The sequence below is a fragment of the Azolla caroliniana genome, unplaced genomic scaffold, assembly GCF_043228905.1.
Source record: "Azolla caroliniana isolate FFs.n. ecotype wild unplaced genomic scaffold, voAzoCaro1.0.p SCAF_20, whole genome shotgun sequence".
Taxonomy (NCBI): Eukaryota; Viridiplantae; Streptophyta; class Polypodiopsida; order Salviniales; family Salviniaceae; genus Azolla; species Azolla caroliniana.
The window spans coordinates 15039130-15111218 of NW_028230455.1; the positions used below are offsets into that span (position 1 = coordinate 15039130).

The following is a 72089-nucleotide window of genomic DNA, read 5'->3' on the forward strand; positions in this document are numbered from 1 at the left end:
GTTTTTGTGTTCTTAAATCTTATCATTTATCAATAGAGTATTTTTAAATATCATTCATAACTATATTTAGATGAATTTTCCTTATATCATTATGGGTTTTTAAAGCCTTATTCAAGATGCTAACAATGTTCCTGGGTAAATTTTATAATTTATACTAATTATTTCCATAGGTATGCATACACCTCAAAACTGACAGAGAAGGCTGTAGCTTTGGTGCGGTTCTTCTAGAAACTATATGTGGACTACCTCCTATCATCAAAGATAAAACACAAAATATTGACATCCATATAGTTGAATCGGTATGATAGCTAAAAAATCAAGAAATTATGTTATAATAACATATTATATAAATTGAAAGAATTATATGTTAAAATGTTCTTATTACATAGGTAAAAACCTCGTATGAAAATGGAAAGATTGAAGAAGTTGTTGATAAACAACTTGATAATGAATATAATGTGTCATCAATATGGAAAGTAGTAGAGATTGCAATGTCGTGTGTCCGGTTTGAAGCAATAAAAAGACCTACAATGGCTAATATTTGTAATGACTTAGCTGAAGCTGTAAGAATGGGAGAGAATTATGGATTCTCACCAAAGGTAATTGGAGAAACTCAATCATATTCAAATGTGAAACCTCGATGGCGAATTATGTGCAGTAGCAAGTTTGCTATTTACATGCATATAATCAACCAAAACATAAAAATTAGTCTATTACTTTAAGTTCGCAATATTCATGCCATTTTGTACTTCAACATTAAAAACTATCCATGTTTGAGAGAAACACAAATCGGTTTGATGTGATATTAAAACATATTATTAACCTTTTATAATACATGCTTTCATTTATTGTATTAAACTAGTAAGATCACAAATATTGAAGAATTAAGCTTTGGTCCATTTAATATAGGTTGTTCCATTTACATTTCTTTGTTCAAATCACCATGGAGGAATACCATTTTACGGAAACAAAGGGTTTCCATTTTCATAATTACTAGAAAAATCTCATGAAAATCGAAGCCATATTCTTGTCAAGAACCCTTTGAAACATTTTTGCTTGATGTTGATGAACTAAATCAGATGTCTACTTGAGTTAGAAGACCCACTCACACTAGTGTTTGTTGATTCTTCCGTACTAAGACTAAGTTCGAAGTTTTGTTTTCTCGAATTTATATCATCTCTAACTCCATAGGTAGTTGCCGATTAGCACTTGTTGTCATCGCTTCTTTGTACTGTCATGTGTGGAAAATGTCAAATGATTACTATTCTTGAAAGTGGATGAGATGGTCTCTAGGATCTGCATGGTAAGATTGGGCTCATTGGATCATCACTAATTATCTCTTTTGTAGTATTATGGGTGACAAACGTTGGTGGTATGATTGGAAGTTCATGCTCATATACTTGCTAAGTCGATAATCAAGTATGTCAAGTTGGGCCGTTAAGAGTAGTAGTTAGATAGGCATAGGGTACCCATTAAAGTTCGATAAGGCATTTAATTGCTTTTTGCATTGTCCAACCATTAAAGACAACGCTTGAACATCAACCACTTTGTCTTGTCTTGAGATCTTATAGTCGATAACCAATGTTGTGATTCGAATAATAACCAAGAAAGATATGCTTTTGGCAAAAAGATTCCAACTTTTTTCTCTCGTCCTTAGGCACAAGGGCATTGAATATCCACAACTTTTTCTTGTCGGGATATTTTTCGATACAAATCTCTTGTAGGATCTTGAAGTTAAGAGTTCTACTCGGCAAAATGTTAATTATATGCACTACATTGATTACAACCTCTGGCCAAAAACCATATGATAGACTAGAATACTTCAGATTCTGTTGAATAACTTCATTGATCTGTTTAGCAATTCCATTTTGCTATTGAATTACATATCTCCTCTATTATTAGGTTGTAGGCATTTCATCTTTTGATCTGTCTCATTTCTCAAGCATTGCAAGGTAGTCTTGAAAGAGGGCTTAAGGCATTGGTTTTTATTCTCATAAGATAGGCAAACACCTTCCTAAGAGCATCATGAATGAACGTGATGAACTAAGAGGCACGACAAAACTTATACGACATGAGTCTATATGTCACATCAATTTTGATTCTCTTAGTGTGTTTCTCGGATGAGACGAGGATGCATGTTTACCGTATTGACAATGCTCACAAAACTAATGGTCATAATAGGAGAGTTGAGGAATGCATCCAGCCTCATATAGATGCGTGATGTTCATCTTGCTCAAGTGTTTTGTCTCGTCCGAGAAGCATTTGAGAAACATTAGAAGCTGGCCATTCCTTTCTTCAAACTCATTAAACATAGATGTTACACTCTATTCTAGAAACTCTACGCATTCAATAAGGTCCCAATGGGTCATACATCTTGCATTGTTAAGGCTGAAGTTCACAAGCAAAGCCCATGTGAACTCCACCCAAGTCATGTGGGTTGCCTTTATTTTTGCAATCGAAGCTTGCAACATGGTCAACAACACAACATCCAAAGAATGTAACAAATTTTGCTTCCAAAACGCCTTTGCAATGCATTTCACATTTGCAAACCTCAAGGAACTTAAGGGTGTTCCTTTGGTTTATTGACTTATAACTTTTATGATGTTATCAATCTCTTTTCGTAGGCCCGTCCTATCATCTCTTGTGCACGATCAACACTTGGCATGCATAAGTTAGGCAAAATGGCCACATGGTTTTGAACCATAGGAGGATTTGTTTGCATAAAAATAAATTACATTAGTATTAATAAATCACCCATTAGTCAAATCACTCCATCTTATAAATAAATAAAAGCAAATAAATTATACCTTGATCCCATGTGTTGCATGACACTTGCATTGTTGCAATCTATTGAGTGTCAGCTTTTATATTATCCAAACAACCTCTTAGATTATATATAGTTACTTTGATTTTCTGAGGAAGCCTTTTTGGTCATATTTTGAAGTTCTTTCAAGCACCCTTCCTTGCAAATATACCAAATCATAATGCTACTTACCAGTTTCCATGTTTTAAATTTACCAATCACTATTTTTGGATTCACGGGTATATTTGTTTTTTGCATCTGAATATGTCATAGAGAATTATAATTCATCATAGCGTTGCCCCTCGTGTACACATCGCTTGAGGTTGCTATTAAGATTCTTAAAATCCTTTTCCATATTTCCATTGCAACAATACAACTCCACAAACAATGCTTAGTGGTCTTCCTTGGATGTCTACATTCACACCTTCACTCACAAATTGGTATAGCTCTATGAATCAACAACTATCTAAAGGAGACATTTTTGCTATTCTTTTTTATACCCCACAACCATTTCCAAAATCGATTGAGTTGTTGTGAAGAAATTACATTTCTTCTCCAGAAAACATTTTGTTTCTTCCTTAACCAAGCACTTAATATGTTCCTTTAATCTTCATGGAATATTGAGAAAATGGAACCTATGTTAGTTGATCTTTAACCACCATTGTCCACTAAAGTTTGATAGGATCCCCAAGTTAACTAGTACAATAGTCTGCTTTTGATAATCTAGAACCTCCATAAAAGGTTCACACTATGGATTCAGATCTAACAACCAATTTGATCCATCATTTCCAATTGCCTTCAGCTCGTTTTGTAAACAATACGTAAACAACTAATTTTCTATGCAAATGTGGGTAACATAACCAATGAACATCATGTACATCAAAAATCATAAAACCATCTTCCCTCCAATCCAATGGAATAAAGAAATATATCAACTTACGAACTATAAGAAATATGTCACCATAAGTTAATTATAATATTAGTTTATCTGAAGGAATTGCTCTCCTTCAATTGGTGTGCATACAATTGGGAGTCATTACCATTGTACATATTTCTTGCCCACCTGCACACACTCAAGATCTTTCACTTCAATTTCTAACACCAAGTCATTTGAAACAAGTAATATGTCGCAATTTAAGAACAGTCCATCCAAAACAGGCACAAATTCGGTCATTTCACAAAAAGGACCATCGCATGCGTAAAGGGTTTTGGAAATTGAATCAAAATATATTGATTTATACCATGTCCAAAAATGCCCCTACTAATCGACACGTGAAATTTACAAGAGAACGTACAAAAATTACAAAATGACTAGGCATGTATATTTATACATATTTGTGAATCGCCATATTGATGGAACATACAATATCTACATTTCATATATGAGATCCATCACTTCCCAGAGATACGCCTTCCCCTTCAGACCCACCTGATGAACTAGAAGAGCTTTGTGAGGTCTCATCCTCATCATCACTAGCAACCAATGCATTGTCTTCATCCAATTCTTATCTTGTCGACATTATCAAGTGCAGGAGTAGACGTGCTTGGTAGATTCTTTCTTCTCCGCTTTATACTTGTGCCTTCAACATTCTTAACCATCTCTAAAGAGTACTTCCCAATAAACGCATCTTTGGAAGAGGTATGATACCAATGAACCACAATAGATTTTACTTGATTACCTTCATGATCCTTAATAATTTCAATGATTTTGGCAATCCAGAAGAGATGGCCCAACTTATCACCCCCAGCTAATGTTGCAACTAACATACTAACTTGTAGCTCATGTAGATTGCCTTACCACCTTGCCTCTGCAACATGCGATAATCTTGGTCCCACGTAAATATCTCTTTGTCATGGATGAACTAGATTATTTAATTCAAGATTATCTAGTGGTTGTAATGGAGTCGTGCTCACTGCTCGCCATTGATGGGCCACCAAGCGCCCATTCGAATTGACTTTGTACTGGCTCGTAACTTGTAAAGTGGTTATCTTTTTTTTTCCAAAACTGTAAAGTGGTTATCTAATATTGTATGTTGATGATTTAAGAAGACATCCCACCAAGCCACATCCTGATCACCAGTGTACTTTTTGGTTCGCTCAATATTTTTCTGTGTTTCCTCAAGGCACCGCATCCAATATATCTTTTGCTCTTCAATTGAACTACCAACAACCAATCTTTTATGGTTGTCATATGGAATTTGCTCGGCACCATAGATTATTGCATTTGGGAAATGCAATAACAGCCTACATCCATCTTGTGGCTCCCATTGCGAACTAGATGAGTATTGTTTGGCATACATCATGGTCTTGTTGTGACCAATCACACTTTTTTGGATGAGGACATGGTTAAAACTTATATTATTAAGCGGAGCAAGAACCCTACATCCATTCCCATCACCATCCACACAAAAGCGTTTGAAATCATATACTTCATCTAGATGTTGCACATCTTAATCTTTTTCAAAATACCCTTGTCTACTAACATGCTCAAATAACCAAACATAGTTGAGTTCTTGTTTTCTCTCGCCATGTTGTCAAGTTGCACGTATAGTATTGTTGGGAGTAAACTTTACCAACTCTGCATAACTCTTTGCATGAATGTCACTATAAGATTAGGGTCGTTGTGGATATTTGGATAAGTCAGGAACACTTGAGGCCTTATTGTCTGACAATACAGAAGACATCCTAATAAGTGCATTTGCATTAGACATTCATCTCCAACATCCTTGGGCAACCTTCAAAAACGTGGCAAACAAGTTTTGTTCTGATCCATACCATCTATAATCAAGCACATATATATTTTTAGCGATTGAAGTGCTTTTTGACGATGGTGCATAGCTTTAGATCTTTCCAACGCCTGGCTTTCTCGATGTTCTCTCAATAAATTCTTATATTTTGTTATTTCTTCATCTGTTTTCCCACTCTTTGCCATGCTCTTTTAAACTCACGCATATAGAGCAATCACCCATCTAAACCTTGCGGGTTATGACCACATTGTTAAACTTAGATCTCCATAAACGATTATTAAAATACCGATATTGTATTTAAGGTACACTTTCCAATAACATGTGATCCTTATACACTTGGTATACCTCACGACGAGTGAAGTTATCTGACAAATGTAACCTTCCGGTGGTGGGCATAACATCACATTGCTTCGAGAAACATATCTCCATTCATCTAACAACATGTCGCCCAATTAGACCCTTACATGTAGATTTTGTATTTTTGAAAGGTATTGACCACCCCTTAAGTAATTGATGTTGAATTCTTTGTAGCCTCATGTTCCCGATGCTATTGGAAATTTTAAAAGAAACTCGACAACTCTTCATAGTAAGTGAAAGGTACTATTACACGTGCTGAAAACATGACATTGCCAGATGGTCCTTAACAAGTTGCATAGTGGCAATCAAGAATGTATCTTATTCATCGCCATTAAAAGAAAAATACTTTTGTCACAACCCCCGCAAGTTTGCCTTTCCAAATTTTGATAGACAAAGGCTCCCACAACATACCTTGCATACATCAATTGCAATATGGTTATCGATTAACACTCACTTGTCGAGGAAGTCTTCGAAAATTTAGAGGATTGTTGACACAGTCATCATCAACATTTGATAAACTAAACTTGTCATGATTTGTATCTACTTTAATATTTCTTATTTTACCTAAGTTAAAAGGCTCTATTGAAAAAAGAGATGTCGAACTTTGCTCTCGATCGTCGTTTGATTTTATATGGCACCGTTTATTATTAACATGGTTATATTCCTCGATTGAGAATAACGAGTTATCAGATAATTTAAAAGGCTCATTAGAAAACAGAGAATGTTTACTCAAGTTTGATGACATTTTGAGTAAGGCTAATTAAGATCAACTAAGTCCAAAATAGGGTCAAGTTAAGTTCTATAATAAGCATCATGTCCAAAAACATTTTTGTTTATTTTAAATAATTTTAAAAAAATAAAATAGAAAACAAAATTATATAAGGGAAAGTCATCTTCTCATTGTCATTATCGCGTTCAAGCAATAGAAGAGCACAAGAGCATAGAGCAACCAAGACTTCCAGTTTTCGCCTCCCGAGTCAAGTCGACAACAATGTCAGCAACATGGACAAGGTAAAGAAGATTGCCAAGTATGTTTTCTAAACTATATTTTTTGATTCTTCAAAGATTCCTTTTTGGGTTTCTGATAATTTCTTTCAATGGGAACTCGATGCACTGGATCGAGTTCCCGTTGAAATGGGGGACTTTCAACCAGAACTCGATGTGCACTGCATCAAGTTCTCATTGAAAGGGTCATGTCATGATATGGCAAGACTCAAACCCATGACCTTAGGTTATATGGGTCGAGCTCTTGACCATTAGAGCATCTATTGTAATACATAAGATATTATTTTCATTTACATTTTATTATAGGAAATTAGTGTATATTCCAGATTTCTTTGGAACATTCTAGAAGCTTCAGGATTACTCCTGAAAACACTATAAAAGAGGGCACTAGGCATTATATTGAACCAAATTGGTTCAACGCTAGTCTTAGGCCTTTTAGCCACCATTGTATATTCTCATCATATAATACATATCTTTCTTATCATCACTCACTCTCTCTCTCTCTCTCTCTCTTTCTCTCCGTCTCGCTCACTTCTTCCTTCTCTCGAAGAAGTTCCACACCTCTCATAGTACTAATCCTTCGTTTAGTACTAATTCCTTTTCTGTCTCAGTACTGTTCCTGACAGTTTGAACTAATTTCTCCTACCTTCTGTCTCTCTCATTTCCTACTAATCTTTTATTCCTCTTTGCTTTCATCCCATGGCCACTGTTAGCACTGAAGAATATCAATCTCTTTTCTCGGAATTTCAATGCTTGAAGGAGAAGTTCCATGCTTTGGAACAAGAAAACCAACGGTTGCTGGGGGATATTCAGCAAATCTCCTTTGAAAAGCAGCAAACGCAACAACAGCATGGGGAACTTGCGTTACGCGTGCAACAACTCGAAGCAACCATTGTAGCGATGCAACAACAAGGGCCCGGAACACAAGGGATTCATAAAGAACCCAAGATTGGCCTTCCCACGAAGTTCGATGGAACGCGATCGTAGTTTAGAGGGTTCCTTAACCAGGTACGATTAGTTATTCAAATGCATCCTTCCCGATATCCCACCGATGCATCACGAGTGGGTTTAGTAGGCACTTTGTTAAGTGGCTCAACGTTGTCATGGTTCGCTCCACTATTAGAAAAGGAATCTCCGTTACTCAACAATTTTGAAGAGTTTCTAGGTGAGTTTAAAGCATGTTTCGGAGATACTGACAGCATTAGGACCGCAATCAACAAAATCCGGCGATTACGCCAAGGTGACCGTCTAGCCTCCGCATACGCTGCAGATTTTCGCCTACTCGCCGCCGATATCCCTTGGGATGATCACGCGTTGATGGAGCAATTCCGTTATGGTTTACGCAACGACGTCAAGGATTTACTCTTGACCTTCCTCGAAAAGCCAAAGTCCTTAACAGAAGCAATCAGTCGTGTGGTGAGATGTGACAACCGCCTCTTTGAGCGACGTTCGGAACGACAGCTACAGATGCCGAGGGCCAGATCAGAGCCCACCTACGCCTCAGTGGTAGCAAGACCTTTTTCGAGGGAGTCATATAATGCGCCTCCAGCGAATACTCCGACTCCGATGGATATTGACACTACACGTCGTCGAGGGCGATTATCTGAAGAAGGAAAGCAGCGACGCTATACAAATCGACTATGTCTTTACTGCGGTGGACCAGGACATATCGCAATAAATTGCCCCCATAGGCCAAGAAGACAGGTAAACCAAATAGTCGCTAGTTCTAATTGTACTAAACCCGAGCCTATTTCAGTAGGGATATCTGATAGTCCTAATAGTACTAATATCCCAGATCTAGCAAACAAATTTGATGTCCTTAGTCAGTTAGAAGAAGAGTTAAACGACTAAGTCCAGCCAAAATAGGAGCCGTTTGGTTGGACAACCCTTGATCTGTGCAACCCATTAGTGGTTCCATTCCCTCTAAGCAAGTTAGTGATGTGTTCGTAGCCCAAGTAATAGTTAGTACTAAAAGTACCCCTCCAGTACATGTCCTAGCACTCCTAGATTCCGGAGCTAACTCTTGCTTTATGGATAAGAAATTTGCTCAAGCTCATAAGATATCCCTAGGAAAACTCCAGTGTCCAGCCTCTGTAGTAGTCATTGATGGACGTCCCATTGCTTCCGGAAATATCATAGAAGAGTCAGAGCCCATTAATATTGTCCTAGATAACTTAGCATGTGTAGTATCATTTAATATTATTAGTATCCCAGAACCGTGGTTCGAGTTACATAACCTAGACATAGATTGGAGAACAAGAGAAATCCAGTGTCGACAAACCCAAGGGTCAACTCAGAAGATGGCAACCATTTCGCTACGTTAGTTGCGTAAAGAAGGGCGCAAGGAGGAAATGTTCCTCTTTGCAATATCAGTAAACCCCTCCAGCACCACTAAAGAAGAATCCACCGTTCAACTTCCCGAGAAGTATCGTCGTTACGCCAATGTGTTCGATAAAGTACAAGCCAACACACTTCCTCATCATCGACCGTACGATTGCCCCATCGATTTACAACCGGGAAAAGAGCCGCCATGGGGACCGATCTACAATTTGTCACCAACCGAGCTGGAAGTCCTTCGGGCCTATATAGAGGAGAATTTGGAAAATGGTTTCATTCGGCATTCGAAATCTCCAGCCGGCGCCACCATTTTCTTCGTCAAGAAAAAAGATGGATCGCTTCGTCTCGTTGTAGATTACCGTGGCTTGAATAAGGTTACAATCAGGAATAGGTATGCTCTTCCCCTTATCTCAAGTCTTTTAGAACGGATCAATGGTGCCAGGTTCTTCACAAAGATCGATTTATGGGGAGCATATAACCTCATACGGATCCGACCAGGAGACGAATGGAAGACCGCGTTTCGCACCAGATATGGGCACTTCGAGTATACGGTCATGCCGTTCGGCCTCACTAATGCGCTGGCAGTCTTCCAGCACATGGCTAATGATATATTCCGAGATCTATTGGATGATTGTTTGGATAATCTACTGGTTTATTCAAAGACCCAAGAAGAACATGATTCTCATCTACTATTAGTACTAAAACGACTTCGAGAACATGGTTTGTATGCAAAGCTGGAAAAATGTAGTTTTGGGTGCAACCAAGTGGAATTTCTCGGCTACATCATTTCGTCAAAAGGCATCTCCATGGACCCAACTAATGTCAAAACGGTGGTGGAATGGCAGACTCCGCGTTCGGTGCGGGATGTGCAATGCTTCTTAGGCTTTGCCAATTTTTACCAGAAGTTCATACAAGATTACTCAAAGATCGTTCTACCTCTCACACAACTTACCAAGAAGGGACAACCGTTCATCTGGTCTGAAGAAACGGACATGGCTTTCGAGAGTCTTAAAAAGGCATTTACATCGGCTCCAATTCTAGCTCATGTCAATCCGGAAAAACCATTCATTATCGAAGCTGACGCATCGGATTTTGCATTGGGGAGCATTCTGTCACAACAGGGGAATGATGAGAAGCTACATCCTGTGGCTTTTCACTCACGCAAGTTTGACGCCGCCGAAATCAACTACGAAATTCATGATAAGGAGCTATTGGCAATAGTGGATTCTTTTATGCAATGGAGGCATTTTCTGGAGGGATCCTCTCATCTAGTCACCGTATTTAGTGACCACAAGAATCTTGCCTACTTTCAGGATGCTCGTGTGTTGAATCGACGTCAAGCTCGGTGGGCCCACTTCCTCACGCGTTTCGACTTCAAAATTACATATCGTCCGGGGAGGCACCAAGGGAAGGCAGATGCATTATCACGGCATTCGTATCTAGCACCCCGTCCCGGCGAGCCAGCTTTCGATAACCAAAAACAAGTCATCTTGGGACCGGCTCAACTACAAGCAACACAGATCTTTGACATGCTTATGGATTCCCGCGTTATCGATACCATACATGAAGACTTGAAGACAGATGCATTCGCCCAAGCTATACTAGCACAAATTGATCCCTCTCGAGCGTCGTGTTCACAGTCGCAACCACCAGGTACGGACTATCGGGAATTCAAATACCATGATGGATTACTCTTCTTTAAAGATCTTTTGTATGTTCCTAATGGTTATTGCGGCCTTCGAGTAGTACAAAACTGTCATGACACATATACAGTTGGGCATTTTGGTAGTACTAAAACATTACATTTAGTACAACGAACATTCTGGTGGCCCTGTATGCGACAATTTGTCGAGGATTTTGTTCGGACTTGTGATACATGTTGCAGAGCGAAAATGCCAAGGCATCATCCATATGGTTTATTAGAACCATTACCAATTCCAAGCAAGCCGTGGCAATCCATTGCTCTAGACTTCATCACAGATCTTCCAGTCCCTAAGGGGTTCAATGTGATTCTAACGATGGTCGATCGATATATGAAGATGCCTCATTTCTTTCCATGTACTAAGGAGATCTCCAGTGAAGACACTGACGAAATTGTCATGCGTGAAGTATGTCGGCATCATGGACTTCTCGATAGTATCATCAGCGACCGTGGACCCCAGTTCGTGTCAAAATTCTGGAAGCACCTTTTTAACATGCTCAAGGTCACTTGTAACCTCTCCTCCGGCTACCACCCACAAACCGACGGCCAAGCTGAACGAACAAATCAAACGCTGGAGCAGTATCTGTGGTGCTTTCTCAGCTATCATCAAGATGACTGGGCAGATATTCTCCACTTCGCCAAATTTTCCTATAACAACTCTATCCACACATCCACTAAAGTTACGCCATTTTATGCTTATACAGGATGTCACCCCCGGTGGAGTATACTTGAAACCCCATAGGTGTCCACAAATCCGTGCGCGGAGGATCGTTTGGAGCAGTTATGCAAGATACAAGCGGATTTATCTTCTCATCTCCAGCAAGCTCAACAAACACACAAGGTGTACGCGGATCGTCATCGACTTCCATCCAGTTTTAATATTGGAGATCGGGTGTGGCTGCTACGACGACACATCAAGACTACTCGTCCATGTGAGAAGTTAGATTATCGGCGATTAGGTCCTTTCCGTATTATTGGACAGATTAATGATGTCGTTTTAAGTCTCGATCTACCTCCTCAACTTCGGATACATCCGGTGTTTCATAGTTCTCTCCTCGAACCCTACGCCGAGAGCACCATCCCAGGACGTCTTATCCAACCTCCACCCCCGATCGAGCTTGAAGATGGGCTGGAGTAAGAGGTTGCCGCCATCCTTGATTCCGAGATTGTTCGCAACAAGCTCTATTATCTAGTCGATTGGCTAGGCTATAGCCCCAACGAACGTACTTGGGAACCGATCGAGAATGTGACCAATGCTCGTGCTCTTCTTGAAGACTTCCATCGTCAATATCCACACAAACCAAGTTCTCAATCCAAGACGACTCGTGACACTCGTCGTTTTAAAGGGGGGATAGTGTCATGATATGGCAAGACTCGAACCCATGACCTTAGGTTATATGGGTCGAGCTCTTGACCATTAGAGCATCTACTGTAATACATAGAATATTATTTTCATTTACATTTTATTATAGGAAATTAGTGTATATTCCAGATTTCTCTGGAACATTCTAGAAGCTTCAGGATTACTCCTGAAAACACTATAAAAGAGGGCACTAGGCATTATATTGAACCAAATTGGTTCAACGCCAGTCTTAAGCCTTTTAGCCACCATTGTATATTCTCTTCATATAATACATATCTTTCTTATCATCACTCTCTCTCTCTCTCGATCTCTCTCTTTCTCTCCGTCTCGCTCACTTCTTCCTTCTCTCGAAGAAGTTCCACACCTCTCATAGTACTAATCCTTCGTTTAGTACTAATTCCTTTTCTGTCTCAGTACTGTTCCTGATAGGTCATATTTCAGGATCAATATACTAGAATTGGAGACTTTCTTACTTTTTTTTGTTTTTTTCTCAATGTTTTTTATGTAACATTACATTTAAAAATGGGTAATTTTCGCCTACTTTTGCAGAACTGTACCTTAGTTTTTAGGTTTACATTGTTTATTTTCAAGATTTTTGATATATCATTGTGTTATTACTTGTTGTTTTCAGTGAATCACGACAAAAACTCCCATCCTTCAAATTGAAGATTCCCTCCCCAATAAAAAACCTTCCAACACCATGCCCAAGCCTGACTCACGAAAAATGTTTATTGAGTTGGGAGGTGATGGGACTTCGAACACTTTAGGCGAAAAGAGTAGTGGGGAGCCTCGCCTGAAAAGCTACCCTCATATCGAGTGGACATTAATCTATACTGAGGAAGAAGGAGATTCTTTCCTTATTTTTGCGAAATTTGAAGGTGAGGGCAAGTTGCAGGTGGCGAAGACCTTCACCTACAGTCATGTAAAAAACATTGAATATGAGGACGACGACTCATCGAACCTCTTGTTCAATGTTGATAGCTCGGTGGGGATGCGTAGAGTTAGGATAGATGAACAAAATTTCGTAACTGACTCCTGCCAATCAAAGGCTTTGATAAAAGGTGTTGAAACCAAAAATAATTGGATTGTTGCTTTGCGCCCTCATATTAAGGGAGAGTTGATGGTCGCGCAAGCAACCACAGCACCAACATCTGACAATAAATCAAAACTGGAACATAAGAAGTACAAGAAAAGGTAGCAACTTGAGGAGGACGAGCCCGAGGTACTCAAGTTTGTGGAAGATGAGAAGGAAGATATCGAGCTCGAAGTCATTCCTCCAAGGGGGCACATTGCATCAGGAATACTCATCTTAGAGCAAAATTGGATTAGAGAAAACATTGTAAAGACAAAGCTTGTCAGTAAAGGACAACTATTTCACTTGTCGATCTCCTTTATTCAGAGGCCACCCATTGATCTTGTAACAGGAAGACGAGCTCTAGAAATAAGAGAGTCACATTCAATGCATGTGCAAAAGTTAAAAAGCAAAATGAAAATAAATCCACATGCCACTGTAGTGCCATTCTTAGTAATGGTAGACCATGATTACTGCCCAGTTGTTGTTGACTTTAAGTACAGTTCGGCTGATGACTACACATACTACGTGATTTGAGGATCCCACTCTGTTGAAGCAAACGAAAAAGGGAGACATGGGTGAGGTTAGAAAACTAAAAATATTAAAATGAAACAGATCAAGTGTACAATAATAATATTTTAATTAAGGCCGCTTCTACATTTTATAACATTTGTTTTGTTGCTTACTCATTAATGAAAGGGAAAAAATCGTCGATAACTCTGGAATTGTTCTAGAGATTACAAATGTTTTCGAATGCAGCACAAGGTAATGAAATTATTAACATTTCATTTGAATACCGTTCTTTTTCGTCGTGTGTGTTGAAAACAATGTCTTTTATAATGTAGGCCTTGCATATCTACATGGTGGATGTAACATCATCCATCAAGATGTGAAGAGCAGCAATATCTTATTATCCAACAACCTAGAAGGGAAAATGTCTGATTTTGGAATATCCAAAATCACATCCAATGATCCTAGTAATGCAGCAACAAGGATTGTTGGTACTATGGGATATCTAGATCCAAAGTAAGTACTTCTTAAACTATAGATAATTGCTAAAGTTAATTAGAAATGGTTATCTTAAAATGCTACCTATAACCAAAACATTACACTAGTTTAAGAAAAATATATTTTATCATATTGGCAATGTAAGGCTATGTATGACAAAGTTTTAATAATATTTGATTTTTCATTTTCTGTAACATAGGGATGCATCCACAATGGTGTTGACAGAGAAGGTGGACATATATAGCTTTGGGGTGGTTATGTTTGAAACCATATGTGGGCAGGTACTTGTGATGAAAGATCCAAAACAAAGACATAGAGACATACCCCTTGTTGAATGGGTAATCCACTCAGAAAATAATGTTAGAATCAAATAGAAATTTGAGAGAGTTGTTAAACTTAATTCCTTTTTGAATTTCTCAAGCAAGACCCTCATAAGAGCAAGGTATGATCCAAGAAGTTGTCGATGACCGGCTTAAAGATGAATATAATTTGTCATCTGTTTGGAAAGTTGCAGAGGTTGCCATGGCCTGCGTCCAAAGGGATGGGATTAACAGACCTACAATGTACACCGTTTGCAATGAGCTACGTGAAGCCATAAAAATAGAAGACCAATGGAGAAGTTTCTTCCTTACATATAAATGTCCAAGCTTGATGAGGAACAATATGGATGGGTACCGAAATTTAGATTTATATGCAGAATAAAGCTGGCAATGCATAACAATCTATGAGATAAATACGCAAGTCTTTGTCTTCAGCGTACAAGTACATATTATGGTCTAAAATGTATTATATTTAATATAGAGCCAGATCACGAATTTCTAAGCCAATAATTTGCAAAAGTAGATGATCCACCACAGTTGAATGTATGTTATATATTAGACTATAGTCTTCTATAGATTTCTTACCTTGATTTTGGTACAAATTTGTTAGGTCAGTATATCTATGCATAAATATTTGTTTCATTAAAAGGTAGTTGATGATAGAGATCGAAAAGTCAATGCTTCCCCATTGTGCTTTACCATGTAATGCCCACTCTTTCACAATGTAATTATATTCCATTTGTTCCTCAATATAATTTGCTTTAATAGAACTATTCTTTTTATGTTCAATTGGGTTTTCTTTTCCCAAAGTGAATTATACCTTAATTTTTAGTAGATCATAGCATAAAATATGTTCAGATTGTTAGAATTTAAGCAACATTTATTTACACATTGATATTAAGAGGATTCCACATACATCCAAACAACTTAACAATGTTTGATGCGAGAGTAGTTCAATACTGCCCATTAAACAAAATGTTTTTGACCTGTTTATGTCCTACACTAATTCTTTCCCAAAGTGAATTCTACCTTAATTTTTAGTAGATCATAGCATAAAATATGTTCAGATTGTTAGAATTCAAGCAACATTTATTTACACATTGATATTAAGAGGAGTCCACATACATCCAAACAACTTAACAATGTTTGATGCGAGAGTAGTTCAATACTGCCCATTAAACAAAATGTTTTTGACCTGTTTATGTCCTACACTAATTCTTTTGCAAAAAAACTTAAATACAGTTGTGTCATGACCCAAGGCTCAATTAGCAAGCCCATTGTTGCTAAACCTCACCATAAAGTGGTAGCTTAATTGTTTGTATTGTTTTAGCCACATTTCCACGCTTGATGTTATAAGATCATATGTTGCTCTCGTAGGATGAAAGTGGATGTATGAGTGAATGGTGGAACAATCAATGCCATGAGTGCAATGAAAGAACGATCAAACCCTAAAATTTTGGAAATGCTAGAAATCAATATATTGTGGGTCTTTTTTAAAAAACCTTGATGCATGCGGCACCTGTTTTTTGTTTTACGACCTATTGCCTGTTTATAATGACCTGACGTTTTTATATGAAAAGCATTCATAGTACATGTAAGTTGCATTATAGACATGAGCTTGCTTTTATGGTTTGTTTTGCGTTATTTGTCAAACTTCGTATAGAAATTCTACAAGAAGTGTGACAATGCTTACAAAATAGTTGATTATTTGTCAAACTTCTTATAGTTGAAGAACAAAGATTTAGATTTTTTTGAAAAAAGAATTTTTATTGTAGACTTTTGGGTTCATAGATTGGTATAATGTGGTAGGTTTATTCTTCAACGTGTAAATATATTTTCAAGAGATAATATATATATATATATATATATAGAGAGAGAGAGAGAGAGAGGAGGCGGGAGAGATAGAAATTGCAAATGTTGCACCTTGGGTGGATTGGCGGTTATAGGATGGTGCATGCATGTTACAGGTCACTACAAATATATTGTATCATCATTGGCTATCATCTAAAGCAGAAAATGTATGGAATGTATGTAGGTCAAATGCAAGGTGGTGGAAAATATTACAATGTGGTTGGCATCCCCATCAACCATTTCGTGCAAAGGTATTCATATGGACACTCATGATTGTTTGGCTGCCAATAGCTTTACCCTCAAAGAGATGAGGACTACGGTAAGGCACTTGTTTCTTTTGCACCATTCCATCGTTGGAGGGCAGTACACATAGGTTCATTACATGACCTATAGTGTGTACCATGTGGTCCATTAGAGATCTAAGTGCAGTTTGACTAATAAGCTGGAACGATGCTTTATATATCTTATGTGAGTTGGGCTCCTTCCTTCCATATTTTATAGCAACCAGCATGTGGCTCGGTTGACCACATCCAATCCATATAGTTGTCACTCTAGCACGTTCTATAATGATTAATTAGCTGTAATGATTAATGAGTTCTTTTGAAATTTTTTTAATGTTTGACTTACAATTTTGATGTGGCAATTCTTCCTTTTTCTTTTTCCCTGCATCGTTCATTCATCTACTATGATTTATTATGCCCCCTATAAATGAATGAAAAGTCCAAGCTAGATTTATGGACTCTACTATATAATCATTCTTCGAATGCAACTTACCTCCTTCCCCATAGATCGCTCTAATCCTCCAATACCACAATGGCGGCGGCGCTTTCTTGTCGTGTGTGGATCATGAATATCCTCCCCTTTCCGTACTTCATTCTGGGCATCACACTTCTCCAGATACTCCCCTCCACCCTGGCTCAAGAATCCGGTGGGTGCATTTGTTTTGTTTGGTATGTAGGAGCTGATGTGATTCATATCGTAATATGCTGAAAGTTGCTTGATTTCGCTAGGGTTCTTGAGCATCGATTGTGGGTCCTCGGCCACAGCTAAGTACGTCAACCCTTCCACTACGATCCAATGGCAGCCAGATGCCGTGATTTGGCCGGAAATTGGAGATTGGTCCGCCACCGCTAGCGTCAGCCCGCCTGCATCCATGGCAGAACAGACCCAATATGCCACACTGCGCTATTTCCCCACTACTAGTAAGGCCCTGAATCAGAGCAAGTTCTGCTACACCCTAGATGCCGTTGCCGGCAGCTATTACTTGATTCGTGCCTCCTTCTGGTTGGGCCTGAAGCAGTTGTACCCAACGCGCGTGAGCGGGCAGATCAGGTTCCGTGTGATAGTGGACAGTTATGAAGGCGTTGAGATTGTGATTAATGTACCTCAGAGCAATCCGTGGTTCGAAGAGTTGTACATCGGTGCGCAGAGTGGAAGGTCGAGCGTGTCTGTATGTCTTTCCGCAGCCTCCGACAGCAGTGACGTCCCGTTCATAAACTCTCTGGAGTTGCGTCCTCTGCCGTCCACAATGAAACCCGTAGAAATGATGAAGAGTACAAATTATGCGCTACGCACTGTCTGGCGAGAGGACTCGGGTGCCTTGTCTGCAGTTCCGCCGATCTTAAGGTGAGTAGTAGTTATCTGAAATCATACACTGGGATAAGCAGCTGGGAAGATTAATTCACCCCTCCCATCCTATTTCATGTGCTCTCCAGGTATCCCAATGATACCATTGATAGGTTCTGGTGGAGATTCAATAATTCTAACACAAACACATTCTGGACTACTGACACGGTGGCTAAGGGGAATTCTTATGATTTTCCTCCAGTGGCGGTGATGCAAACCAATTTCATCAATAACACTATCATCTTGAACCCAAGTACTCAAGCATCATCATCCGATGTGTTGACGGCTAGCACACTCTACGGAAGCCACTACTATTTCATGGCGTTATGGTTTGTTGAGTTCAATCCAAATGTTAACACCTCTGGACAGAGAGTGTTCAATGTCGCCATCAACGAGGAAGTCTTTAACAATGAGATCGACATCTACCGTACTGTTGGCGCCAACACAGCTCTTGAGGTCTACAGCCCGACAGATAGGCCATTGGGGCCTTATATAGACCGATTCGTAATTAAGATTGATGATTTCTCCTACGCTAGATATTATGCTAGTTTGGCTGCAGCTGAGATCTTCCAGCTGTTCGACAACCCCCTCAATACCACGACCTCCTCGTCTGACAGTACGTCGTCCTAATCCAATGAATTCCACTCCCTAAACAAAATTCCACTCGTCCTAATCAATAACTCCTTCATTGTGCATATAATTTGATTGCAGTTCTGGCTATACAAGATTTGGTTACAAGCAGCCTGCCAGCGTTACAAAGATTTATGGGGGACCCATGCTTACCGCTGCCATACAAGTACCCGTGGATCAATTGTGATCATGCGAACCAAAATCTACCGGCCAGAGTAACATCTATGTGCGTCTGAAACATTTATGTGCATATCTACATGCCGATTGCAAGCCCTCATCATTATTGTGATAAAATAGTTGTAATTTGTTTGATATAATTCATGCAGCTCCTTACCTAGCTATAGTCTAGTAGGGACTCTTGCGAGCAGTATCAACAACTTGGATCAACTTGTCACACTGTAAGACCATTTTATTTCTGATAATTATAGTGTTAATTGATAGTAGTAATATAATCACTTCACTGACTGCTATGGAGATGAAATTATACATTGGAAACATATATATTATTGACTCTTCTGTGCACAGCGTGTTGAGTGACAATAACTTGCAAGGGTCTTTGCCCAGCTTGAATAATTTGGTGAATCTTCAAACCTTGTAAGTTATTCCGTTATCTCTACTCCAGTACTATATAGAATTAAGTGGTATTTTACTCTGTCAGGAAAATTAGATTTATAATTATGTGGTATGTTGTTGGGAAAGGGTGCCAAAATACCAATGGACAACCAAGCACATAATCGATTTTATTTTCTCTGAATTACCGTGAATTAATAGGGGAATGTGCAAATAGTACAAAATCTCCATAGAACATTTAGGGTCATACCAATTAATTAAATTAAACTTTAAGACAGACACTTTAAGATGGCTACTAATAACAAAATCGACATCAAATATTACATCACTGCCATGGTAGAATCATGGCTTAATCAAGTTTTCATTAAACTTGGACTTAAATGAGAAACATTTACCACCAGAATTGGAAGACAAAGAGGATTGAAACCAATATATGTGTAGAGCACGTAACTGTTGTGAAGTTATGCGTGTGCGCATGAAATGTGAGTGGGAGCACTGAAGACCTAAACCTTGTAGGTGTCTTGTAGGTGTCGTGTTTGAGAATGTCAATGTTTTCCAAATTGTGTTGCTTCCGATCTCTCTCTTTCTTTTGCTAATCCCATCATTATCCTTTCTCTTACTTTCGCTAATCCCATCATTATCCTTTAGACCATCAATGCGAAATCTACATTGGTTGTCATCCTCCTCTATCACTCTTACACATTGGGTTCAACAACGATGTTGCCTAAAACACTCATGCACATGGATTGTGAGGAGAGCATTTTGACCTCTTTGTTCCACTCGTTGCGTGAATACTTTTCGTATGTCGCTACCGCACAAAGACCGAGATTGACACTCCAAGGACAACTTTAAGTTGCATGGCTTTATTTTCTTTACATTTGTGACATTGAGTAAGACACATCTTAGCCCAATACAAATGAGTAGAGATGAGAACGAGCGTGTGATGCATTCCAAAGTGCCTCACTAAGGGTGCATCTTGGCATTCAAAAATAATTCTCTTTTTGACCTCATGCAAATCTAGAACACAAAGCTTCCCATTATGGTAGAGCATATCATTAGCAATGTGGAAGCCTACGATCCCTTCAAGGATGATGTGATTTTTGTTCATGACTTAGTTCTTCTCTAGTGTCTGGCAAAAATTGTCATCAAGATACTTTCTTTGAAGGTGACCATACAGATTGAATGTTATTTCAGTAAAGTTAAAACATGTTAACTTTGATGATGTGACTGCATAAGTAATAGTGATATCATATGGAAAAATCAAAACCCTAGATTAGATCTACCTGTCCTGTCTTACGACCCTAGAATTTGTGTGGGGGCTTTAGGTATGGCTATACATATGAGGCCTATGTATCCTCATTAATGAAGCATTCGACTATGTCCAAACTCTGACCTTGCGGTGAACATACACTTTTGGCAAAATTCCAATACCATTTATGACTCAAAGCCATAGTGATGGTATGGGACGTCATTCAATGCTTAGATCTTTCTCAATCCCTTCACTTGGGGATGGTCGAGTGGATCGGCACCCTTCTTTACATTCTCATTTAACCCTCACAATTTTTACATCATGTGCAAAAAACAATGTTACAAACTATCAGGAGAGAGTTATGGTTATGTTCGTAACATGAATACTACAAAAAATTGTGCATGATAGCATCGAAAGACCATGAGGTGAAGACAATGCCAAATGTTACTTCCACCTTAAGCATAGATTACGCATTGCTATGTTGTTTGGAAAGCAAGGTAGCGTCTTGGTTTTTAGACTCTAGAGAATCATTCCACGCTACTTCAAAGAAAGGACTCCTCAAGATGAAACGTCGTTGGAAACCTTTGAGAGGTATATCATGGTGATGGTCCACCTTGTCTTAGTACTAGTAAAGGTGTATTTAAGATTAAGTTGAATGGATCCATGTGGGAGTTCAAGAATGTCAAGCATATTCCCAACCTGAGAAAGAACTTAATCTTATTAGGTGGATATGTATGCTAAATGTAGTGAACTTAGATTGGATGGGGTCGTTCGGCATGGCTTTACAATATTCATTGTAATATTGGACTACTTTGTATATTGCCTCTAGCCACTTCACTTTTAACACCAATGGAGGAAACTTTTTCATGAAAAAAAGAACTTAATCTTAGTAGGGAAATTGGCTAGCGAAGGCGACACACGGAAACTTGAATGCAGAGATATACATGCACCAACCAGAAGGTTTGTAATAAATAACAAAGGAAAACATTGTATAGAAACTCTAGACGCATTTGTATGGCCTAAAAGCAACCCCAAGGCAATGGTAAAGAAAGTTGATAGTTTAATGCACAAGGAAGGTTTCCAAATTGGCAATGTTGACCATTGTTGTTGTAACGTCAGAAGGTATTAGCTATATCATTATATTAGAATATGTCGATGATACGTTAGTAGTAGATTCAAGTATGGATGACATTAGAAGGTTAAAGCAACAATTTTCATTTAAGGAGTTTGATATCAAGGACTTGGCTAGGATTTAGCAAAGGCAATTCTTGAAATGCAAATTACAAAATATAAGCATAGAGGGATTTCGCAATTATCTCAATTGGAGTACATCAATCACGTTTTGCAGAGATATAAAATGGGTGATGCCAAGCCGGTTAGCACACCCTTGGAAATTCACTTTCACTTATACAACTATCAATCCCTTCAGAGAAAGGAAGAGAGAGGTTTCATGGTTAAGGTTCCTTATGCTTTAACCATTAGGAGTTTGATATATGTAACGGTTTGTACGAGACCAAATTTTGGCCATGCAATGGGAATTGTTAGTAGATATATGAAAAATCTAGGGAAAGCACATTGGGTGACACCATTAGATCCCTTGTCATATCTAGGAGACTAACCTTTTCTACTTTATCAATAGGGAGACACTATTAGATCTCTTTTGTGTGGTTTCATAGAACAACCTAATATGACCCATGCCTTGCATTTCAGTAATTTCTTGAGCCTAAAGTTGAAGGTCTCACCATTAGATCTCTTCAATGTGGCTTCGTAAAACAAGAACATAGAATGTAGTTGCTTGTAGTAAAGAATTTTAAGATATATATATGCGGCACCACAAAGAATTTTTTGCACTTTGGTAAGAGTAAGTTAAAAGAACAAGGTTACATAAGCACAAACTAACTACTGAAAAAGTTAATAGAAGGAATTGACATGGTTGTGAACTCCAAGATCGATCACATTTGCAATGACTAAGGATGATGCTAAAGCTTTCATTGATAGCAAACCAACCGAAATATGGGTTGACCACATTTCTAACTCAACTTTGACCTTGATAAGTTTTCCTAACGAGGGTATTGTTAAAGTAAACGTGCGGAAGCTTATGAGACAAAACCGGTTGTACCGGGTAACAACAGAATATTGAGAAGAAAGGTTTAATGGAAACCTTGCACAAGGGAGAGACAGATAGGGAGAAAAGCAAAAAGTTAATTCAAAATAATAACACTCTGTACCTAGAATGTGCTTAGAGAGCAGTTTTATACAAGTCCGTAAAGGACAGACAGAAGTACTGACAAGTACTTCAATGCTCATACGATCGTTTGATACTGACTCCCAAAAATATGCCTACGTAGCAGGCTAGATCCGTAGGCCTCCAATGGCCTACCGGTTTTAATCCAATACGGCTCTCCGATCTGGGTCCTGGTTCCAGATACGGTTGAGCTTGCTCACTCAACACTCCCCCTCAAGCTCAACTTGACGTCAGATCATGTTGTCAACATGTGTGATGGCCGGTTCTTCCGGCCGACCTCTTCTTGCGTCCTCCCGCCTTGCTCGCGCTCCTTGTCCGGTCTGGTTCCACTTCTCGCAACCCATCCGGTTCGATGCCCTCGACCTCGTTGGTCTACTTGTTTGCTCCATAGACCCACCTCAGCTCCTTCACTGTCATGAGTTCGACGCTTTTCAACCCGTCATCTCCTCCGTATCGGCGTCGACTTCTGTTGACTCCTCGGCAGTTTGGCTTCGAGTTGATCCGGCTCATCCGAATCAAACACTTCTTTCGAATATGGTGCATCCGATTTGTTCCATCTCTTTTCTGGATTGGCTGTCTCCAATCCGTCTCCCGTTTTCCGGCCTTTCACAACATGACCATGTCCGGGTCTTGGCCTTCTCCTTCCGGTCGGCTCTGTCCTTTTTTACTCTACCTCCACCGCCGCTTGTTCTGATATGTCGACTCTTCTAGTCGACTCAGCTTCCTTTTCCTTCTTATCTCCCCCTTTCTTGGTTCTTTCCTCTCTGGCCCCTTCTTTGGTGCCAATACTTGTTTCCTTTCGAACTCTCCCCCTCAAGTGGGTTTACCGTCGTCATCTTCGCCACCGGAGCAAAGGTCTCGTCGTAGTCGATTCCGTGGGTCTACGCGTATCCCTTCGCCAATAACCGGGCCTTATACTGGTTTACTGAACCGTCAGCATTGTACTTCACCTGATATACGCACTTACAATTGATCGGTCTACATTGTCGGGGAAGGTCAACCAGGTCCCAAGTGTCATCGGCATTGACTGCCCGCATTTCTGCTTCCATTGCGGCACGCCAATTTGCATCCTTTGCCTCTTCTGCATAGCTCTCCGGCTCATGCACTTCTGCCACTTTGGTCATGTACACATAGTGATGCGCCATGTACTCATTCTATCTGTACCTCTTTACGGGGTTCTTCTGGTGGGTTGATTGGCGTAACTTCTCGTTAGCCGGTTTGAGGCCCTTCTTGGCCGGTTCGAACTCCGTTTCTAAAGATCTGACTTCGTTCTATCCAGAGTCAAAATCACTTCGATTTGACTGTTCGTTGCCGATATCGTATTCCGACATCTTTTTCTTCCCTTTCTGTGTGCGCATGAACTGTCTCCTTTGTTCCTTGCGAGGGGAGAGCACGACAAAGTGTCCAGTACTCGCCGGTTCTTCATCCGACTTCCGACTCAGCCACTCATTTGGCTAACTTAGCTAGAATGAGATCAGACTCTCATCTAGAGTACTAAATCCTTCTTCACCTACTTAGGTCTCCTCCGGCTGACTGGCCTCATCCTCTAGAATCGGTTCGGAGTCGGACATCGGAGACAGCAGAGAGTACCATGATGTCAACTCATCAAATTCGACATCTCAGCGCACTCGAACTTGTTTTGTTCGGGGGTTATAACACTTGTACCCCTTTTGCTCATGTGAGTAGGCGACTAGTATGCATTTCTCCAACTTCGGATCCAGCTTGCTCCGTTTCTCATCCGGTACATGCACATAGGGTATGCTACCAAATATTTGAAGGTGCCTTAAATTCAGCTTCCTCCCGAAATATAGCTCATGTGCTGACACCTCGTCTCCGATCCGGTTTTGGATGTAGACGGTCGTGCGGACCATCTCAACCCAGTAGAATTTGGGCATACTTTTCTCCTTAAGCATTGCCTTCGTCGCGTCGACAATCGACCAGTTCTTTTGTTCCGGTGTGTACCTGCAACTGAATTCTCTCCAAATTTCTTTTTGATGTAGATAACTGTTGAATTGGTCGGAAAAAATTCCTTTCCGCCATCTAACCGCAGGCACTTGATCTTTCTTTCAATTTCGCATTCAACTAAGCTTTGAAGGTTCCGGAAACATTCAAAAACTTCACTTTTCCTCTCGATGAGATAAGTCTAACTGAGTCAGTTGTAGTCGTCAATGAAGGAGACGACATATCGACATATTTGAATGGATTAAGTCGAGATTGTTAGGGATCCGGTTTCGTTCGATGGGGAATGGAAGCCGATGTTGCTTCCGGAGTTGGCAGGATTCCCAAATTTGGGCTTTCCGGCCACTAAACTTTCGCAATATGAAAACAACTATTTTCAATTGCAGATCCTCAAAACTCTGGTAGTTAACGTGGCCAATCCACTTGTGCCAGAGATTGATGTCTGATTCAATCTTCTATCCTTTGGCAGACAAGGTGGTCCCGACGTCATTGGTGTTGAGGATAAACTTAATCCGGTCTCTGCGCCCTTACGCGATTATCTGGCCTTCTTCCTTGATGAAGCACCCGAGGTGCGTAAACCGCATCTGCATTACCTAGTCGACGATTTGTCTGACCGACACTACGTTCTTTGTGATTGTGGGAACGTGTAGCACGTTCATAAGTTTCCCTTTCTGTCCACCATGGCTCAAAGGAACTTCTTTGACATGCACGATCGGGTGAGGAGTATCGTCTCTGGTTTTGACAACTCCCAGTTGTTCCTATTTCTCTATGAATGAGAACCACTCTTCGTGGCTCGTCCTATGGTTAGATGCTTAGGAGTCAACATAGCACACTTCCTCCGATCTGGAAGTAGTCTTGTTCAATTGAGTTCACCTTGTGTTTCATCACGAAGACTGGCCCTTTTTCCGGTCTTCCCGGTTCCGGATCCTTCTGATCCTCCTGCGCAGTGTGAGCTTTGCCGGTTCCCTGGCCTGGCCTTGTTGGATCCGGATTTATTAGAATCGGCACGCTTCTTCCAGCACTTGCTCTCTCTATGGCCTTTCTTCGCACAGTACCAGCATTTTGTGTCGCCTTCAGTTGCTAGTTTCTGGTGCCACTTTGACTCCGCCTGCTTGTGGAGGGTCAGGAATGATTGTCGGCAGTGTCTTTGTGCCTCCGGTTCTGCTCTTGCGGGCCGCCTCCATTGCGTGCTGACCCACCTCCTCCTCCATGCCCACGGGTCCGATCCGCCTCTGTGTACAACATCCGGTTGTTGTCACAGAAATGAGGACCACATTTGAACTCTTGACCTCTTGTATATAGTCAAGTGTTGTGTTCTAACCAACACATCCAAATCCATGGTCATGTTATGTACATCTTAGTAGATTATTTGTAGATTATCTATTATAAGTTCTAGGAGTTTTTAGAAAGTTCTAGAAGTAGAAGGTTCTAAAGGGTTCTAGAATATTCTCCTGAATATCTAATGCATGTACTTCGACTCACAGTATAAATACTTGTAACCTCCTTGGTCCCTTTCAAGGGATTCAACACCAGTCATTGACACATCCATCTAGTATTCTAAGTTTACATTCCATCCTTGTCTCCTTCATCTTTCTCATTATTCTCTTATGTCGTTCCTAGTATCTTAAGTTCTTTGTGAGACTTGTCATTCGTGTTCCATCCGACTCCGCAATTCATGTGTCCAGGACAGTTTGAATCCCTTCCAACTAGAAGCATCACCCATCTTCGTCATCGCCCTTGCTTCTAGAGTTACCATCGTCACTATCCTTGCTTCAAGAGTTACCGTCATCAGCATCCCGTCGTTTCCTATCTTCCTCACCATCTCTATCTCCTAGTTTATTCTCATCGTTATCTCTATCTTTTAGCTTCTTATCATCTTCCATATCCCTATCTCTGCGTTTTTTTTCATTGTCATCCTTCTCCCTGTGTTTCCTGCCATTTTCATCTCTATCTATGTGTTTCTTATAATCATCATCCCTATCTATGTGTTTCTTATCATCTTTGTCCTGTCATTGTGTATTCTATCATCCTCTATATCTCTGCCTGTGTATTTCTTTTTATCCTCAATGTCTTGATCTTTGTGTTTCTTATCCTCTTCATCTATTTCTCTATTTCCATAATTGCCAGTCACATTCATTGCTTCCAGAGACACTTCCTCAACATCATTCTCTTCATTGCTTTTTCTTCAACATCTCTTGATGTCGTCATCAACACTACTTTGCCTAGCCCTCATCAACATCAAGTTTTCCAGTTCCCGGTGAGGACTGCACAGGGTCGCTCACCCCCGTTTGTGTTCCTGTCTCCAATGAGGACCGCACATGGTCGCTCACGCATGGTGGTTTTCATGCCTCCAATGAGGACTGTACATGGTCTCTCACGCTCGTTGGTGTTCCAGTTCCCGGTGAGGATTGCACATGGTCCCTCACGTTCGTTGGTGTCCGAGTTCCCGGTGAGAACCGCACATGGTCACTTGTTTGTATCTCCAGTGAGGATCGCACATGGTCACTCACTTCCGTTTGTGTTTGTATCTCCGGTGAGGATCGCACATGGTCACTCACTTCCGTTGGTGTTTCTATCTCCGGTGACGACCGCACGCGGTTGCTCACGCCCGTTGGTATTCCAGTCCGTGATGAGGACTGCACATGTTCACTCACGCCAGTTGGTGTTCCAGTCTATGGTGAGGACCGCACACGGTCGCTCACGCCCGTTGGTGTTCCAATTCCCTGTGAGGACCACATATGGTCGGTCACATCCGTTGGTGTTCCTGTCTCCGGTGAGGATTGCACATGGTTGTTCACTCATGTAGGTGTTGTAATCTCTGGTGAGGACCACACATGGTCGCTCACGCTCACGTTGGTGTTCCAGTCTCCGGTGATAACCATACATGGTCACTCACACTCATGTTGGTGTTCAAGTCTCCAGTGAGGATCACACATGGTCGCTCACGCTCACGTTGGTATTCCAGTCTCTGGTGAGGACCTAACATTGTTGCTCACGCTCACATTGGTGTCTAGTCTCCGGTGAGGACCACACATGGTTGCCCGCGTTCCTATTTCTGGTGAGGACTGCTCATGATCACTCACACCTCAACATACTTTGGTTTTCTCTTTCAGCTTACACGTACACCACATTTTTTAAAAGCGGGCCGTAAAGGGGAGTATAATGTCACAAACATGACGACAAGATTTGAACTCTTGACCTCTTGTATATAGTCAAGTGTTGTGTTCTAACCAACACATCCAAATATAAGGTCATGTGATGTACATCTTAGTAGATTATTAGTAGATTATCTATTTCAAGTTCTAGGAGTTTTTAGAACGTTCTAGAACTAGAAGGTTCTAAAAGGTTCTAGAATATTCTTTCGAATATTGTAATACATGCACTTCGACTCACAGTATAAATACTTGTAACCTCCTTAGTCCCTTTCAAGGGATTCAACACCAGTCATTGAAACATCAATCTAGTATTCTTCTTCCATTCTATCTTTGTCTCCTCCTTCATCTTTGTCTTTATTCTCTTATGTCGTTCCTAGCATCTTAAATTCCTTGTTAGCCTTGTCATTCGTGTTCCATCCAAGTCCGTGGTTTGTGTGTCCATCACTTATTGAATACCTTCCAACTAGAAGCATCACCCGTCTTCGTCGTCGCCCTTGCTTCTAGAGTTACCATCATCACTGTCCTTGCTTCCACAGTTACCGTCATCAGCATCCCTCGTTTCCTATCTTCCTCACCATCTCTATTTCCTAGTTTATTCTAATCTTTGTCTCTATCTTTTAGTTTCTTATCATCATCATCCCTATCTTTGCGCTTCTTATCATCGTCCACATCCCTATCTCTAGGTTTTTGGTCATTGTCATCCTTCTCCCTGTGTTTCTTGCCATTTTCATCTCTATCAATGTGTTTCTTATTATCATCCTCCATGTCATTGTGTTTCTTATCATCTTCGTCCCTGTCATTGTGTATTCTATCATCCTCTATATCTTTGTCTGTGTGTTTCTTTTTATCCTGAATGTCTTCATCTTTGTGTTTCTTATCCTCTTCATCTATTTCTCTGTTTCCGTCATAGTCATTGCTTCCAGAGACACTTCCTCAATGTTATTGTCTTCATTGCTTCTTCTTCGACCTCTTGGTGTCGTCGTCAACACTACTTTGCCTAGCCCTCATCGACATCAAGTTTTCCAGTTCCCGGTTAGGACCGCACAGGGTCGGTCACGCCCGTTGGTGTTCCAGTTCCCGGTGAGGACCACACAGGGTCGCTCATGTTCGTTGGTGTTCCTATCTCTAGTGAGGACCGCACATGGTCACTCACGCACGTTGGTGTTCACGTCTCCGGTGAAGACTGTACATCGTCTCTCATGCTCGTTGGTGTTTGAGTTCTCTGTGAGGAGCGCACATAGTCCCTCATGTCCGTTGGTGTTCCAGTTCCTGGTGATGTCCGCACATGGTCCCTCACAGTCGTTGGTGTTCCAATTCCTGGTGAGGAATGTACATGGTCACTCACTTCCGTTGGTGTTTGTGTTGCGAAATCATTCAGTCAAATCGCAATAAACGAACTGTGTTGAAATACAAATCACGCCAGTATGCTAGAGAGAAACAAGATAAACAATAGTGCACAGAGATTTACATGGAAACCCTAAAACAGGAGAAAATCACGGAGAATAAAACTTCACTATACATTGGATATACATTAGAGGGTATGTTACTGTTACCGATTAGGAACACGGTCTGCGGTCAGTCCTTCAACCTAGACCTGCAAGTGATTGTGAAACAACGAATGGTGGCGTCTATGCGTAATACGTAGGGGGGATGTTCCCCATAACCTAGCAGCGTATAAGGGAGACTGCTACAACCGACTTCTTAGCAGTGATTACACTCACGTTCTTACACTCTCAGGTGTTCCAGACACACAGTAGATTAGCCATAGCTATACACAGGTTTTTAGAGAAGATAGAATTATATTACGATACACTGTTGCGATATTCCGCGAGCGCGTGTAGGATCCGAGGCGGGACCACGAGGGTCTTGGACTAGGGAGTGGAGGAAGAAGAATGAGATGAGAAATGGAAGCTTAACACAGGATGAGAAGATGGAGAGTAGCACATAAGCATAGACCAAAATAGATGGAAGCAAGATCCACAACAAGATATATTAAAAAACAAGCGAATGATTACAACAATGGTGGTCGCATAGGCCACACCAAACTATATAAGGAAACCCTAACTGACTAAGAAGAAGAAGATGAATAAGAAACCCTAACCCTAAAACGATAAGAAGAGGAAATCTAGAACTATGTGGTATACCTCACTCACACTCAAACATAGGCAACCCCTTTATAAGTGACCCCTCCCTTTTATAGCCCAAGGAGGGAGGGACCTTACAATGTGGGATAAAATTTCCCCTCTCTTTCTATACACCATATCCTAGTATACATGTCCACATGTTGGACACCACCGACTTGCCCATTCCACCCCGGTTTCCCCCTATGGACGAAAATCTTCACGACATCTGCCCCCACCAAACCGCACATCCACTAGTATGTGCCAAGAAGGGGAAAGAGGTGAGATTTTCGGCCATGGCGGTCAACCGAGTCCTTAGCGTCTTTGTCAGCTTTGCCCGACTTCCTCTTCCACTTCGAGCAAGCCCATCCGTCCCACATGGACCACCGTAGCCTCTCGGTCCGCCATATCCGTCGTATGCTCTCGAACCGTCGGCTCCATCCGATGCACCATACTCGATGGAGTTTGCCGAACCATTGTCTTCGCCCAGTCCGCCATACCCGGTCTTCGCAAACCTCTCTTTGTCTTCCTTCGTTTTCCGTGCGCGACCTTGGACCTGATCCTCGTTCTTCCCGACTATTTGCCGAATATCGCACCATGTGCTCTTCGTCCACGCTTGTCTTGCCTTGGCCGCTTCCTCGACTCGGCACTGTCGCGCCCCAAACTTCGTCATTGATCATCCTCGTGCTCGTCGCTCGGCCCTTACGCGGCCACATCGCACGTCTCGCACTTCGCTTCGCTCCGCGTACCCTTTCGAAAAGGTATGTTGCTTCCCCGACATCCGTGTCGATGCTCTCATCTTCGGTGTCCCCCGCAACCTCCGAAGTTGCCGCTTTGCCCCAAGGTACACCCTCTTGGTCCGCCTAGCCAGCTCAGCCGCACACATCATTTGGGATGCCTTGTTTTCTCTTCACAGTGCGTGACCCTCCGTTCTCCACGCACCTCTGTTTCCCTAGACACAATCCTTCATTCATGTCGACCACGCTCGTCTCGTTTCGTCGATCTTAGCGTCTCGTCGCGCCATCCTTCGTCCTGCGCTTGCCTCTCGAAGGCTTCATCCGACCTTCATCATCGATCACTCGTTGCGGCTCCTCCGAATGCACACTCATTCTTTGGTCCTTAGGTGACCCCATTATGTGCACCTCGATTCTCCCTTGCTCTCCGTGCTCTCTCCTAGTAGAGCGTATCGTCATCCCGACCTTCGTGCCAGGGTCCTTCACGGCTCTCCTTACCGCTTCATCCCGACTCGCATCCTCTTGGCCCGCTTGGCCCCGCATGTCCTCCGGGACACCGCTTTTTCTCTCCCTGGTGCATAACTCTTTGCTCTCCGCGCACCATCCTTCGCTCTCGTCGTTCATCCGCCGATCCCGGCAACTCACCGCTCCATGTCTTGCAGTGTGCTTGCCTGTGAAAGGCTCGACCGGTCCGCCGTTGCCGCTCACTCGTTGCCGCTCTTCCAGCCGCATGCTTGCTTCTTGGACCTTCCCCGGCCATAGTGCATGCTCCGTTTTACGCCGTAATGCATGTTTCGTGTTACACGCTTCTTCCGTCGTAGTCCCGACCTCCGCGTCGGCCTCTTCTTCCTTTGTCATCATAGACCCTTCAGTCTCCGTTTGGCTCTCTTGGCCGTGCTCGTTCGTCTTCATGCACCAGGTACCCGTTCCGGTAGCCTCGTCCGTTCCGGTCTCCGATTGCTCGCCGCCACCCGCCGCCTCTCCGGTCTTATGTTGATTCGCAACCGTCAAAGTCTCTAGAATAGGTGGGCAAGGTCCCGCTCGTTTTCGGTCTTCCATGGAACCGTAGTCATCATGCCCGCTTGGCCTCCTTCTCGCGCTCACTGGCTCCCACCATGTGTTGCGACTCGTCTTCCCCGATCTCCAATCATGCCGGTTGGGTCCTTGCCCGGTTTGATCCCGATTGATCATGTTCCGGTTCGGTCGGCTCTCTTCCGTGATCGTAACCGGCCGGTAAGGGTTTGGCAAAACAATTCCGGCCTTGCCGGCTCTTCTTCCATTCGGGCCCGGTTGACCGGCCCTTGCTCCAATCTTCTTCCAAGTCGTCTTCCGGTCGTGTCTGATTACTGACCGGTCCGTCTTCCGCTCGGGTCGGTTCCCGACTCTCTCCTTGTTGCTACTCCCAGCCTCTCCTTCGGTACCTTTCGGTATGCCCGTTCCAGGCCTCACATCCTCTTCGTATGTGCCCACTCCGAGCCATGCCTTCTCACGGCCACCGCCCATCTCTCCGGTCTTATGTCCGCACTCGGGCGCAACTGTCGTAGTCTCCGATCTCGGTGTCGAGGGGTCTCTCCTCCGTCCGCTATGACCTTCCTCGTCGTCATTTCGATCGTCCGCTTTGCCGTCGCCACCTTCAGTCTCTCCGGTCTCATGTGGGCTCTCGGGGCCGATCGCCGAAGTCTCTAGGATAGGTGTGGGAAAAGTCTCAATACAATCACTCGCTGATGTCATGTTTGTAGCCACCTTCGTTTGGATGCCGTGGTCCGTAGCTATCTCGTCCCCGGTTACGCAAGCCTCGGTTATGCTTGCTACCTCCTTGTCCTCGTCGTCGTCTCGGTTGCCCGCCCTGCTGTCGCCATCGCCCATCGCTCTAGGTCTCAAGTGAGCTCTTGGACCGACTGCCAGAGCCTCTAGGGCTGGTGTGTGTAAGGTCGCGGCACCGCCGCTCGTTGTCTCCGTAGCCGCCTCCGTCCAGTCGTCGTTATCCGCGGCTACCCTGCCTCCGATCGCGCAAGCCTCGATTACGCTTGCCGCCGTCTCTGCCATGTCGTCGTCTCGGTTGCCTGCCTTGCTGCCGCCACTGCCCGTCGCTCTAGGTCTCACGCCGGCACTCGGGCCAACCGCCGAAGCCTCTAAGGCCGGTGTGTGTAAGGTCACGACACAGCCGCTTGTCTTCTCCCCATTCGATGTTTCGGGTCGCCATGTCCCGAATCCGTAGTTACCAGCCTCCATGGCCATCCCTTCACCGCAAGGCAAGAGGGTCGCTTGCTCCACACCCTCTCCCATGTCGCCGTCGTACGCTCTCTCAGCCTCCATATAGGCCCCGTCTTCTACGCTTAGGGAGGCTTCTTCCTCCGCATCCTCCGATCTCCTTCGGCCCGACTCCATAATAAGACTTTCTTCGGCTTTGATTTTCGCCTTCACAAGCTCGCATGCCTCCCGTATTAGCACTTCTAGGTCGAGCTCCTCCGAAACGTTTTGCGTTGAGCTCTCTTCCGGCGGTAGTGCGTAGTCACTCGCCGCTCTCTCTTCTCCGCCGCTTGCGGGCCGTGTTGTGGCCTACCGCCTCGCATCATGTTGCCGGCACACCCATTCCACCTCGGACCACCCCTCGGTGAGACCATGTGCTCCATAATCATCTTGAAGCTCGAATAAGATGTCCATCCTCTCCTCTTGATGGATCGTCTTCAAAAATAGGACTTTGTCCGCCCCCACCGATCTCCGATCTCGCTCCGAGAGTTGAGAGAAATGGCGCTCGAACTCTCGGAATGCATCCATTGCGCTCCAATGGCGCTCCATCGACGCCACCCATCGGTCCAACTCATGCCGAACTCGCCCGTCCGGTTTCACATACACGTACGCTTCCAATAGGGCTCCCTCAAAAGACACCCACGACTCATGAGCTTCTCGTAGCTCCTTGACCTCCTTCTGCACCGATACGGCCGCCACTCGAGGAAAATACTCTACTCGCATCGCCTCGTCCACGCCCCCTTTCGCCATCTCGGCCTTGTAGGCTCCCAAAAATTTTGGGACCTCATTCCCATTGAACGACCGACTCAATCGACCACCCTTTCAACGGCTTGTTGAGTCGCATCTCACTTCGCCATCTTCCGGCTTCCATCACGATCTTTGCCATCATCTCCTCGAAGTTGAAGTCTTCTTCCATCTCCACGCTCCCTTGCCGCCTTTCACGTCGGGTTCACCAAATATGTCGCGATATTCCGCGAGCGCGTGTAGGATCCGAGGCGGGACCACGAGGGTCTTGGACTAGGGAGTGGAGGAAGAAGAATGAGATGAGAAATGGAAGCTTAACATAGGATGAGAAGATGGAGAGTAGCACATAAGCATAGACCAAAATAGATGGAAGCAAGATCCACAACAAGATATATTAAAAAACAAGTGAATGATTACAACAATGGTGGCCGCATAGGCCGCACCAAACGATATAAGGAAACCCTAACCGACTAAGAAGAAAAAGATGCATAAGAAACCCTAACCCTAAAACGATAAGAAGAGGAAATCTAGAACTATGTGCTATACCTCACTCACACTCAAAAATAGGCAATCCAATCATAAGTGACCCCTCCCTTCCTTTTATAGCCCAAGGAGGGAGGGACCTTACAATGTCGGATAAAATTTCCCTTCTCTTTCTATACATCATATCCTAGTATGCATGTGCACATGTTGCACACCACCGACTTGCCCATTCCACCCTGGTTTCCCCCTATGGACGAAAATTTTCACGACAACGCTTCTTTACATTCCAAAATACATGCCCCCTCTATCAGAGGTTTTTTGCCCTTTATATACGCAGGCAGGGTCTATTTAGCCCTTCATGCTTCCTGTGTGAATCGTTACATGTGTTATGATCTTATATTATTTCTTATTCCTACGCTCTTGTCCGTCGGTTACTATTCCGACGGACAACAGTTACATCACTCTTACGAGTGTATCAGCCACGAGGGGCTCTTAGCGTCTGCTATTACGCACACAGCTATGGCGCTGCACTCTCTCTCTGTTTCTCTTTCTGCTCACTTCTCACGCTCTCTCACTACTACTGTTCTACAACACTTTTCTACCATTTTGCCCTAAATGTATTTATATTTATACACTGTATTAGCTATTTACAAATGTAGGCTCTGCTACGTATCATTATTATTATTGCTATAATAATAATAATCAAACTATCAAACAGTTGACTCACTGTTTTCGACTCTTTGATTGTCGGCTTTCGGAACAGTCGGATCTTCCCTGTCTTCGATTGTCGGCACTCCTTGGTCCGATCAGTTGGATCTTCCCTGTCTTCGACTGTCGGCACTCCTTGATCTGATCAGTCGGCTCCTCGTAGTCATCAACTATCAGCAACTTCTGGATAGTCAGTTACTCCTCCCACTAGAGGGACATATTCCCAACAAACTCCCCCTTCACTCCTGTGGGAGGAAGTCAGTCAGTCCTGTCTTCTATGGACAGACTCTGAGTCTATCCATAGGTAGGTTCTTCGTCAGCATGTCGGATCCATTGTCGTCAGTATGGATCTTCACCAAGGAAAACTCTCCTTCTTCGACTCTCTCCCGCAACCAGTGATACCTTCTTTGTATATGCTTGGTCCGGGAGTGGTATGCAACATTCTTGGCAAGATGTATGGTGCTTTCGCTATCAAAGTGAATCAGGAACTCCTTTTGCTTCATCCCTAATTTGTTGAGAAAATTTCTCATCCAAATTAGCTCTTTGTCGGCCTCTACCGCTACCATATACTCTGCCTCTGTAGTCAACAAGCCTATAGACTTCTGCAGTCGTGACTACCATGACACTACTCCCCCTGCATAGGTCATCACGGACCCTGACGTGGATTGGCTCGAGTCGACTTCTCCCGACATGTCTGAATCAGTAAAACCTTCTAGCAGAGGTTTTCCGACACCATACCCTAGGCACACCCCCGAGGTGCCCTTTAAGTACCTGAGTATCCACTTCAACGTTGCCCAGTGTTCTCTCCCTGGATTACTCATATATCGGCTTACTACTCCTACAACAAATGTTATGTCTGGTCTCGTACAGACCATAGCATACATTAGATTGCCGACAGCCGAGGCATACGGTACCTTCCTCATCTCGGCCTTCTCCTTCTCTCCTCTCGGGCACTGTTTCGCATTTCACCTAGAATTTGTCGGCAACACTGAGCCGACCGTCTTTGCATCTAACATGTTAAATCTCTCTAGGGTCTTTGTCACATACTTCTATTGTGAAACCATAGCACCTTTTAAGTTTTGTCTCGAACTATGTGCATTCCCAGGATCTATTTAGCCGGTCCAAGGTCTTTCATGGCAAACACTTTGCCGAGAGCTTCCTATCTTCCTTGTATCTGGACTGACTATCAACATGTCATCAACATATAACAGGATAATCAAGAAGGCTCCTTCATCATACCTCTTGACGAACACACAGTGATCGGCCTGTGTTTTCTGTAACCGGTGTTCCATCATGAAGGACTCGAACTTCTTGTACCATTGGCATGGAGCTTGTTTCAAACCGTACAAGCTTTTCTTTAGTCGACACACCTGATTCTCTTTCCCTTTCTCCTCAAAGCCCTCGGGTTGCTGCATGTAGATTTCTTCTTCTAACTCCCCGTGCAGGAATGTGGTTTTGACATCCAACTATTCGATCTCTAGGTCCATACTGGCCGTTATGCTCAGAACAGTTCGAATGGATGTAATCTTTACGTCAGGTGCGAATATTTCTTCAAAGTCGACGCCCTTTTTCTGTTGAAAACCCTTCACCACTATGCAGGCTTTATACCTGGGCTCACTGTCGGCTTCTCCAGTCTTCACCTTGTAGACCCACTTATTCCTAAGTGCTTTCTTACCTTTCGGCAGCTCTACTAGTTCGTAGGTGTAGTTCTTGTGCAAGGATTCTATCTCATCTTGCATCGCACTCAACCATTTTTCTCTGTGCTCGTCGGCAATGGCTTCTTCATAGCACTCTGGTTCACCTTCATCAGTCAAGAGGATGTATTGACTAGCGTATGTAGTCGATGCTTTCCTTTCTCTGAGTGGGTATATTCTTCCACTCATTGTTGGCTCACTTTCGGATGTCTCTGCCAACTCTTCTCTCTGCTCGGGATTCTGCTCGCCAATCGGCCTCTCCTGGTTGGACAACTCCAACTCATATTCATCAATTGAGCTTTGCAGCTCTACCAACTCTAACTCATAGTCAATCAGTCTCTCCAAGTCGATTGACTTAGATTCGGCTCTATCGGCTAGTTGTCTCCTTACAGCTGTCAGTGACAACTCACTTGGCCTTAAGTCGATGGTAGTCGAGGTAGACTGGGGAGTCGATTCTGACATCTGTTGCTTCCAGTATTCAATTGTCTTATCTTCTAGAAAGACCTACATCCCGACTTCTCACTACCTTCTTGTCGACTAGGTCCCATAGCCTGTAGCCGAACTCATCTTCTGAGTATCCCATGAATATGCATGCTTTCGACTTGTTGTTGAGTTTTGACCTCTGATCTTTCGGTACATGCATATACCCCAAACATCCGAACACCCTCAGATGCTGGTAGGAGACATCCTTCCCTATCCACACCCTCTATGGGACATCACCCTTCAATGGTACTGAGGGAGACCTGTTTATCAGATAAACATATGTGTACATCGCCTCAGCCCAATAGGATTTCGGCAGTTTCGCATGAGAGAGCATGGTCCTTACTCTCTCCATGATAATTCGTTTCATCCTCTCTGCAAGCCCGTTCAACTCTGGGGTCTTTGGCATTGTGTATTCGATCTGAATACCTTGGCTCTTGCAGTATTCCTCGAACTGCCCTTTGTACTCACCACCGTTGTCGATTTAGACTGCCTTCAACTTTCGACCCGACTCTCTTTCGGCTCTTGCCTGGAACTCCTTGAAAACCGATAGTACTTGATCCTTCGTCTTCAGTACGAAGGCCCATGTCTTCCGACTATGGTCGTCAATGAATGTCACAAAGTATTGTCCACCTCGATGCAATGGAGCATCAACATAACACACGTTCGTGTGTACTAGTTCCAGTGCAGCCTCTCTTCTTGTCGGTGTGGACTTGTGTGGAATGCAGCTCTATTCTGCTTTCCGGATAAGTAGTCAATGCGCTTCTCCAGATCCATGCCCTTGACTTTTGGTAGAAGTTTCTAGTCGGCTAACATGTGCATTCCCTTCTCACTCATGTGGCCTAGCCTCTTATGCCATATCTCACTGGCCGAGTCGGCTGCCACATTTATTTCCAATTTGCACAATCGGGCATGAATCATGTACAATATGCCTTCTTCCTGTGCTCGGGCCACTATAAGATTTCCTCGACAGAACTTCCACTTGCCATTTCGAAAGCTACCGTTATAGACTTCATCATTTAACCTTCTAGTCGATATTAGATTCAATCTGATATCGGGGACGTGTCGAATATCCTTCAGTGTCAGTCGACACCCTGTCAATGTCATTAAGCAAACACTTCCGACAACTGTTACCCTGCACTCTCCACTATCACCCATCTTTACATAGCCATGATGATCCCCAGTTATGTAAGTCAAGAAATACTCTCTCAAGGGAGTTATGTGGAACGATGCCCCGGAATCAATCACCCACGTGCAATCTTCAAGTCTTGCAAGATTTGCACTTGTCTGTTCACAAATGAACAGGAGTTCTTCATTGCTCATAGCAATGGCCAAAGTGTTATTTTCATCAGGAATCTTCCTGGGTTCGACATTATTTCCGACACTCTTGTCTTTCTTTAAGTGTCGACAATCCTTCTAGAAGTTTCTAGGCTTTCCACAATAAAAGCGCACATGCTTACTTGTGGACTTCCATTTGGCGTGGGATTTGTCCATTCGTTGCAGACTTCTTCTTCGCCAGTCGCTTCCTTTGTCCATATGTTGAGTCAAATTCGACTCTGATAGGGATAGGACTCTTTTATCTTTCCTCCCTACCTCCTCATTTAGGATGCTCGTCCTCACCATCTGTAAAGACAAGTTCTCTTCTTGACAGGAGGTGCTGAGAGTAACCACCAGGTTCTCCCAGCTGTCCGGTAGTGTGCACATCAGCAATATGGCCTGTATTGCATCATCCAAGGGAAACTTCATCGCAGCAAGTTGATTTACATACCCCATGAATTTGTTCATGTTTTCGACGATGCTCTCACCGTCTTTGTATTTCAGCCATACGATTTTTCTCATCAGCGAGGTTTTATTGAGCGCACTCTTCCTCTCATACAGACCCAACAGCCTTTGCCACATCTGTGAGTATTTGTGTCATTCGCCACATGTTGAAGGAAACATACATCGACACATTGTCGGATAGTGGCCATCGCCTTTCTATTCAGAAGCTTGTAGTCTGACTCCAATACCCCCTGGGTATTTCTGCTCTGTTGATTGGCTCGTACATGTCTTTAACTATGAGAAGGTCTTCCATCTTGATCTTCCAGTCTGCATAGTTCTGTGAGTTGCGAACTATCATATCTAGGAAACCGCTCACACCTCCTTCCATGCTTGCACCTCAAGCTCTGATACAAGATTGTTGAGAAATCGTTCGGTCAAATCGCAATAAACGAACTATGTTGAAATATGAATCACACCAGTATGCTAGAGAGAGACAAGATAAACAATAGTGCACAAAGATTTACGTGGAAACCCTAAAACGGGAGAAAACCACAGACAACAGAACTTCACTATATAGTGGATATACAACAGAGGGTATGTTACAGCACTCTTACGAGTGTATCAGCCACGAGTGGCTCGTAGTGTTTGCTGTTACGCACACAGCTATGGCGCCGCACACTCTCTCTATTTCTCTCTCTGCTCACTCCTTACGCTCTCGTGCTACTACTGTTCTACTACACTTTTCTACCGTTTTGCCCTAAGTGTATTTATACTTATACACTATATGGGCTATTTACAAATGTAGCCTCTGCTACGTATCATTATTATTATTGCTATAATAATAATAGTCGAACTATCAAACAGTCGACTCACTATTTTTGACTCTTTGACTGTCGGCTTGCGAAACAGTCGGATCTTCCTGTCTTCGACTGTCGGCACTCCTTCGTCCGATCAGTCGACTCCTCATAGTCATCGACCGTCAGCAACTTCTGGACAGTTAGTTCCTCCTCCCACTGGAGGGACATATTCCCAACAATTTGTGTCTCCGATGAGGACCGTACATGGTCGCTGACACCCGTTGGTGTTCGTGTCTCCAGTGAGGACCACACATGGTCGTTGACGCCCGTTGGTGTTACAGTCTACGGTGAGGACAACACATGGTCGCTCACGTCCATTGGTGTTCCTGTCTCCGGTGAGGACCGCACATGGTCGCTCACACTCACATTGGTGTTCCAGTTTCCAGTGATGATCATACATGGTCGCTGACACTCACGTTGGTGTTCCGGTCTCTAGTGCAGACCACACATGGTCGCTCATGCTCACGTTGGTGTTCCGGTCTCCGGTAAGGACCAACCATGGTTGCTCACGCTCACGTTGGTGTCTAGTCTCTGGTGAGGACCACACATGGTTGCCCGTGTTCCTATTTCTAGTGAGGACTGCTCATGGTCACTCACACCTCAACGTACTTTGGTTTTCTCTTTCAGCTCACACGTACACCACACTTTCGAAAAGGCGGCCGTAAAGGGGAGGATAATGTCACAGACATGAAGAAAAGATTTGAACTCTTGACGTCTTGTATATAGTCAAGTGTTGTGTTCTAACCAACACATCCAAATACAAGGTCATGTTATGTACATCTTAGTAGATTATTAGTAGATTATCTATTTTAAGTTCTAGGAGTTTTTAGAAAGTTCTAGAACTAGAAGGTTCTAAAGGGTTCTAGAATATTCTCCCTAATATTTTATGGCATGTACTTCAACTCATAGCATAAATACTTGTAACCTCCTTGTTCCCTTTCAAGGTATTCAACACCAGTCATTGACACATCAATCTAGTATTCTTCTTCCATTCCACCTTTGTCACCTTCATCTTTTTCTTTATTCTCTTATGTTGTTCCTATTATCTTAAGTTCCTTGTTAGCCTTGTCATTCGTTTTCCATCCGAGTCCGTGGTTCGTTTGTCTGTGATAGTTGTCCGGTTGAGTGGTCCTAGACCCACTCGTGTGGTTTTCTTCGACCATCAACATAGATTGCAGGTCGAAAAAGGACGGTGGCTTCTCCCGACTGCAAATTGCGGTCCGGATTGGCCCGTATTGTTGTGGTAGACCACCGATGCAAATTTCGATCATTTCGTCTTCCTCCACCGTCACATTGATGGACCCGAGCGCATCACAAATCTCCTTTATTTTGGTGGTGTACTCGGTAACCAACATATCTCTCTGCCGGATGTTGCTCAGCTATTGTCGGAGCTGCAACTTATAGGTTGTGGTACTTGTAGCGAAAATCTTTCAGAGATTTTCCCAGGCCTCCTTCCGTGTTTTTCCAACTTTGATGTAGTTGAGGATCTGGTCATGCACACAGGACACGAGCCAGTAAACCGCTCTACTCACTCCTTATTCCCATGATGGGAAGTCCTTGGGTGCCAGTTCCGGTGCTACATCATTCGTTCCTCCCACATAGCTCCAGTAACTATGCCCTAGTAGGTACTGATGCATTTTATACAACCAGGAGGCATAGTTGCTCCGATCAAGCTTTTCGGTCGGAAGTGAACTTGCCATTCCTCTGTCCATCTTTTGGTTCTCTTTTGTTCTTCATCGGGTGTTCGGGTTTTTCTTCGATAGCGTCTGTCGGTTGTAGAGGAGTGTCAACCCTCGCGCTCTAATACCATGTTAAAGTAAATGTGCAGAAGCTTATGAGACAAAACCGGCTATACCGGGTAACAACAGAATATTGAGAAGAAAGGTTTAATGGAGAGCTTACGCAAGGGAGAGACAAAGAGAGCAAAAAGCAAAAAGTTAATTCAAAATAATAACACTCTGTACATAAAATGTGCTTAGAGAGCACTTTTATACAATTCCATAAAGGACTAACAGGTACTTCAATGCTCATACGAGCACTGACATTGACTCCCAAAAATATGCCTACGTACTAAGCTAGATCTGTAGGCCTCTAACGGGCTACCGATTTCAATCTGATCCGGCTCCTGGTTACGAATACCGATCTGGTTGTCCGTTCCGGATATCAATCCGGCTCTAGTTTCTTCAGCCGATCCGGATCCGGTTGAGCTTGCTCGCTCAACAACTATAATCCTTGCCTATAGTGTTTTGCAGTACAAAATAATCATACCTTGGCTCCATCAAGCTCAACTCGATGTATTGATGATGAGTTTGTTGTACTTATATGAGGTTAATGCACATGAAGGAAGACTAAGGAAAGATTCAAATACAAGTGTGGTGCTACATTGGAGAAAATCATTTTGTTGCATAGTACAACTGCAAAGAGTGCATGATACAACGCTAAGATTTTCCAAAGTGGCTCGAAATCAGAAGGAGTGGATGAAGAGATGTGTTCTCGTTACAAAAATAAGTTGTGGGAATTTATCTCAACTTGGACACACAAGGAGGTTACCAGTTGTAAATGGATTTACAAAGTAAAGTACAAATCCCAAGGCTCTATCAACTTGTACAAAGATCAACTCCATGAACAAAGAATGTGGTCAAATGCATGACATTGATTACAACAAGACCTTTGCACCAATGTTCAAGATGATTAGCATGTAGACCATACTAGCACTCAACACATTGAAAGATTCATACCTTCACCAAGTAGATGCAAAGAAATCCTTCCTCCAAGGGGACCTTGAGGAAGAATCACATAGTAGACATAGTAGAACAAGCCAAATTCAAGTCATAAACCCACCTACACATAGTATGTTGCCTAAGGCAGCAAGTGAATAGTCTCAAGACAGCATACAAAGCGTATAACATGTGAAGGCCACACAGTGCTCACACAATATTAACCGTTTGTATGTCCAAGCCAAACAATTCTCTTTACGTATAATGTGAGTTGTTTCTATAGCATTATGCTCAATCTTTTGTAGCAATCCCTAATCATTAGAGGAAATCACTTCGTTGGGATCAATAAAGTAAATCTTTCCTCGCCATTATATTCTAAATAAAGCATATGGATGAGCTTCACTAAATTCTTGGCATCACGATCATTCACACTTATTCTAGGATCTTCTCGACACTAAATTATATTCTGAACTTGTTGCTCAAATTCAACATGAAGAAATGCAAGTCCATTATGACTTTGCCAAAGTGTAAAGATTTAACCTAACCTCAACTCTGTTGCTAGTGATCCAACCTAGCATTACCAATTTGATGAGTCACTCACCCCAATCTTAGTTATAGGGTTCAACTCCTTGACTAATATCTGCTAGCACCATGAGATGGAGAAGTTGATTGCGCTAAACAGATAATGCAATGTGCAAGTGGCATCATGGATTAGAAGATATTATATGAAGTGAGAGTGTCTATCCAACTCGAAGGCTACATAAATGCTAATTGGGTTCATAGTTCAATGGCTCAAAGGTTGACGATTTGGTTTTACATTCTTATGGGAAAGTAGCACCATATCTCAGAGTAGCAAAAGCAACTTGTAATGGCTCTATTGAGCACATAGACAAAGTATAGGGATGTGATCATCTCCGTAGGTTCAAGTGGATCTTGTAAGAATTCCCCATCAAGATCAACAAGCTAGTTTCACTATTTTGTGACAATCTTAGTAGTATATGATTGGAAAGGAAACTAGTTTTACATTAGCACAAGAAGCACATTAAGGTGCGCTACCAATATATCTAGAACTATCATCAAATTATGGAAATAGTTTTAATTAAGTGCTTAGAATAGTCAATGGCCATCAACCAAACATTACTTAAGCTGCCAAGCTTGGGGAGGTGTGCAAACATGAGCAAAGGACAACACAAGCTTGTCAATCAGTTCATAGTCAACACACTTAAGCATTACAGATAGTGATAAGATATGAAGCTCAACACACTCACAAACTCCTCTACCATAACTTATTAAGTTTCCTATCATATGTATATATATAATGTTATAGATATTCTATTTCCTACCAAATGATAATAGTAAATGAGTTGTGATATAATATCTACTAAAATGGTTGTTGCTTCATATAAATCACCCCTTTCCCTGTGTTATGATGTGTTTGATTCTTTGTCAATTCTTACTATAAATATACACGTGTGTCTTTAGTATGATTGAGTGAATATCTCTCTAACCTTAAGTCTCACACCTATATGATATAACAATACAAACACACATAGTTTACACATTTCTATTACATCACATGAGAATTACAATCTAGTTCTCCAAATCATCATACTTTGTGTAACAACTCTCTCTCTCTCTCACTTTGCAAAACTCTAAAAGCACAAGTCTTAAAGGCATTTGCACTCTCTAAACACACACTTCTTAACTCCAAGCCTTTTTAAGTTCCTCAAGCACACACATATAATTGGGCTTGGAGGGTTCACACTAGGAAAATTTAAGCCCTATCACTTTGCAAAGTCCTCAAAGCATTTGAACTCTCTAATCACACACTTGTTAACTCCAAGCCGTTATAAGTACCTCGGGCACACGCATATAATTGGGTGTGGAGGGTTCACACTAGGAAAATCTAATGTTTCTTTCCCTCTTGTATATCTTATTTACTTTAGAAATAAAACTAGGCACCAACAATTTTCAAGATGTGGAATCCTTGACACACATTTATATCTATTAACACTAACAAAAGCTATGAGAATTATTTTCTAACTTTAATGTAGTAAATTGTGACTTATTAATTTCATGTAATTAACCCGTCAAATATATGTAGGGATTTAAGCAATAACTTTTTGAGTGGTGAAATACCTGATTCATTGTCAAAGTTGCCGAAGCTAACATACCTGTACGTATCTCAATGTTGAGTTTTTTCTATCCAAATATTAATTTATATTGCCTTTATCTATTTAAGGTTCTATTTATTTCTATGACAAACTTAATATATTACAACTTTTTTAAGTGATTTATAACAACTTGGCAAACAACAAAATAATGATTTAGAGTCTAATCTACCAATTGTGTCATTACAAATCTTTATTTACTATTATGAACCACTTAATATATTGCAATGATTTTCTAGTAACTTAGCCAACAACAACTTTTATGGGACAATACCACCAACATTACTACAAAAACCAGGTCTTGTTTTCAGGTATGTTCACGTTTAATATCTCTACAAGCCAAAAAGAATATCGTGTCATTACACATAAACATGAAAAATGCTAACTCACATTTATGCTTCTCATCTACATTATAAAAAAATCTAATTGTAAACAAAAATGAGATGTCACTAGTGAATATGCAGAGAGAAACACGGTGAACTCTAAGGTGACGGGATAGAAATGTTATAACTTATTGGCAATTTGGTAAACACGCTATGTTGTCTTGTGTATATAATTTCATCAAAAGTGAAATTGTCGTTGTAAGTATTTGCCAAAACCGAATCTTCATTTTACAAATTGTACATATAATCAAGCAAAACGGAGAAAAAAATTCTAACAAGGTCCTATCCAATATAAGCTTTCAATGTGAAACATAGCTTTCTCTCCATACGCTATGCAAGATAAAACCATGTAAAACATTAAATACTAAAAGAACTTCTTTTATTGAACCTTGTACTTATCATACTTGATTATATCAAACAATGGCTCTCTTATTTGGTCAAATGCTAGTGGTACTTGACACTAGGACCTCAACAGTGGTTACAGAATATGTGCCCGTAGGTAATTTATGTGCATGGCACAATATTTGGTCCACCACTTTGTCCATAATCATGGAGTCTAAAGCTTGCATACATTTGCATAATGCACATTGCAAACCATTGGTGTGTTGCAAACACAGTGCATTAAAGCAACCCATATCTCTATAAAGGTTATATGGGTCTACTCCAAGAATGGGGGCTTGGTTAGTTTTGGAATTTCTGACATCTAGTCGGATGGGTCAAATTTTCAGTAGAATTTTGAATTGTTCTAACTTCTAATACTATTTCTCCAAAAACTTTGGAAACCATACGTTAAATTAGACTACAAGGAAGTAACCATTAGATTAGAATGTAACCAAATTATATTCATAATTGTATTAAAGATGGAAATGTTGGAAATTGGGATGACCAAATTTTACTATGTCACAATTTATAGAGAAGAGGACATGCATTTTGAGATGGTCATGTTTGCTCTCACAAAGACAAAGGAAAGCATAAACTTTTAGCTTGAAACTCGGATTTTCAGATACTATGGAAATCCAAATTTAATCGAGCCAGCACCGACAAAGAAGACAAACATTGCTTTGATTATCGGAGCCAGTGTTGGTGCAATACTATTTATTATTTTAGCAGCAACAATTCTGTACATTGTGGTTTGTAGAAAGATTCGAACACAGAAGTCAAGAGAAACACAAATAGTACAACCTCCAATTGATGTCCCATCTACACTTGTTTGTCAAGATCGTACTGGTATATTGCTTACTTCTCCTCAAGAGAATGTAATTCATTCGTTGGCAACAATGCTTGGTCTGCGTTTCTATTTTATACTAACAATTAATCCTAAAAATACATTTCCAGAAGAAGCTAATTTCAGTCAATTTTATCTACAGTTAATGTTAAGAAAGAAGAGCTTATTAAAGCGACTAATGTTGCGAAAGAATTTACGTTTGAGGAGATCAAAACTGCGACAAATAACTTCTCCAAACTCCTTGGTGAAGGTGGATTCGGTTTGGTATATAAGGGATATCTTTCGGTTGGTTTAGATGTAGCTGTTAAAAAATTATCTGACGCTTCAAAACAAGGACCAGAAGAATTTCTCAATGAGGTATTTAATCTCTTTTTAATTATATGTATTTATTTTCTTATGGTGAGTCCAATAGGAATGCATATGATCTTCCATAAGTCCTTGTTTTCTTAAGCAAAGTAGGATTGCAATAGTCATGAATTTGAGTCCATAGACGACTATCTAGCAACTCAATTCAAACCACAAAACTAGCAAAAATGAGACATACAAACATTAAGCCCCTTATACTAAGTGTAGTATTCAAACACTTATCATCTAATATCCTTCATAAAACAAATGAATGTCCAAGCCAAACTAGTTAAGCCTTAATCCAACCAAATTGGTAATCCATAAGAATCAACAACATTTCAATTTTTCCCTAAATAGTTTGGCTTTGTCCAAGCCAAATGTTTCCAAACCAATTTGGGAGTTTTCCAACCTAAACTGAACTACACTAAATTGATCCCTACACCGGTTAAGCCGAAATCAGTTTGGCAAAACCAATTAATCCTAAACCAGTTTGGGAACTAGTTTGGAAAGGCTGAAGCCGAACCGCACCAAGCTCAAACCACTTTAAGAATTTCAACCCTAAAGCAAGCCGAAGCAAACCGTCAAGCCATTTAAAAACGGTTTAACAACTTGATTCCATCTTGAGCGGAGTTGTTGCTAACTTCTAGATAGGATTTGGCGTATTCTTCACCTTTCCCATACATCTAATGTCAGGTTAATGTGATATGTCCTTTTGTATTTTCGTTTACCCACATAGTTGTGGCTAACTCTCATCAAACCTTCTAGCTCCATGGATCTGGACATTGTTTTAAACAAAGCGATTGAGTAGGACATGTTCCACTTTACCTTAAAGAGGTTAATAGGCTATGTCCTCATGGGTTTTCCTTTACCCACATAGTCGTGGCTTGATCTTATCAAACCTTCTACCTCCATTGGATTTGCATATTGCTTTAACGAAAATGATTGAGTATGATATGTTCCACTTGACTGTAAAGAGGCACCTAACTATCAAAATGTGTACCTTTTTGTTGGGATCATCATTATGTATCATTAGTAAGGCGGACTATTGCAACATAAAAAAGATATATCAATTCATTGTGATGCCAAGATTGTTTTCGACGTAGAAGGTACTGGCTCATCCTAAGCACTCCTACATAGTTCTACCAAATATATTTTACTATGAATGTAGGCATTTCAAATATAATGATTGTATATTATCTTTGTGAGCTTAAATCAACCTACATGATGAAATGTAAATGTAAATCATAATATAAGATAGCCTTTAAGTAACAAAAAAATTTGTTGTCCAATATATTTAAACAAAGTCACATAGCCTTTGTTGTCCCCCCACTCCAATCAATAACTTTCTTTAGGTATACTCCCAAGAGGTTTTCAAACACGAAACCATATAAGGAGTTGCAAAGTGAGAGTAAAAACACCGAATTGGTTAGAAAGTTCATAGACACAACCAAATTCACAAGGACTAGATGTGATCTATCATACAAATAATGTGAATCAAAACAAAAAGTACATCATTAGGTCATAAATTATAGTTTCAATCTTTGAAACCACAAGCTGAAGTTATCCTTTAATCATTATGTTTATTTGATTAATCACAATAAAAAACTTAGAACACTTAGAAACACTCAAGAAATTAGCAGTTTAGCACTAAGGTTAACATCATTTGTCTTATCTCTAATTGCATCGTACTTCATTCTTGTCACCATGAGTAACATTATATAAATGTGTACTGACACTAGCTTCATTTCATATTATCAAATTTAAATTTATAATCATGACCTAAATTGGACATATTTCTACAAAATATACTTTATGACCAACATTGTATACATGTTTACTTACATTAACTTTATTTCACATTATTTACCATCATGACCAACATTGGATATATATCCACTAAGTTAACTTTATTTTTCAGAATATTATCAAGAAATAGATTCAATAACAAAACTCTCATTGTTGGAAACTTTTGTAGATTCTGATGTTTGAAGTGTTTCTTTATTTTTTAAATTTTAGGTTACTCTTTTGTCTCGTGTTCACCACAAGAACCTTGTCGGATTTGTGGGATATTCCATCGAGAAATCACTCATATTGGTTTATGAATTTATGTCAAATGGTTCATTACATGATGCCCTATCGAGTAAGATAAGTTATAAATTATTTACATATTTCTTTAATTTGTCCTAGGCTTTTGTCTAAAACCTTTAATTTGCAAATGATGTTGAGATTTCATCATGAGATTTCATCATGAGATTTCATCGACAACCCTCACCATGAACCCCCTCACCATGTACCTATGCATACTAACTGCACATATTGAATTGATAAAAATTCAACTGCATAATTCATTAATATTAGGAAGTTTTAGAACTCTATTGATTTATGATAAAAGAAATGTTCATAACATTATAAGAATATGTAAAATGCACTTGATTCTAAGCATACACATGTAACAAAGAATAATAATACAATATTTTTGGCTTAATCACTTAATTAAGCCTCCATCTACATTTGTCATTTGTATGTTTAACGGTCAAAAGGACGAAAAACATCACCAAATCTTTCGTGGCGTCAAAGATTACAAATTTTATTTGATGCTGCACAAGGTAAAAAATAATTAAATAGTATATTAAAGTTTTACACTCAATATGTTTCCATATTATTGTGTTGTAATATTTTTTTGAATGTAGGACTTGCATATCTACACCATGGATGTAACATCATTCATAGAGATGTGAAAAGTAGCAATATTTTATTATCTCAAAATCTAGAAGGGAAGATGTCTGATTTTGGAATATCAAGAATCACACACAATGATATAAATCCTGTAACAACAAGGGTTGTTGGTACTACGGGATACCTAGATCCAGCGTAAGTTTTTGTGTTCTTAAATCTTATAATATGCATAGTGTATTTTTAAACATCATTCATGACTTTATGTAGGTGAAATTTCCTTATATCATTCTAGGTCTTTAAAGCCTTATTCAAGATGCTAACAATGTTCCACTCCCATAACATCAACGTTGGTTATGCCAAATTTTATATTTTATACTATTTATTTCCATAGGTATGCATACACATCAATATTGACTGAGAAGGTTGATATATATAGCTTCGGTGTGGTTCTTCTAGAAGCTATATGCGGACGACGTCCCATTATAAAAGATAAAACACAAAAAATTGACATCCATATTGTTGAATGGGTATGATAGCTAAAAAGTGAAGAAATTATGTTATAATTTCATATGTAAATTGAATAAATTATATTTTAAAATGTTCTTATTTCATAGGTAAAATCCTCTTATGAAAATGGAATGATTGAAGAATTTATAGACCAACGACTTGATAATGAATATAATGTGTCGTCAATATGGAAAGTAGTAGAGATTGCAATGGCTTGTGTCCAGTTTGAAGCAATGAAAAGACCTACAATGGCCGATATTTGTAATGACTTAGCTGAAGCTGTAAGAATGGGAGAGAATTTTGACTTCTCATCGAAGGTCACTGAAGAAACTCCATCATATTCAAATGTGCAACCTCGATGAGGATTATGCGCAAAAGTAGCAAGTTTGTATATACGTGGATATAATCGACAGACACATAAAACTTGGTCTTTTACTATTAATTCTCACTAATTCTAGTGTTTTGTACTTCAACTAATAAAACTATCTATGGTTGAGAATACATTTTTAGTGTTTTATGCCATATAAAAACATGTGATCAACATTTTATAATACATGCTTTGATTGACTGTATTAAATTTAGTAAGATAATAAATATACAAGAATTAATTCATTAAGCATGATGTATGTGATATGTATATACACTATATCCGTATCATTGTTTCAAATTCTGTTATAGTATTGGATGTCTTCTTGAGTGTACACATGCATCGACAGTATGGTATCCATAAGTTAACTAATAAGTTAAATAACCTTCTAGTTTTTTAAGTTAAAATTCACTACAACAAAATGAGTCTAAAAATCTTGATAGAAAGACTCTTGATACAAAATCTTGAAAAGTCTAAAAATGAATATAGTTATTGATCATTTGGTGTGAGAATCAAAAACTTTTGTTAATTATGCTCAAAATCCACATATTAGCATTTAGAAAGACTCTTAATACAAAATCTTGTAAAGTCTAAAAATGACATCATTTTTGAAAACGATTACTTGCGGAAGCGTTAGAAGACAGGGAAATCAGGGAATACACAGAGTACACGGGAGAGACAGAGAGAGCAAAACGCAAAGGCTATATTCAAAACAATATAAAACACTTAGTACCATACAACTATGCTCAGTAGCACTATTTATACAAGTCCTCGTGGGACTGACACAAGTACCGTGTACTTCAATGCTCACACGAGCTTCTTACACTTACTACGAGACTATAATTGCCTAGTAGTCTGAACTAATACTAGGCTTCCGGTTACCGATTGGATCCGGCTAACCGGCTCCCTAGCTCACTGGCTCTGTTGCTTGCCAGCTTGGTTGCTCACGGCTTACCGATCCGTCTCGTTTGCTGGCTCAGGCTTATCCAGTCGATCCGGCTCCAGTTGAGCTTGCCGCTCAACTTGAGGTTGGATCCTAGTGTCAACCTCTGTGGCAGTCGGTTCTTCCATCCGACTTCTCCTGGCGTCGTTCCGCCTTGCTCGCGATCCTCATCCGATCAGGTTCTGTTTGCCGCGACCCCTCTTGTTCTGCGCACCTCGACCTCCTCAATCGGCTTGTCTGCTCAACAGGCCCAATTCAGCTCCCTTGCTGCTGTGACTTCGGCGCGTTTTGCTTCGTCGATCCCTCCGTGTTGGCGTCGACTTTCACTGCCTTCTCGTCCTATTGGCCTTGAATTGATTCGGTTCTTCCGAATCTGCCTATTGAACCGAATCGATTGTCTCCGATTCGTTCCGGCTAATCCAAACCCCATTTTTGGAATGGATCGACCACCCGAAAGCTTCAACTCTAACAAGAGTTGAACAATATTCGGCAAAAACATATGTCTGTGTCAGGCCACACTGCCAAGATCAAGGGCATTTGCGACTCCCTTGGCTCCATCAACATCAACGTCAATCAAGACGAGATGGTTCAAGTATGCTTGGGCGGCCTCGCACAACGATTCAACTCGTTGAGGATGGAAAACTTAGCAAGGGAAAACCCTCCTTCTTTCTTCGACCTTCAATCAATGTTATTAGTCTAAGAGAACCATGTACAAACAAAAAGCAAGACATCGGAAGGACAAATGTTCTTCTCGAATTCAGATGGTGGCTGAGAACGAGGACGAGGCGGTAGAAGAGGTTGATTTGACCCAAACCTTCAACAACAAGACGGAAGCCATCGAGGAACCTTCAGAAGAAGGGCAAGCTTCCATGCCGAGCAAGGTCGCAAATGAGGCCCGCAACTTGCAACTATTGCATCAAAATCGGCCACCGCGAAGAGTGTCGGAAAAAGAGAAGTGAGTCGGGTTTGACAAGCCGACAACTCACAAATTACGCCAACAACTCCGAATACAACGACTACAGTGGTCTATTCGTAATGAGACATAGAGCAAACTCTATGTCGGTCTCCGACTCCACGAGCACCTCCAACTCGGAAAACGTGTGATTCGTTGACACCACCGCTTCGCATCATATGACTCACACTAAGAGTGGTCCCGTGACCTAAGAACGCCAGACCGACCCGGCTTAATAGAGACGGGAGATGACACCACACATCCCATTCGGCACATCGGCAATATCCCATTCGAGAAAGAAGGTGACGAAACTTGCATAAAAAATGTCTTGCATGTACCCACTATAACAAAGAGTTTGTTCTCGGTCGGCCAAATCGTGGAGCAAGGTATGCAAGTTCATTCAACAACGAAGGTTGCTTCATCGAAAATATGGCCAACTCATAGTTAAAGGATGGAGAGACAGTTGAATGTTCATCCTCAATTCGAACGAGGTGAAATCAGCCATGTATGCCAAAGGTCTCAAAACCGAGACACGTATCGAGTTGTGGCACAAGAAAATCAGCCACATCAACCTCCAACGGCTCCGGGCTATACAAACAAAGGGAGTCATCATCGGACTTCCAACATTCGAGTCGAAACGAGTCGATCGAGTATGTGAAGCGTGTCAACTCGGCAAACAACATCGACTCTCATTCCCAAAGGAGAGCTACGCAACCAAAGGCTTAATCGACGTCATACACTTGGCTATATGGGGACCAGCTCAAACACCAACGATCGGCGGATGCCGTTACTACGTCACCTTCATCAACGACTACTCCTGCTACACGTGGATCTTCCCTATAAAGAAGCAGAGCAAAGTGCTCTCTCATTTCCAAAAGCTCAAGAGCCTAAGTCGAAAGAGAAACCGATCGACACATTCGATGCCTACGATCGGATGGAGGCAAGGAGTTCTTCTCTGATGAGTTCACCTCCTACCTCCAAGGTGAAGGCATTTGGAGAGAATTCTCGTGCCGACACACACCACAACAAAATGGAGTAGCCAAAAGGAAGAATCGGCAAATACTCGAGGTAGCATGCGCCATGATACATGAGAAGCACATGCTAAACTTCTATTGGGCCGAAGTGGCATCCACGGCCGTCTATCTCATGAATCGATGCACCACTAATGGAGTGCATGAGCTAACTCCATACAAGCTCGCATACAAGTCCTATAACCCTTCGATCCGAGCGGTTCGGGTGAGTCAAGACGTAGTCTTCGACGAATCGGCATCATGGTATAAGCTCGATTCGGCTCCACCCGACCCACTCGAGGAAGCGTTGAACGTCAACTCGGAGGACGATATTTGGACAATTCCTCTACCACATGACAATCCAAACCCACCTAAGCCTTCAAACATTCCAAGAAAATTGCGGCCAAGTATGACCTTGGACAAAGGCAAAGGTAAGATGCCCAAATACGAAGTCGACCACCCCGACGAAAGAGATTCAGATGAGTGGGCTCGATCACTAGACAGTGAGTTTGGTGTACCCATCATGCGGGCACCTGGAGTAAAGAAAGCGCTCACATCGGCAAGCGAAAAACTTTGACGCTCATCTAGAGAGAAGAACCTCATCACTCGGCTCGGCTAAAACGAGTACATGGCCCATCATTATGCCTTCGCGATGAAGGTCGCAGTCGAACAAGAGCCCGAGAGCTCTATAGAAGTGGCTTGAGACCCACGATGGGTGAAAGCAGTCGACCCAAGCCTTCGTCAGAGGCTTGAGGGGGAGGAACCAAAACTGCCACGAAAATACTGACATCGAAAGCTCCACAGAAGCCGACATCGAAAGCCGGACAACGTCGAAAGCAAAACCAGATGTCGAACACCTCACACTTGAGCTTGAGGGTGCGTGTTGAGATATCAAGCTCAACTTAGTTTACTCATTTAGTCAACACACGTAACTTAGTAGTTACCTAGATAGAATCTAGTTAGTGTGTTAACCTTAAAGCCTTAAATAGGATTTTGTACTTGAGTGGGATACATTGTAGATCCTCCACTCCCATGTTCATTTAATATAGGACTTACACGATTGTACCTATATTCTACTCACACGTGCACCTTTGCACATGAGATGCATAGATACCTCATTGTGGGTTATTTTGTATTTGATGTTGATGCTTTTAATATAGTTAATCATCTCCCATCTTGTCTCGTTATTCATAGTGTTAACTTCCTCTCTCTCTTCCTCTCACACACATACACACACATATCACATAATCTTCCACTTAGCTTAATCACATAATTAGGTACTAATTAACTCTTGCTTAGTTACCTAATTCTTAACAAATATATACAAAGGGTTGTCTATATCTGTCTCCGCCGGCGTTGAATGTGTTTCTCTTCCTTTCCGGTTTCTGTGCACCAGTATCTCTCTTGTTCAGCTGCCTCCAATACGTATCCGGAAACGCTCCAGTCGGTGCCACAACCGGTGTAACAAATACCGGCAAAGCTCGATCTCCCGGCATCCATCTCTTCTTGGTCCGAGACTTCAGTGGTCCCGCCCCATTTTAACAAATACTCGCAAATTTCCGCAACAACGTTGTATGTGATGCATGTCAATTTGTGCAAGGATGAAGCAAACATGGCAGTCGACTCGAGTGGAGAGTTATGGCACAAGAGGCTTGGCCACATGAGCGAGAGAGGTATGCATATCCTAGCCGACCATAAACTTCTTCCAGAAGTAAAAGGAGTGTTGCAAACGGTGCTCGGCCACAACCGAGGAATAGGATCAACTCTCTGAAAATGGGAAATACAAAGTACACGAAGACTATAGAGAGAGGAGTACACAGGATATTTTACGTGGAAAAAAAAAACCCTAAATGGGAAAAAACCACGGGAGTCCTCAAACTCCAACTATCACTATGAACAGGGATGTACAATGATGAAGCTTCAAGGCAACAACCTTGAGCTCACTGTCTTCGCCACAGGCGGCGGCAATACACAGAGGCAACGACCTCTTCGTCTCTCTCTCTCTCTCTCTCTCTCTCTCTCGACTGCTCTCACTTTTCGCATAAAATGAGCAACAACATTGAACTGTTTGCCCTAAGTCATATTTATACACATATGACTTTTCGGGCTATTTACAAATATAGCCACAAGGGCCCTTGGCAAACATATTCACAAATATGTCCCCGCATCCGGATCTCTCTCCGGGTACATTCATCATCCGGCTCCGTAGCCGGGGTCTTCGTCATCCGGCTCCGTAGCCGGGGTCTTCATCCGGCTTCATGCCGGGTACCCTTCATCCTCCGGTTCCGTAACAGCCTCCGGACTTGCCGTCATTCATCTCCGGACATCCCATCCGGAGGGACCGAAATCCCAACAAACTCCCCCTTCACTTCGGCATGGGATGTCTCTCCAACCCGATCCTCTTCCGGCATGCTTCCAGCTTGTCGGGTGTGAGCACCTTGGTCAGCATATCCGACCCGTTCTCGTCCGTGTGGATCTTCGTCAGCACGAACTCCTGGTCTTCTATCCTTTCCCGGATCCAGTGGTATCTTCGCTGGATGTGCTTCGTCCGGGAGTGATAGGCCGCGTTCTTCGCAAGGTGGATGGCACTCTGACTGTCGCAGTAGAGTCGGTACTCCACCTGCCGGATACCGAGCTCTCTAATGAAGTCCTTCATCCATATTATTTCCTTGCCGGCTTCAACAGCCGCCATGTACTCCGCCTCCGTGGTTGACAGTGCAACCGTCTTCTGCAGCCTCGACTGCCATGAAACAGCTCCCCCTGCATACGTCATCACATAACCTGATGTGGACCGGCTGGTATCTGCATCAGCCGACATATCCGAATCGGTGAAGCCATCGAGTTCGGGCTTACCGGAGCCGAATCGGAGGCACACATTTGCCGTGCCCTTCAGGTATCGGAGTGTCCACTTGACCGCGTTCCAGTGCTCTTTGCCGGGATTGCTCATGTACCGGCTCACCACTCCGACTGCATATCCTATGTCCGGTCTTGTACACACCATTGCGTACATCAAGCTTCCGACGGCAGAGGCATATGGTACTTTCATCATATCCTCCTTCTCAGCCTTTGTCTTGGGGCTTTGCTTGCTGGACAACTTGCAGTTTGCCGGGAGGGTCGATCCGACCGGTCTTGCTTCCGACATGTTGAACCGTTTAAGCACCTTTGTCACGTACTTCTCCTGTGACAGCCACAACTGCTTCTTGCTTCGGTCCCGGATGATGTGCATCCCTAGTATTTGTCTCGCCGGACCCAAGTCCTTCATTGAGAAGGTTCGGTGAAGAGCCTTCTTCAGCATCCGTATCTTGACCTGGTCCCGTCCGACGATCAACATGTCGTCCACATACAGGAGGAGTATTAGAAAGTCTCCTCCTTCGAACTTCTTCACAAACACGCAGTGGTCGGACTGCGTTTTGAGGTACCCTTCGTCGGTCATGAAGGAGTCGAACTTCCGGTACCATTGCCGGGGAGCCTGCTTCAATCCGTAAAGACTCTTCTTCAACCGGCATACCAGGTGCTCCTTCCCTTTCTTCTCGAATCCTTCCGGTTGCTGCATGTAGATCTCTTCTTCGAGGTCACCGTGAAGGAATGCCGTCTTCACGTCCATCTGTTCTACCTCGAGGTCCATGCTTGCCGCTATGCTCAGCACCGTCCGGATGGAGGTCATCTTCACTACCGGGGCGAATATCTCGTCGAAGTCGACGCCCTTCTTCTGTTGAAACCCCTTCACCACGATCCTGGCTTTGTATCTCGGGGGGTTTCCGGCATCTCCCGGTTTCAGCTTGAACACCCACTTGTTTCGAAGTGCCCGCTTTCCTTTCGGCAACTCCACAAGTTCATATGTGTGGTTCTCATGCAGGGAATCCATCTCGTCCTGCATGGCACTCAACCACCTGCGGCTCTGGGTGTCATGCTTTGCTTCTTCAAAGTTCTCCGGCTCCCCTTCGTCGGTTAGCAGCACGTGCTCTGGTGCCGGAAATCTCCGGGGGGCCCTTCTCTCTCTTAGAGGATATCTCCGTTCCGGAGCTTCGGTAACCGGTTCTTCCGATTCTTCTTCATCCGAATCCACTTCGGGATCGGGGCCGGTTCCGGTATCATTTTCATCTTCTTCGGCCGGTTCTGTTTCTTCACCGTCTTCGGCCGGGTCCTCGAGTGCTAACCGGTCCCTTGCCGGTCGGGACTGCCCCTCGTAGAGTTTATCCTCACCGGTCGACTTGGAGCTCTTCATCTTCTTCTCCGACTCCCAGTCGGCGAGTGTCTTGTCCTCCATGAAGATGATATCTCGACTCCTGAATATCTTCTTGTCGACCGGGTCCCATACTCGGTAGCCGAACTCGTCGTCGCCGTAACCGAGGAATATGCATGGCCGGGTCTTTGGATCTAGCTTTCCTCTCCGGTCCTTTGCCACATGCACGTATGCGAGACACCCGAACACCTTCAGATGCCGGTAGGATACTTCCCTACCGGTCCACACTCTCTGCGGCGTGTCTCCGTCCAAAGGTACTGAGGGTGATCTGTTTATCACATATGTCGCCGTCGACATTGCCTCAGCCCAAAACCCCTTGGGTAATTTCGCATGCGCCAGCATACTCCGGACCCTCTCCATTATGGTCCGGTTCATCCTCTCGGCCAGCCCGTTCAGTTCCGGCGTCTTCGGCACAGTAAACTCGAGTCGGATTCCCTTCGAGCGACAGTACTCCTGGAACTGCCCTCGGTATTCCCCTCCGTTATCCGCTCGTATCGCTTTCAGCTTCTTGCCGGATTCCCTTTCCACTCTCGCGTGGAGTTCTTTGAAGACAGACAATACTTGGTCCTTTGTCTTCAATGGTGCCGTCCACAGCTTCCGGCTATGATCATCAATGAATGTTACGAAGTACTGGGCTCCGCCATGTGACTTCGTTTCTACCTGACACACGTCGGTGTGCACCAACTCCAATGGTGCGCTACGTCTCGTCGGTGGCCTTGAGTGGAAGGAGGTTCGGTTCTGCTTACCGGCCAGGCAATCGGTGCACTTCTCCAGGTGCACATGCTTCACTGGAATGAGGTTGTCTTCTGCAAGCCTCTTCATCCCCTTCTCGCTCATGTGGCACAGTCTCTTGTGCCACAGCTCACCGGCAGTGTCGGCTGCCACGTTCAGCTCCTCCGGACATAGCCGGGAATTCATCAGGTACAGTGTGTTGACCTTCCGGGCCCGAGCCACTATCAGGCTCCCTTTGCTGAACTTCATGACACCGTTCCGGATGCTACCCGTGTAGCCTTCATCGTCTAGCCTCCCGGCCGAAATCAGGTTCAATCGAACCTCCGGAACGTGTCGAACATCCTTCAGCAGCATTTTGCATCCGGTCGAGGTTGTCAACCACACATCTCCTATGCCGGCAATCCGGCACGTACCTTCATTTCCCATCCGAACACAGCCATGCTCACCGGCTGTGTAGGATGAGAAGTATTTCTTCTCCGGGGTCAGGTGGAACGACGCTCCGGAATCGACCACCCAGGTCATCTCTTCACCGGCAAGGTTCAGCTCCCTCTCTTCGGTAATGAGCATTATCTCTTCTTCACTTGCCGCGAGTGCCGTCGTTCCTTTCCGGTCCTGCCCTCGCCGATCCGGACCTCTCCGGTCCGTGGCTCCCCGGTATGCACCGTTTCTCTCCGGTGACTTCTTCGAATCGGTGTCGTCGGCTCCGTTGTCTTTTCGGTAATGCCGACAATTCTTCCGGAAGTGCCCCGGCTTCCCACAGTGGAAGCATGTGGGTCTTCCTCTTGACTGCGACCGGGTCCCCGACTTCTCCCGTCTTTGCGGACTTCGGTTCCATTGTCTTCCCCGTTCCGATTCGGTAAGCAGCGCCTTCGAGTCGGAGGCCGGTTCTTTATCTCTCCGACGCGCTTCTTCGTTCAAAATACTTGTCTTTACCGTTTGTAGAGACAAGTTATCTTCGGTGCAGGAGGTGCTGAGAGTCACCACCAGGTTCTCCCAGCTATCCGGCAATGTACACATCAGGATGATGGCTTGCATTGCATCCTCCAACGGGAACTTGATCGCCGCAAGCTGATTCACGAATCCCATGAACGTGCTTACGTGTTCCACCATACTCTCGCCGTCCCGGTACTTGAGGTTCACTATCTTTCTCATCAGGGAGGTCCGGTTCAACGCATTCTTCCTCTCGTAGAGGCCCGACAGCTTTCGCCACATCTCATATGCGTTGGTGTCGTTCGCCACGTGTTGTAGAACACTCACGTCGACGTATTGCCGAATGGTTGCAACGGCTTTCCGGTTCAGAAGCCTCCATTCCGACTCAAGTACCCCCTTCGGTATTTCCGACCTGTCAATCGGTTCGTACAGATCCCGAACAATCAGAAGATCCTCCATCTTGATCTTCCAGTCGGCGTAGTTCTGCGCATTCAGCACCATCATCCCCGGCTGCCCGCTGCTGCCGCCTTCCATTTTCTGTGTTACCGTCGCTCTGATACCACTTTGTTGCAAACGGTGCTCGGCCACAACCGAGGAATAGGATCAACTCTCTGAAAATGGGAAATACAAAGTACACGAAGACTATAGAGAGAGGAGTACACAGGATATTTTACGTGGAAAAAAAAAACCCTAAATGGGAAAAAACCACGGGAGTCCTCAAACTCCAACTATCACTATGAACAGGGATGTACAATGATGAAGCTTCAAGGCAACAACCTTGAGCTCACTGTCTTCGCCACAGGCGGCGGCAATACACAGAGGCAACGACCTCTTCGTCTCTCTCTCTCTCTCTCTCTCTCTCTCTCTCTCTCGACTGCTCTCACTTTTCGCATAAAATGAGCAACAACATTGAACTGTTTGCCCTAAGTCATATTTATACACATATGACTTTTCGGGCTATTTACAAATATAGCCACAAGGGCCCTTGGCAAACATATTCACAAATATGTCCCCGCATCCGGATCTCTCTCCGGGTACATTCATCATCCGGCTCCGTAGCCGGGGTCTTCGTCATCCGGCTCCGTAGTCGGGGTCTTCGTCATCCGGCTCCGTAGCCGGGGTCTTCATCCGGCTTCATGCCGGGTACCCTTCATCCTCCGGTTCCGTAACAGCCTCCGGACTTGCCGTCATTCATCTCCGGACATCCCATCCGGAGGGACCGAAATCCCAACAAGGAGTGCACTTGGAGAGATGTGTCGACTGCCTAGTCGGAAAGCATAATAGAGTTTCATTCTACTCGAGACCACCAAAGAGAAGAGAAGGTGCACTGGAAGTGGTACACACGGATGTGTGCTACGTAGATTTACATTGTGGCAGACAGTACTTCATAACATTTATTGATGACTATAGTCAATAGTTGTGGGCTTTCATACTAAAGTCGAAGGATCAAGTATTGTCGTTCTTCAAAGAGTTTCAAGCTAGAGCTAAAAGGGAGTTGGGTGGGAAGTTGAAGGTTGTCCAAACCAGCAATGGTGACGAGTACAAAGGACGGTTCAAAGAGTATTGCAAGTCCCAAGGTATTGAACTCCAATATACAATTCCTAAGACCCTTGAGCTGAATGGACTTGCAAAGAGGATGAATCGAACTATCATGGAAAGAGTGAGTAGCATGTTGTTGCATGCAAAGTTGTCAAAATTGTATTGGGTTGAGGCAATGTACACAATTGTTTATTTGATCAACAGGTCTCCCTCACTCCCCTAAAAGGTGATGTTCCACAAAGGGTGTGGACAAGTAAAGATGTCTCCTATCAACACTTGAAGGTGTATGGATGTCTGGCATATATGCATGTAACAAAGGATCAGAGGTCGAAGCTCGACAGCAACTCGAAACAATGCATATTCCTGGGGTACTCGGAGAATGTATTCGGCTACAGGTTGTGGGATTTACTCGACAAGAAAGTGGTGAGGAGTCAGAACATTGTGTTCTTGGAAGACAAGACAATTAAGGACTGGAAACAACAGAAGACGGAACCGGCTCCCCAGTCGATTCCCACTACTGTTGACTCAAGGTTGTGGGATTTACTCGACAAGAAAGTGGTGAGGAGTCAGAACATTGTGTTCTTGGAAGACAAGACAATCAAGGACTGGAAACAACAGAAGACGGAACCGGCTCCCCAGTCGATTCCCACTACTGTTGACTCAAGACTAGTTGACCGTACACTATCGACTGAGAGGAGACAGTCAGTCAATACAGCCGAATTCGAGTTGGTCGACTCAGAGCAACCGACTAATACACATGAATCGGAGTAAACAAACGTATAGAAGTCAATTGAGGCATGTATGAATGTGAGCCAAGTGAAGAGTCGGCAGAGACATCCGAACCTAAGCCGACTATGGGAGGTGGAAGATATCCACTTAGGCAAAGGATAGCACCCTCACGATACGCCAGTCAATATTTTTTATTGACTAATGCGGATGAGCTAGAATGCTACGAGGAGGCCACAGAAGACGAGCGCAAGGAGAAATGGTAGAGTGCAATGCAAGATGAGATAGACTTCTTGCATGAGAACTTTGCTTACGACTTGGTGGAACTAACAAAAGGTAAGAGAGCCCTAAGAAACAAATGGGTCTTCAAGATGAAAAATGGGGAAGATGGCAACTCACCCAAATACAAGGCCTGAATAGTAGTAAAGGGGTTTCTGCAGAAGACAGGGGTCGATTTTAATGAGATCTTCGCACTAGTCGTAAAGATGATATCCATTCGAACAATGCTAGGTATTGCTGCTAGTATGAATCTGGAGATAGAGCAATTGGATATCAGACAGCATTCCTACGTGGGAAATTAGACAAAGAGATCTATATGCAACAGCCTAAAGGCTTTGTGGAGAAAGGAGAAGAGAATCTAGTGTGTCGACTAAAGAAAAGCTTGTATGGTCTAAAACAAGCTCCACGCCAATGGTACAAGAAGTTCAAATCCTTCATGTTGGAACATGGGTTCCATAAAACACAAGATGATCATTGTGTGTTTGTCAAAAGGTATGATGAGGGAGACTTCTTGATCCACTTGCGATATGTTGACGACATGTTAGTGGTCGGACAAGACACCAAGAAGATAGTGAGCTTGAAGAAAGCTCAAGGCAAGTCATTTTCCATGAAAGATCTTGGACCGACAAAGTAAATATTGGGGATGGACATAGTTCGTGACAGAACTAAGAACGTGCTATGGTTGTCACAACAGAAGTATGTGACAAAGATCCTGGAAAGATTCAACATGTCGGAAACAAAACCAATCGGGTCTGTGTTGCCGACCAATTGCAAGTTGAATGTTAAGCAATGTCCAAAAGTAAAGAAGGACAAGGCTGAGATAAGGAAAGTACCATATGCCTCGGCCGTCAACAATTTAATGTATGTTATAGTCTGTATGAGACCAGACATAGCATTTGCAGTCGAAACAGTGAACCAATATATGAGTAATCCAGGTCGATAACACTGGGTAGCAATCGAGTGGATACTCAGGTACTTGAAAGGTGCCTCAAGGGTATGCCTTAGGTATGGTTTCAGAAAACCTATGCTTAGAGGCTTTACCAATTCATACATGTCGGGGGACATAGACTCAAGTCGATCCACATCAGGTTATGTGATGACCTATGCAAGGGGAGCAATGTCATGGCAGTCAAGAGTGCAGAAGACTATGGCTTTGTCGACCATATAGGAAGAATATATGGCTGTTGTAGAGGCTGGTAAAAAGCTTATATGGATGAGGATTTTTGTCAGTGAACACAGAATGAAGCAAGGAGAATTCTTGCTCCATTGTGATAGTTAGAGTGTCATACATCTAGCCAAGAATGTTGTGTATCCACTCTTGGACCAAGCAAATAAAGAGAAGGTATCACTGGTTATGAGAGAAGGTGAATGAGGGAGAGTTTACCCTTGTGAAGATCCATATTGATGAAAATGGATCCGACATGGTTACGAAAGCACTACCTATGGACAGACTCAAAGTCTACCGACAAAAAGACAGGACTAGCCGACTCTGCCCATAGGAGTGAAGGGGGAGTTTGTTAGGAATTTGTCCCTCCTATGGGAGAAGTCGACAGTCGAATCAGCAAACCAAATACATGATGGTCGATCGATTCGACCAGTGAGTCAATAGGGTGGTCGACTAGTTTTGAAGGAGATAGAGAGTTGACTATGATAGTCGACTCCATTGGATGGATGCTCCAAGACGAAGACAAAGTCGACAAGTCAAGCCAACCGAATGGTCGAAGACAAGGCCGATCGGATAGTCAAAGACAAGGTCGACAAATCGGGTCGATTAATTATTATATACATTATATATAGCAATAGGCACGGTTCAGTTCAGTTTCAAGGCAAAGAAACCGAACCGAACCATTTATATAAACCAAAACCAAACCAAACTGTTTAGGGAAAAGTTGAAACCAAACCGAACCATTTAATAAAAAATTTAAACCAAAGCATTTAAACCCAAACCGTTTAGGGAAAAGTTGAAACCAAACCAAACCATTTAAATCAAACTAATTAAATATCTAAATAAACAAAAATACATTAAATTAAATAAGCATTTATCATAAATTTATTAAATCAATAAAAGAAGCTTTAATTGAACCATTAAATTAAATAAACATTTAAGTTTAATTAATTAAATCAATAAGAAACCATTAACTAAACCATTAAATTAATAAACTATTAAGGAAAAAAAAACTGTCAACCAAAAACCTATAAACCTTTAAACCAAACCTATAAACCCGAGTTTTAGAACCGAACCAAACCTATAAACCATTAAATGTTTTTGGAACCAATAAATTGTTAAACCATGGCTTAGTGGTTCAATTTGGTTTGAGCCAAAACTGTGCCCATTGCTAATTATATATAATAATAATAACAGCTACATTTGTAAATAGCCCATACTGTGTATGAGTATAAATACACCTAGGGCAACCATTATGGTTGAGATGTGGGTAGAGCTTCTGTAACAGAGAGCAAAAGAGAGCGCAACAAAGAATAGGAAGAGACTCGGAGAGAGTGTGAGTGTGAGTGTGAGTTACACTCTTGTAAAACCCTAAATGGTGAATACTCTGATATAACAGTTCTTGTAATTTGTCTTTTCTCTTGTACCTCCACTATATAGTGTAGATCTGTTGCCCGTGGTTTTCCCATGTTTAGGGTTTCCACGTAAAACCTGTGTATTGTTTTATTCTCTATCGATTTGCTATTTTCCTATTTTCCGCGTTGTGCATTTTTAGTCTATCTTTCTCACAGATCTAGGGTCCGATCTCTACACTTGACGAATTCCTGAAAGAACAAATCCGGACCTCCCTTAGTCTTGTAAGCTTTAGCTGATGACGAATATTCTCCAAAATAGGAGTCAAGTACATCTGTCTTCAAAGGATCCATCAGTCTCACACTCATTCTCCATATTCAAAATATGCCTTATCTGCTTGTTCGTAAGTTTGTCGATATCGATGCGTGCAGTGACCTCCAAGGCCTGCACGTTGTCGGGGTAGTTGTGGTTCATGCGGCGAAGTCGCAGGGACTAAGGTTAAGGGGAGTTGAAGGAACTTTTATAAGGCTTGCGCGCAAATGTTAGGAAGATAAAGGATATGAAGAATAATAGTTTAAAGTAATATGTGAGAGAGAGAGACTAGTATAGATAAAAGATAGAGGCAATGTATGATTCAAGACGCAAGATAGAGACAAAGTATGATTTAAGACAAAAAAGTATATGATATGAACATGATGTGTATTACGAATACAAGATTTTACCAACTTTACAATGTTTGGTAGCAAGATGAACCATTTCTCTACCGACCCTTGATTCGAACTCTTGTCTCCAACTTGGAAACACGAGCCTCTTCACCAACAAGCTAACTTGTTTGTTTTTTTTTATTATCTTATTTCTCTAACTTTCTCTTGATTCCCCTCCTTGTTTTCCCTTTCCCCTCTTTATATAAGTGTTGCCATGCATATGGTAATGTATGGGAGCATGGCATGCATGCAATGCATGAGTTACATGTAATGCATGATCGCCATTTGGCACACATGCATTGCATGTGATGAATGATGGCTATGTATGAAAATAGATATGAGATAATTATAATGATGAAAATGCATTCTAAAATAACTAACCTAGCTTAGTGGTGTATGCATGGTGCTTGGTATACAAGGTTGAGGGTTCAAGTCCCTCAATTTTACTTAATACAAGCTTCATTCTTATATCATCAAGCACATTTATTACGCACTTTTACAAATAAATAGCCTAGCCTAGTGGTATGTACATTGTACATCGTATATAAGGATGTGGGTTCAAGTCTCTCAAATATTATTAAATACAACATTTAAGCTCATTTTTATATCGTGAAGCACATTCTTCACGACAACGTGTGGTTGTGCATCAGCAACGCTTAAGAAGACACCCAGTCCCTTTGTCTGTAACCAGGCCCTTACGTGGTTAGAAACCTTGATTGACATCTCTACTTCATCTTTTGATGTGAGGGTGCTTGTGTCTGTGTGAGAATCAGAAAACTCGAGTTCTCTATGTGTTCTATGTGCTCTTGCCTGTGCTTCTTTTCCCTTTTGTATGTGAGGAAAAAGAGAAGAAAAAGTTTTGTATAAGTGAAGAAATGACCCATATTTCAAGAAAATAACGGCTTCAATAATAGAATCTTTGAGTTAATGCTACCTTATAGAGCCACTTATTACTTGCTATAATGATTTTTCTATGATTGTTGGGTTCTTTATATAGATGGAAAAGTAATAGTGCCAAGAAGTATTTAGGCAAAGGAAATTTTTCTGTTATCTCTTCTTTCTTTCTTTTCTTTTCTTTTAAATATTAGTTAATAGTATATGGTATTTACATTATTGACCCCTTTTGTAATTATGGTCGTTTGACCAAAATTGGGCTAGTCGGTCGACTGCCCAGGGAATTGTTGATACGTCGACCAATTTGGTCGGCTGAAGCTAAGAATCGATTGGTCAAGGTCGCCCTTTGTAAGGTTTTAGTCAGAATTCATTCACCCATTTCAATAGTAATTCACCTGCTAATGTACCAAGTTGGTATGCACCATTGTTGTTGTCAACTATCCATTAGGGCCATGTCCATTTGAATCGTAATTTCCCCGGCATGGAACCCATTCTAGTTTGAATCGTAATTTCCTTCCGCAATCGATGAATTCTTTTGTCTTCCTCTGTTTTTGTTCTAAATGCCACATTGACTATAGTCGATTCTCCTCCAATGTGAGAAGTTGCTCTTTCTTAATTCTTTCTTACTGTTCTTCATCCAATCGTCCTACCACTTGCATTCTTAAACTCGAAATCTGAAATTCGATGGCCATAACTGCATCAAGCCCAAACGCTAACCGAAATGGAGTCGACTGAATCATGGTCTTGTACGTCGTTCGATATGCCCACAATACACTATGTAACTTCTGATCCCAATCAGTATGGTTTTCATTGACAATTTTCTTTAAGATCATCTACAATGTCTTATTAGTCAATCCATTTGCTTGTGGGTAATAAGGTGTACCACCATAACCCACTATTCCATACTTTTCGAATGGTCGCCTCCCCAACATAATGGCCTCCAACCACTCCACAATGGGCTTCTCGTAATATTGCTTCATTCTCGAATAGTCGTATGCATCTTCTGCAAATTTCGTCGGCCCCTTCAATCAAAAAGAAGTTCCAACTCCGAGCCGCTAGTCTCTTTCTTTCGTCTGGCAACATCCCTTCTGGAGGTAATCCGGTGCTGAGAAAGGAGATCATATCTCTAATCCATAAGTCCTAAGAATCATCATTGAAATCTTTGAATCCTTCATACCCAAATTCATGGGGGTCTTCCTGAACAACTTTGCAATATTTGGCACAATGCAAGGCCATTTGTAGGAAAGGTTGAGAAATTGAAAACAATTTTCAAGATGTTTCCATCTTTCTCATCCCTTGAAATGGGACAAGTTTATGTTCACTCAAGAATGGGAGTTGGTAGTTTGAGGAATCTACCCAAGCTTTCAATAATGTGTTGACACTGGTTGTGTCTTGGTTGGCTACTGTGTATAGAGTTGGCCGGCTTATGCAAAACAATGAGGATCTTGTTTAAACGGAATGGGCAAACAAAATCACAAGTACAATAGGATTATGCACTATTTAATATAACAAAACAAAACCACAATAGAGAGAGAGAGAGAGAGAGAGAGAGAGAGAGAGAGAGAGAGAGAGAGAAACAGTTTGTGCTCAAGAAGACTGTTGTATTGCTATTCTTGCCGAACATTAATACAAGAGTTAGTTCCTCATACTTATAGTTAGGGTAACTAAGCCTGAACTGTGAGGACGTGTTCACGCTAAGAATCGATTGGGTGGAGTAGGACCTTTAGTCCAACACATTGTCTTCTCATAGCACCACATGACTCAATATCTCAATAATAGTTCAAGGTAAATGACAGACATCATATCGTGGCGTGGGTGAGAAAGATTGTTGGAGGAATGGGCAAACTATGTGGCCAAATTTCACCATATCCATGCACATTAGAATGCTTGACTTCAACAAGGAATGGATGTATACTTTCTGAACATTGAAGTAACAATTGAAATAAGAGTATTGACAACCTGTCACATGTTGATGAGTTGTAATGGTGCCATCTGCTTTAATGATATAAATATTTGTAATTGACCAATACTTGATCTCATGCCAAAATGATATTGTTCTTCTTTAAGGAGGCTTCATTTTTCCTATTTTACACATACTTTACACTTTGTGCCTCGTCAAGTCTATACACGCCCATTAGGCATCACATTGCATGTCCATGGACAATATTTGGACAATTGAACCCAAGGCTAGGTGGAGGTGAAGAGCTAGGTATTAAAGGAGAGCTCGACGATCTCGAGGATGGTTTCATTGGTATTCGAAGAATCAAGCATTGAGGGGTGTCAACAAGCTTGATGGTGGTGGTGGTGTCTCTTCCATATGATTGTTTTTTTGTTAGCTAATCTACTCAGATTAGCACACAACGTATTCACTCTCTAATACTAGCAATATATATATATATATATACAAGACATTCTCATTCAGAGAAGCAATACAAACCCAACAGAAACTCTAAAATAACAAATAGAACCTGAAAAATCAGATATTTTCACCCTGTTGATATATAATCTTTTATTCACTTGATCGGATATTGTCAAATGACTGACATAAACATTATAGATGTTATAGGAAAATGCTTGACGAGACCCATCGAATTCCCTTATTCCAAGAAGCTTTGCACCTTGGAGCATCATGCCACATATTGAAATAATGTCCCATTGTCTCACATAATCCAACCATAGCCCACCAAATAACTCATTTGTCATCATTCTTTAAAGATGTCTGTCTCATATCTAACAAATGGCGAGCTTCTTCGATCCCCCCCCCCCCCCATATAAAAGATTGGCACATAGAAAAAGAAAAAAAAAACCATATACAGAATGAACATTTGTGATGCCAAATGTTCAAGAATAAGTGGGAGCCTTTGGGCCAAGTGACATACCTACTCAGAGATACAATTGATACTCTGATAGGTAATATCCAAGAATCAGTGGGAGGCTTTGGAGCAAGTCAAATACCACCACTTTCACCGCCCAGATATGTTGCTATGATCGCTATGAACCTGAGGTGCCTGGACCATGTCCTGTATCCTTCTCCTGTTGTAGTTGAGTTGGGAAAACCTTCTTGTCCCTACATAAGAGCCTCTTGAATGCATTGAATTGGCTACCACTCGAACCTGTCCTCAAGGGTAAATGTCGATGTCCATCATGATTGCCAAATGACGGACCAGACAAAGCACTAAAAGAAGAGGATCGATGATGACTCGCATCAACAGTGATAGCTCCATCAGGCGACGATGTACCATGATCGAGTTGCAAATGGCTGGGCATGGAGATGGTGTTTGTGTGCGAGTTCATGCTCCCATGGTCGCCCCAGAAGAGGACATTGGTGGGGAATTGTACCCCGGCACGAGGGGCATGAAGGAATCTATCGGAGATGGAGCGCCTCCATGTCCATCCTGGCGACGGGAGAGATGGGCGGACATCCGAATCGTCCGCAGTCATGGGTCCATGGCCATCAGATTCAGCATTGGCATCAGAGCTCTGGCTTTGGGTACTTGCCACAGGACCCATATTTGTGGTCCAATCATTGAGCTCTATGGCTAAATCTCCACCCATCTCTACATTAGCCCTACAAAGAGGGCAAGTAGTGTGAGATGAGAACCACTTGTCAATACAACAGACGTGGAAGCTATGGCTACACTTGGGCAAGACTCGACACTTCTCATTCTCTTGAAACTCCGACAAACAAACCGCGCATTCTCGTTGGGGTGTAGAAGCAGCATCTGAGCGCACACTGTAGATGAATGTGGGCAAAGCATCAATGGTGGACTTATGTAAGCCAATGAGTGGGGTTTCCTGGGCATAAATCAAGGAATTGAAACTATGCCTAAAGGTTCTATTCAAGACATGAGAAGTGGAGGCGTCCTGTAGATGTGAGCGCCGCCTGGCTGTGGATCGAAACCAGAACCATTTGGCATAGATATGGAGGGCGAGGATGAAGACGAGGACGAAGAAGAGCATGGCCAAGGAGACAATGATAATCTTGCCGTTGTATCGGGAGCCATTGTTGTCGATCGCAGCAGTGCCTATGTTGTGGAAGGGTGGGGAGATGGAAGGTCCAGAGAATGACGATGATGATGATAATGATGATGATGATCTTGAGGCCATTGGCTTGTGGCACAAAGAAGGTTTGGTTAAAAGAGATTTGGGTGGATGAATGGATAGATGGATGATTGACGTCAAAAATTAGAGAGAGAGAGAGAGAGGAACAGGGTAGGTACTTCGATTAATGTCGATCACGAGGGAGACAGAGAAGAGCCTCTCTCTCTCTCTCTCTCTCTCTCTCTCTCTCTCTCTCTCTCTCCGTGTGTTTCTTCTCTGAGACACACAGACAGAGAGAGAGAGAGAGAGAGGAACAGGGGAGGTCTGAACATGGACCTATTTCTCCATTATTGACCCATCGATCTCTCGTATTTTTTGTCTCATCGGAACCACTTTTCTGGAGAGAGAGAGAGAGAGAGAGAGAGAGGGAAACAAGCGCACAAAAATCGGATATGGATGAATCATGCATACATATAGTGATCCTCCTTTCCTGGCTTTTAGTTTACATGGATGATGGATGATGGATGATGGATAATGAATGATGGATTTGGCCCACATTAGACATATTGGTGATAAGCTCGAATTTGAGAAAGAAAGAAAGATATATTAACGTCTTCTAAGGCCAAAATTTGGCCCATTAGAGAGAGAGACAGGTGCATTGGATCTAGAAGGTTTAACTCAATGTTTGCACTTTTGATTCAACAAGTATTCATCCGTTCGGTTCACCAGTTTGGATCGCCAATAGAATCATAGACAAGTAAATCCGGGTCTAACTTTCTTGACACCTCCCCTTCCAACTAATTATCATCATCTTTTAACACCCCCCAACCCCCACCGTCCATCCCATTACTTTTAAATGTTCTAAGAAAATAGACTTGGTGTATCGTGAGAGAGAGAGAGAGAGAGAATGTGTGTACATATTTAGGTACCTAGATTTATTTCAGTCACAACTACAAGCAAGCCAGCTCCTCCTATATACACATCTCATGACTAGGCTCCCAATTAAATGACATCAAGATCGAACCCTCCATTTTGCCGTTGTGATGACCCTATCAATGCTAATGTGAAAAAAATATGTCAACCCCATGGTGCCTTTGTAGGAACTATTAGACAAAGAGACAAAATAAAAATAAAAGGATCCAAGATTGTAAGAGTCCATTGATGATATACCTCTTATAGCCATGCAATAGCCCCTCTTGCTAATGTGTGAATAAACTTACAAGGAATAAGAAATATTGAAACTGAGAAAACAAAGATTACGTATGTCATAAACATTTGCCAATAGCCAAGATCACCTAAAGAAGGAAGAATTCAATCTTCATACTCATAGATATACTTTAGCTCAACAAACCTGATTTCATTTCAAATAAGTGCCTCTCTCAATCATTTTCAATAAAGCTAGAAAGTTTTAGTTGGAATAAATGGATCCTCTTGCAAAATGTAGATAGATATACAACTTTCTCATCAAAAGTGGAAGGGCATATCAATCATGTGACTAGCTATTTTCATAGTCTAAATTTATGGTGTCAATTGCTTTAAAAAAGAAGTGTTTCATTAATGCAGATGTATATTCTACCATCAGTTTATCAACAAAGGCTTACATAATTGACTACTAAAATCAAACAAAAAAGGGTCATCCAAAAGTACAGGAGAGATTATCTTAGTTAGCTTGCTTGCTTTTTGGTGGCTATCTCTTCTCATTATGAAAAACACCAAACGCGTTTGTTTAGCTAAAAGCGGCACATCTAACTTAGGATATTGGTTTCTCTTGTATAGCTAGAGCTTATGTCAATATTTTTGTCTAGTCATATTTATTATTATGTATACATATGTCCATGTAATGCATTTGGAAATGCATGATTGGGATCCAATGTGGCTCCATTTAGGTGCTTCTCAATACAAACTACTGTAGAACATTACAATGTATGTCTCTAAAGAATGGCATATCGGATGGACTTTTCAGATAAAGTTCATCTTCTTCTCCAACACAATGACATTTTATTGAATCGCTTTGACATTCACTACAATAGGTATCAAATTTGGAAGTCAAATCTACAGAAAGAACATTATGATTTAGCCTTTCGAATAAGCATCAAAACTCATTGCAATTTTTGTTCAAAACTTCTTTAACTAATGAAAAATAACCTTTATCTTAAATCTAATCTCGTACAACATTCCAAACCATTATATTATAATATATAATTGAGCTTAGTAGAGGTTGGTTTCTCGATGCTACAACTTCACAACATAAGTGAACACTACCTATTTCAAGACAAGTTATTGATCAATGCTCTAAATGATAAACTACAATGCTAATCTCTCATTCCTATGGATAGCCAACTTTATGCTTAGTTATG

The 72089-nt window shown here is 42.1% G+C and overlaps 3 protein-coding genes across 3 annotated transcripts; 2 read left to right on the forward strand and 1 right to left on the reverse strand.

The window, feature by feature from the left end:
* The first annotated feature begins 14234 nt into the window (after positions 1-14234).
* On the forward strand, positions 14235-14994 carry LOC147851203 (putative receptor-like protein kinase At2g42960). Its single transcript, XM_087335880.1, has 2 exons — positions 14235-14412; positions 14594-14994. Exons 1-2 carry the CDS (start codon positions 14321-14323, stop codon positions 14766-14768), a joined length of 267 nt encoding a protein of 88 aa, XP_087192006.1. The 5' UTR covers positions 14235-14320; the 3' UTR covers positions 14769-14994.
* Positions 14995-17353: 2359 nt separating this feature from the next.
* On the forward strand, positions 17354-50431 carry LOC147851204 (putative LRR receptor-like serine/threonine-protein kinase At1g51820). The gene is made up of 14 exons (XM_087335879.1): positions 17354-17493; positions 17576-18191; positions 18281-18807; positions 18903-19047; positions 19148-19219; positions 44652-44723; positions 44958-45029; positions 46105-46328; positions 46469-46683; positions 48688-48811; positions 49212-49277; positions 49362-49542; positions 49739-49874; positions 49962-50431. Exons 1-14 carry the CDS (start codon positions 17379-17381, stop codon positions 50214-50216), a joined length of 2820 nt encoding a protein of 939 aa, XP_087192005.1. The 5' UTR covers positions 17354-17378; the 3' UTR covers positions 50217-50431.
* Positions 50432-68169: 17738 nt separating this feature from the next.
* LOC147851205 (RING-H2 finger protein ATL60-like) lies at positions 68170-69840 on the reverse strand. Its single transcript, XM_087335862.1, has one exon. It carries the CDS (start codon positions 69796-69798, stop codon positions 68683-68685), a length of 1116 nt encoding a protein of 371 aa, XP_087191988.1. The 5' UTR covers positions 69799-69840; the 3' UTR covers positions 68170-68682.
* Between the last annotated feature and the right edge of the window lie 2249 nt (positions 69841-72089).

What these genes read in the sequence shown, in the direction of transcription:
- LOC147851203 (XM_087335880.1), top strand. Translation starts at nt 14,321, where the DNA reads ATGTCTGATTTTGGAATATCCAAAATCACATCCAATGATCCTAGTAAT. An exon ending in ATGGGATATCTAGATCCAAA is followed by an intron (nt 14,413 to 14,593) that starts GTAAGTACTTCT and finishes TCTGTAACATAG; the next exon opens with GGATGCATCCACAATGGTGT.
- LOC147851204 (XM_087335879.1), top strand. Translation starts at nt 17,379, where the DNA reads ATGGCGGCGGCGCTTTCTTGTCGTGTGTGGATCATGAATATCCTCCCC. An exon ending in CCGGCCAGAGTAACATCTAT is followed by an intron (nt 19,048 to 19,147) that starts GTGCGTCTGAAA and finishes TAATTCATGCAG; the next exon opens with CTCCTTACCTAGCTATAGTC. An exon ending in CAGAAGAATTTCTCAATGAG is followed by an intron (nt 46,684 to 48,687) that starts GTATTTAATCTC and finishes TTTAAATTTTAG; the next exon opens with GTTACTCTTTTGTCTCGTGT.
- LOC147851205 (XM_087335862.1), bottom strand. Translation starts at nt 69,798, where the DNA reads ATGGCCTCAAGATCATCATCATCATTATCATCATCATCGTCATTCTCT.